The sequence below is a fragment of the Lemur catta genome, chromosome 11 (genome assembly GCF_020740605.2).
Source record: "Lemur catta isolate mLemCat1 chromosome 11, mLemCat1.pri, whole genome shotgun sequence".
Classification (NCBI taxonomy): Eukaryota; Metazoa; Chordata; class Mammalia; order Primates; family Lemuridae; genus Lemur; species Lemur catta.
The window spans coordinates 92,086,142-92,158,230 of record NC_059138.1 but is presented as its reverse complement, the minus strand read 5'-3'; positions in this window follow the sequence as shown (position 1 = coordinate 92,158,230).

The window sequence follows — 72,089 nt, the reverse complement described above, 5'->3', positions numbered from 1 at the left end:
TAGTTAATCCCTCTTTCCTTTGATTAATTTTTCCATGATCTATTTTTTCCAATCCTTTTATTTTAAACTTGCCTATGTCATTGTATCTGAAGTAGTTTTTGAGGACAACATGTAGTTCAACATTTTTTTTATTCAATCTGTCTTTTAATTAGTGTATTTAGACCATTCATATTTAATGCAATTATTTTTGTGTATCTGTCAAGTCCCTGATGCGCTGTTTATTGTTTTTAGTCTGTTTTCTCTCTTATTAATGTTTGGCAATTTATAGTTTTCTAGTTTTCAGTTCAGTGATTCTTTTCTCTCTATCCTGTATTAAGCTCTTGAGCAAACTGACTTAGCTTTTTGTGTCTGTTTTTCAATTTTTCACTTCTAAAATTTCCATTCAGTGCTTCTTTATATCTTTTGTTTCTTTTCTGAGATTTTCTATATTTTTAGTGAAAGAAACTTCCTCTTTTGTTACTGTTACAAGGATGTAACTGCTCATTGAAGTATTTTTATCATGGCTGACTTACAATCCTTGTCAGGTAGTTCTAACATCTCTGTCATCTCATAGTTGGCAACTATTGTTTTTTTAATTCAGTTTGAGATATTCCTGCTTCTTGGTTTCTGAATGATTTTCTATGGAAACCTAGAAAGATTAGCTTGCATTCTGAGCCTCTTGGTCTTACTTAATTCTTCCGTTCTAGCTTGCTTTTTATGACCCTTCTGGCAGAGGAAGAGGCATGCTATCTGGTTCCTGCCACATGATGGTAAAAGTCCAGATTATCCAGTCAGCCTCCCTTGACTTCCAAGGCAGGGGGCTCCTCACTGCTGGGCAGGGATGGGAGTCCCATTGCTGCACATTGTCTCCACAGACACTGCAGTGCAGGTGGCCTTGCTACTGCTGGATGGTGATGAATGGGTTGATTCTACTGGGCTTTCTCTTACTGCCACCCTAGCGGGGAGTGAGAGGGCCTCCTTGTTAATGGAAAGCTGAGGTAGAATTCTTGGCACCCCATTCAGTCTCCATTGATACTGTGGGGGGGCAAGAAGGACCTCCTTAGTGGGTGGCAGGAATAAAATTTCCACTTCCCTACTTGGCCTTCTCTGGCATCACTCCAGCAGCGATTTAGGGATGTTTCATTATAGCTTTGTGAACGTGTTTTAAGATGTCCCACTCTGTCTTTGTGCGATTGCAAATGGGATCCACAGTTGTGTCTGAAACATTAGAGGCTAGAGGACACTGGTTAGTTTCCAAAATATATATAAATATATTTTTTATTTAACTTTCCAGGTTCCCTTTATCCCGGTTCATTGGTTAGAATGAGCAAACTTTTGTCAAGGCTTGTTTTGTCTGCAGCCATTGACACTTCTGGGTGGCAGTGTCTTCAGTTGCAGGTTGAAACACGTGAGGCAAAATAGAAAACTGAGGGTCTTCACCACGGTGCTATTCCTCAGATCTCAAGGCCCCTCACAAGCCTGCCTTTTCCTTTTCAAATTACAAAGCCCTTTAATGTTTGTTTTATATATGATACTCAGGGAAAGGCTGCCCAGAAATAGTGCAGCATTATGTGTTAACAGGAAAAGGTTTGTGACTTAAAATTCTAATGACCAGGAAATTAGACTTCAGTTATGAGAAAAGCAGGGGGATATTCCTAAATATATTAGAATTTGTGTTAAATTCCCATAATTTACTGAAAATATTATTTGGTGGTCTAACACAAAACCACATTTTAAATGATGATGAAAAATGAAGACTCACGAATATGAAATGTATCCTACAAAAGATATTACTAGAATTCTTTGTTACCAATGTCACTGTAAAAGTGAAGATAAAATTCTTTAAATTGAACCTACACAATGTTAAAATTGCAATTTGTAGAAATTTGCAGACATAAAGGAAAATATTGTATATGAGATGAATTATTATCTAATATGTAGTGAACATGAAGGAGGATTTTTTATAGCAGCCATGACTTTTGGAGAAAACAGATTTCAAATTATTATTTTGGAGAAAAATCATATTTTCCAATGGAGTAATGATACTTAAAAAAATGAATCATGGCCTATTTGCTGATTTTTCTTATTGCTTCAGTGTGAAATATGTTGTTCTTATAAATGAATTACATTCAATATATGCCACGAGGGTTTTCACAAATTTCTGAAAATTAAAGTTCTTGGGTTCATTGAGACGAGACTTCTGTGAGGGGATATGCTGAGTGGGCATAGTGATGCTCTCATTGCAGCAGGCAGGCTTCATTCTCCATCAAATGAGAAAGCGTTTCTGTAACACCTCAGCCGATTACTTCCCATAGTTTTATTTTAGTCACACGTACTTCTTTGCTCAGTTTATGTTTTGCATGACAGTAACACATTCCACAAAAGCGTGGCGTGATTAGGGCTGCACACAACTGCGCTGAAGTAGTGATGGTCTCTGTTATCAACACTATAGAATGTTTCTTATAAATGTCAATTTAATTTAGTGTCATTATTTTTCAAGTTCTTTTTTTTTCATTTTGTAATGAATGCAGCAGTAGATAAGACTGATTGATGTGAATTTATGAAGGGCATTAGTTAAATCAGCATCAATTCTGTATGAGTTTTCATGGCTGTGGAACTTCTAGATATGTCATTTTACCCCCTCTTGAGGTGTTTTAGCTGTGTAAGTGACTCTATGAAAATCAGTGATTTAACGCACATTATCCTGACTGTGCAGTCAGGTGGCTTAACTTTAAAGGTCAACACTCTGCCAGGAAGTTTCAAGATCCTTCTTCTCCTACACCTACCTTTCTTTCTGGAGGCTGCCTTTGGTCATCCTTCGAAGTCCCAAAGTTAACACTTCAGCATTTTTTTCCTACCTTCCTATTGGATTCCCAAAGGAGTAGGTGCCCCTGTCATGGCAGTGATGGCACTTGAATAGCCATGTCTGGTGTTTCGTTTGTCTCACACACAAAAATGGGATTGGGCTTCCTGAAAGCCAGGACTGGGTCTTCTAAACCACGGTCTACACCTGCCACAATGCCTAATCCTCACTGGGTGCAAAATAGAGACTGGTTGTAAGTAATATCACTATCCAGTTATCCTGCTATTTGTAACACATCTTGGGAAATGGATTAAGAAAGGTGATATGAATTGAATGGGAATACTTATTTCTGGATATCCTATGTGCCTTAATAAAAAACAAAAATACCAGCTGGCTAAATGTCCATTAAGTTTTGCTAGTCACAATTATCATTTCTTTAAGCTATTATGGTTATTATTTTTATCTAATTTTATTTTAATCATAGTATAATAATTTTCAAAGCATATAACAAAATTTATAAAGTTTATTCATGTCACTAAAAGGTAGGTTTATTTTTTATTCATTTGTAAAACTTTATCTAATTTTAATATTAAATGAAAATTATAGCATAGTGTTTTACATTTTAATATAAAAGAAAAATGTATAGATTAGAAGTACATGGTATAGTCATAAACTCTAAATGGACTCTTATAGATGTATTACCTTTTATCACATGAATCAGTAAGATGCAATCTTTAATTTTCTCTGAAGTGTGAAAGATGTCCAGATATAGAATGAATGGGCAATTTAATTTAATATCACTGGGAATCTAAGTTTTCAAAACTCTACTTCAATGTTGCCTACACACTCAGTCTTAGGAAGTATGGAGAAGGTTAACAAATTGATTCATAAATCAGAGATGGGCTTTTACAATGAGATATCAAGAACAAAAAAAGTCAATGTGAACATTGCAATTTCCATAACAGTGAGACTTCTGCAAAGGTGCATGCTGCTATGCTAAAAAAAAAAAAAAGGTTTTGAAAGAAATCAGTTTTTGTGCTTATAATTTGCATTAATATAGTTAAAATTATCTCAATGCAGCTAGATCTGTACATAAGGAAAGCAGATAAGGCAATCTTCAGAAAATGTAAGGATTTAAAAATCCACTTAAGAGATTCAAGAACTTATTGGAATTGGTAGTGATATTGAATTCTCATAGAAAGGAAAGGTCCAAAGTCTTTGTGATGGAAATTATTAAATGCATATGGAGTAACTCTCATACTTTACTCCTATTTTTCTATCTTTCCTTGCTCTTTCACAAATTCATGCATATATTCCAATATTCCATCTTGTACATAGAAGCAATATCTGAAAATAGCATTTGGCACAAGTGAATCTTTTCAGAAACTGCAAAAAATAAAATTTTGTGCTTATAATTGTGAAACATCTGGAGCATGAATTAAAAGTTGCTTATATCAGGCCCTGCCTAACTTCTTTAGGGACGTTTGTCCTTCAGACCCGCAAGCTAAATTCTTTGATATTCTCTTTAGCGTCCCAGTAGATGCTAAGAGAGCGATGTAAGGCTTAGAAATGGAATATCTGGAGACAGGCTTACTGATTTTATATTCCAAGTTTGTCTTGAGAAAATTTACTAAAAACGTCCATGCTAATCACAATGTCTCTTTTTATTTACTGAAATTTTTATTGAGATAATTGCAGATCCACATGAAATTCTAAGAAATAATACAGAGAGACTCCATGTGTACATTGCCCAATTTCTTCCAACGGTGACATTATTCAAAACTGTAGTATAGTATCACAACCATGATATTGACATTGATATAATCCACCTACATTATTCAGATTTCCCCAATTTCACTTGTACTCACTTTTATGTATTTATGTGTATTTAATTCTCTCTATAGAATTATCACATGTATAGGTTTTTGGATCCACCATAAAGTGAAGATACATCACTACAAGAATTCCTTGTATTGTCCTTTTATAACCACACTGACCTCTCTTCTGCTCCTACTTCTGCACCTAACTCCTGGAAGACACTAATATGTTCTCCATTTTCAAAATATTATTAAAAAATGTGTTAATCATACAGTGCGTTACCTTTTGTGATTGGCTTTTTTCTTTCAGCATTAGTACCTGCAGGTGCATCCAAGTTGTTACATGCATCCAGTTTGTTCCTTTAAATTGCTGAGTAGATATACTTGTACCAAAATTTGATTAACCTTTCACTCATTGAAGGATATTTGGGCTATTTTCAACATTGAGTTATTACAAATAAAACTGCTATGAGCATGAACACATGTTTTTATGTGTACATAAATTTTCATTTTTCTTAGATAAACACCTAGGAGCACAGTTGCCAGGATGCACCATATGATAATGATATACATAGATTGATAAGAAAAAGCAAAATTTTTCCAGATTGGCTGCACCCCTTTACACTTCCACCAGTAGTGTATAGATAAACTGACTTCTCAGCAACCTCCCAGAATGTTGGCATTAGCATTATTATTTTTTAATTTTAGTAATTCTGATAGGTGTGTAAAACTGTGGTTTTAATTTGCATTTCCTTTACAGCTTATAATGTTGAACCTCTTTTAATACAGTTATTCACCATTGTATATCCTCTCATTTTCTAATTTGACTGTGTTCTTTCTTAATGTTTGGTTTTGAGTGTTCGTGTGTGTGTGTGTGTGTGTGTGTGTATGTAGGATATAAGTTTTTTAACAAAAATATAATTTGGAAAAAAATCTAATTCTATAATTTGACTTTTAAACCTCTTAACTGGGTCTTTTAGAGAGCAAAATCTTTAATTGTGATAAAGTCCAATGTATCCTTTTGTAGACAGTGCCCAAATTGTGAAGATTTTATCCTGTCCTTTTTTCCCAAAAGTTTTATAGTTTTAGATATTGCATTTAACTTCATGATCCATGTTAGACTGATTTTAGTATAAGTTGTGAGTTTCATGTCAAAGTTCATTTTAGCTGTGTATATGAATGTCTAGATGTTACATTACAGTTTATTGAAAGGCTGCCCTTTCTTCATTGCACTGTTTTGCTTCTCTATCAAAAATGAGCCCTATTTGTGTGGGTCTGTTCCCGTGCCATAGTCCCTCCTTATCTGTAGTTTAGCTTACCTCAGCCTCAGTTACGTGGAGTCAACCACTGTCTCAGTCTGTTATCTGTTTGTTATAACAGAATATACGAATATAATATACAATATTATAAAAAATAAAATGTATTTCTTACAGTTCTGGAGGCTGGGAAGTCCAGGATCAAGACAGGGCATCTGACCAGGGCCTGCTTGTGGCGGGAGCTATGCAGAGTCCCGAGGTGGTGCAGGAAACCACGTGGTGACGGGGCTGAGCTGCAGGCTCAGATCTTTCTTCCTTTTTTACAAAGATACCAGTCCCACTCCCATCATAATCCATTAATCCATTAACTATTAATCCATTAATAGATTAACATATTCACTAGGTCATAGCACTCATGACCCAAATCATCTCTTAAATGCCCCATCTTTCAGGACTGCCCTGTTGGGGATTAGGTCTCAACATGAGTTGCAAAGGGGACAAATATTCAAACCATAACAACCATGATCCAAAATATTAAGGTATTTTGAGAGAGAAAACGAGAGAGAGAGAGAGAGAGAATATTCACATTTTATTATAGTATATTGTTATAATTGTTCTATTATTAGTTATTATTAATCTCTTACTGTGCCTAATTTAGAAATTAAACTTTATCATAGATATGTATGTATAGGAAAAAACGTATAGATAGTGTTGAGTGCTCTCTGCAGTTTTAATCATCCCCTGGAGGTCTTAGAATGTATCCCTTGCAGATAAGGGAGACTACTGTATTTACATTCTTTTCCATGATCTACTCATCTTCCCTTCCATTAACAGTGTTGATTACTATAGCTATATTGCAACCTTGTTACCACTAGAGATACAGATCCCACTTTATGTTGCTTTATCTACTGTTTTATCTACTTTAGTTCCCTTTTCTTCCATACAAATTTTAGAATAACTTGATCTATAAAAACCCTTGTTAAATTGAAATATAAATTGCTTTAAACCTATAGATCACCTTGGAGAGAACTGACATCTTGGCTATGTTGAGGCGTCCAATACAAAAACCACAGCAGCAGCAGTATCGTCATGTGTGTCCATTTCTGCATGTCTTCATTTCTTTCATCAGCATTTTGTAATTTTTAATATATATATTTTTACACGTTTTGTTAATTTTATACCTAAGTATTTCATTAACTTTGGGGTGATTGTGTGTGGTATTGTGTTTTTAATTTTGATTTCTACACGTTTATCATTAATATAGAAACATGGCTAATTTTTGTGTGTTGATCTTGTATTATATGACCCTGAATTTATTTTTTAGTTAGAAAATTTTTTTTGTAGATTACCTGAAATTTTCTACGGAGACAATTGTGTCATCTTTAAATATAGGCAATTTTTTTTTCTTTCCAAACTGTGGATCTTTTTTTCCCTTTGTCTTATTGCAGTAACTTGAACTTCTTGTAGTATGTTGAATTAGAATGGTAAGAGTAGACATCTTTGCCTTATGCTTGATTTTATTAGGAAATCATTCTGTCTTTAACCATTAAGTATGACATTAGCTGCAGGTTTTCTATTAAATCTCCTTATCAAGCTGAGATAATTTCCTTATATTTCTGAGTAGCTGAGAACTTTTATTATAAATGGGTGTTGGATTTTGTCAAATGCTTTTCTATATCAATTGGTATGATTATATAATTTTCCTTTTTAGCATGTTGGCACAGATGATATTGCTTGGTTTTTAAATGTTAAACTGGCCATACATATTTTGAAGGAACCCATTTGGTTGTGATGTATATTTTTAATACATTGCTAGATTTCATTTGCTCCTATTTTGTTAAGGATTTTTGTACATAAGTTCATGCTAGATACAATGTTTCTCTGTGTGTGTGTGTATGTGTGTGTTTACTCTCTCTTTCTATTTTTTTGTACTATCTTTGCCTAGTTTTGATATCAGGGAAATATTGTTTCATGAAATTAATTGGAAAGTGTTTCCTCCTTTTCTGTTTGATGAAAAAGATTGTTTAACATTGGTGTTGTCATCAAATTTTTGGTATAACTTTCCAGTGAAAACATCTAGAACTGGAGATTTCTTTATCAGAACTTTTAATTATGGATTATGTCTCTGTAATGGCTACAGAGCTATTCAGATTATATATTTTCTCTGTTTGGGTTTTCTTGGTGTTTATCCAGGAATTTTGCTAATTCATCTAAGTTTATGAATGTATGAGCTTAATGGTATCAGGATATTTGTATTATCTTTTAATCTGCAGAATCTATAGTGATATTCTGTATTTAGTTTTTGATATTTGTGATTTCTATTTTCTTTCTTTTTATTTGGTCAGTGTTTCTAGAACCAGCAATAACTGGCTATAAATTCTTTCAAAGAAGCAGCTTTTTCTCTAGTGTTTTTATATTTTCTTTTTTTTTTTTTTATTTCAGCTCATCATGGGGGTACATAAGTTCAGGTCATATACATTGTCCATGTCCCGCCCATCCCCCCAAGTCAGAGTACCAAGTGCGTCCATTCTCATTCTCCAGACAGTGCGCCTGGCACTCACCATGTAGTCATACCTCCATTTCCTCCCCCCCCCACCTCCCCGGGTCTGCACCTTCAAGCATGACCATTCCCCAGAGGGTGTGCAACGCACTCATCATGTAGGCATACACACATCCCCTCCCCCCACCCCCCATCCCAGTCTGATATCCAATTGGTATCCTTCCCCGATGTACATTTAGGTGATGATCAGGGAAACCAGTTTTCTGGTGAGTACATGTGATGCTTGTTTTTCCATTCTTTGGATACTTCACTTAATATAATGGGTTCCAGCTCTCTCCAGGAGAACCAAAGAGATGTCGTATGATCGTTATTTCTTATAGCTGAGTAGTACTCCATGGTATACATATACCACAGTTTACTAATCCATTCGTGGATTGATGGGCACTTGGGTTGTTTCCACATCTTTGCGATTGTGAATTGTGCTGCTATAAACATTCAGGTACAGGTGTCTTTGTTAAAGAATGACTTTTGTTCTTCTGGGTATATGCCCAATAATGGGATTGCTGGATCAAATGGTAGGTCAACTTGGATCTGTTTAAGGTATCTCCATATTGCTTTCCATAGGGGTTGCACTAGTTTGCATTCCCACCAGCAGTGTATGAGTGTTCCTGTCTCTCCGCATCCACGCCAACATGTGTTGTTTTGGGATTTTTTGATAAAGGCCATTCTCACCGGAGTTAAGTGGTATCTCATTGTGGTTTTGATTTGCATTTCCCTGACGATTAGGGATATTGAGCATTTTTTTCATACGTTTTTTTAGCCATTCTTATGTCTTCTTTTGAAAAATTTCTATTCATGTCATTTGCCCATTTTTTGATAGGATTGTTTGATTTTTTCTTGCTGATTTTCCTGAGTTCTAAATAGATTCTTGTTATCAGTCTTTTATCTGATGTGTAGTATGCGAAAATTTTTTCCCATTCTGTAGGCTGTCTGTTTATTTTCGTGACTGTTTCTTTGGCTGTGCAGAAGCTTTTTAATTTAATCAGGTCCCATTCGTTTATTTTTGTTGTTGCTGCGATTGCCTTAGGGGTTTTCTTCATAAATTCTTTGCCTAGACCAATGTCTGTAAGAATCTTTCCTACATTTTCTTCTAGAATTCTAATCGTTTCCCATTTAAGGTTTAAATCTGTTATCCACCATGATTTGATTTTTGTGAGAGGTGAAATCTGTGGGTCCTGTTTCAGTCTTCTACGTGTGGCTATCCAGTTTTCCCAGCACCATTTATTGAATAGGGACTCTTGTCCCCAGAGTACGTTTTTGTCTATTTTGTCAAAGATTAGATGGTTATATGAGGATGGTTTTATATTTGGGTTTTCTGTTCTGTTTCACTGGTCTGTGTCCCTGCCCTTGTGCCAATACCAGGCAGTTTTAAGAACCACAGCTTTGTAGTATAGTTTGAAGTCTGGCAAATTAATACCTCCCATTTTGTTTTTATTGCTTAAGATTGCTTTTGCTATACGGGGTCTTCTCTGATTCCATAGAAAGTGTATAATTATTTTTTCTAAATCTGTGAAAAATGATGTTGGTAATTTATAGGGATTGCATTGAATCTATAGATTACTTTGGGTAATATAGACATTTTAACAATGTTAATTCTTCCAATCCATGAGCATGGTATGGATTTCCACTTATTTACGTGTTCTGCAATTTCCTTCCTTAGTGTTTCATAGTTCTCTCTACAGAGGTCCTTTACCTCTTTAGTGAAATATATTCCTAGATATTTTATTTTCTTTGTTGCTATCTTGAAAGGTATTGAGTCCTTAATTTGGTTCTCCGATTGAATGGTATTGGCATATATGAATGCCTCTGATTTGTGTGTATTGATTTTGTAACCTGAGACTTTACTGAATTCATTAATTAATTCCAGGAGTCTCTTGGTTGAGTCCTTGGGGTTTTCAATTTCATTTATTTCTACTCTTATCTTTATTACTTTCTTCCTTCTCTTGTTTTAGGTTCATTTTGCTTAGATCATTGATTTGAGTCTCTTCTTTTTCATGCAAGTAGCTATTTAGAGCTATTAATTTAAATTTCCGTCTCAGCATTGCCTTATCTTTGTCCCATAGATGTGACATATTGTATTATCTATTTTATTTTAGTTCAATGTACTTTTTTATTTACCTTGAGACTTAATCTTTCACACAAGAATTTTTAGAAATACATTTAATTTCCATCTGTTTAGATATTTTTCTGCTTTCTGTTATTAATTGCTAGTTTGACTCTATTATGATAAGATAATATAATCCATATGACTTCAATTCTTTCCTATCTCTTGAATTTTGTTCAGTGACCCATAATGTGGTTTATTTTGCTGAATGTTCCATGTATGCTTGAAAAAAATGTGTTTTCTGCTGTTATTTGGTGGAGTGTTTTATGTTTATGCAATAAATAATGTCAGTCGATTGTGTTTTTCAGATTTTCTGTATTCTTATTGCTCTTCCGTCAGTTACTGAGAGGGAGTTACTGCAGCATTCAACTACATTTATGTATTTGTTTATTTACTTTTTTGAGTCTATCAGTTTTAGCATAACAGTTCTTGCAGCTCTTTTGTTTGGTGCACACACATTTAGGATCAGTAGATTTTCCTGATTGATTTTTTTATTTTTGTGTAATGTATCTCATTTCTTCTAGACTTTTTTACACTGAATACTAACTTGTCAATATGAATATATTCTCTCCTGGTTTCCCTTTATTGATGCTGGCATGATACATCATTTTTTCATTTCTTTACTTTCAGTCTACCTATGCCATTGAATTTGACATTTGTTTTTTACAAAAAGCATCAATTTAGTGATCTTTATCTACTTCATCAATCTCTTTCTTTTGATTGGTATATTTAGATATTTTAAATTTATGATAATTATTGATGTGTTATTTTTTAAGTCTGCCATTTTGTTATTTTATTTTCTGTTTGTTTCCTCTGGTTCATGTTCCAGTTCTCTATTCTTGTGAGTTAACTAACAGGTAAGATCCCGTCTTGATGTTTTTCAGTGTATCTCTTTATATATGTTTTTGTAATGGTTCCTCTAAGTACTACATTATACATATGTAACATACCACAGTCAATTGGTGTCATAATAAAATCCTCTTTACCATGTAGTTTATTCTACTTTCCCCACTTTTAAATATCATTGTTTTGAGTGTCATGATGTGTTAATAGTTTTGTTTCAATCACTAATATGATTTATTTATATAATTTATGAGTTGAAACATAATCTAATGTATGCACTCATATTTATAATTGTTCTTTTTGTCCTTCCTGATGTTCTAAGACTCTTATCATTCTCTTTCTATTTGAAAAAACTTCTTAACTAGTCTTTAAGGTTAAGTCTGCTAGTAACAAATTATCTTAGATTTCCTTCACTTAAGAATATTTTATTTTTCCCTTCATTCTTGAAGAATAATTTTGCCAGATACAGGATTTTCAGTTGAGATTCCTATTTTTTTAACACCTAAAATGGGGATCACTTCTTTCTGGCCTCCATGGTTTCAAATGAGATATTTGCTGACATTTTATTTGCATCATTCTTTCACTGTAGGTTATCAACTTTTTTTTTGTCAACTGTCTTCAAGATTTTCACTTGTCTCTAGCTTTCATTAATTTAATTCTGAGTTTTTTGGGTGGAGATTTCTTTGATTTAATACTGTTTGGGACTTGCTCAGATTCTTGAATCTATAATTTTATACCTTTCTTCATATTGAAAAACTCAGACATTATTCTTAAAATTTTCTTTCAGCTCCATTCCTTATCTTCTCTCATTCTGGGACTAAGAATAATAATAGTGAATATTTTGGTGTTGGCCCACAGGTCCCTGAGCCTCTGTTATTCTGAATTTTTTAAAACTGTGTTCTCTTCATTATTCATATTAGGTAAATACTATTGCTCTATCTTTAAGTTCAGTGATTCTATCTTCTGTCGCCTTCACTCTAACTTTGAGTCCATTATCTCGTGAGATTTAAAAATTTTGTTATTGTAATTTTCAGTTTTATATTTTCTAGTTGTTTTATATAAAGTCTTTTTCTACTCATTCTAACATCTGTGTCATTTATGGGTTAGCTTGAATGTATTGTTTCTTTTATCCTCATCATAGTTTATATTTATAGTTTATATTTTCCTGCATTTTTGTAGGCCTGGTTATTGTTTCTTGGTTGGAAGATACTGTGAATATTAACTTCTTGATGGTAGATATTTTTAAAATTCTATAAATATTATTAAACTTTATTCTAGAACTCAGTTAACTTACTTAGATACAGTTTGATCCTTCTGATACTTGCTTTTAAGCTTTGTTAGGAAAGACTAGCACTGTGTTAGTTTACGGTTAATTGCAGCTCGCCATTGGAGTGATAACCTTCAAGTAGTGTGTCTGATGCAGCTGTTGGAAACGTGGACTATTTCGGGCACTGCGTTTTCTCACTGAGCATATTTCTTATTCTGGCCTTGGATCGTTTTTTACACATTGTAGCTAGTGAGAACACAAATTATTTCTAGGCCTAAGTGAACTTCAGATTTCTCCCTGTTTTTTTTTTTTTTTTTTTTTAACGTAGTTCGTTCCCAGACTTCAGGTAATTTCTTGATGAACCTGCACTAATCTGCAATCAGCTGAAAACTTGAAAGAAACTCTGCAGATCTCTGCAGTACTCTGTCTCTTCGGGTTCTTCTTTGGAATACTCTGTTTCGTGAACTCTACCAACCTTACCCTTACCAGACTCCCACCTATATTTCTCAGTTCAAATTAACTCCTGCACCTCTGCCTGGTTTTCCTCTCTCTGTGAGATGACCTAAATCTCTCTCCAGATACTAAGCGGGGACAATCACTGGGTTTTCTTCATTTGGTTCTTCAACTTGTACAGATCACTGTCCTGCCCTGCCTGATGTTAAATGCCTGAATACCAGTATTTCACATTGTATTTGCATGATTGCTGTTCCTGTTACCACTGTTATTATTATTTCAGATGAGAGAGTGAATCCAGTTCATCATTCCGTCTTGCTTGAAAGCAGAAGTCTCTATACTCGTAGTGTTTTTATAAATTACGTTCATTGTTCTTTTCACATTTATATTATCTCATATTTGCCCAGTGAAAACTTTGTTGCTATTAAGTTGATTTTGATTGATTTTGTTTGTTTATTTCATGGCACTATAGGACAGCCTAGATTATGTTATGCATTTTCTACCACAGGTTGATTATCAGTCATGTCTCAAGTGCCCTGAGTTTTGATTTAAGACATCACTAGTTATAAAGTAAACCTGTTATTTTAGTAACTATGTTACCATGAGCAATTCACTGACCTTATCAGATTCTATATTTTCTTTTGTAGTTATGCCAATATAATGCCTCTTATCTTCCTTTGTTGTGAGAATTAAATGAAATGCTAAATATAATAAGTTATGGTAGAAATCTCATTATTTAATACACACTTAATATCTGTTATATTTTTTACTTTTCTTCTGCCTCAGAGATAAGTATGTTTCATTAATCATAAGAATCAATGTGGGTTTTTTGCCACTGGAATTTTAATTGTCCTATTATATCAGTAATTATTTATAAAAATGATATCTTTAACTTATTGAAAAAAAATTTTGAGATACGTGTATTTCACTGTTTCTGAATTCAGATAAGTAGGTGCATATGATGAATGGTGTCTGCATTCACTAAACATAATGTGCCATTAATCTTGAAGTCTGCTGCCTTATTAGTGCTGTGTCAATATATCAAACTCTCACATCCATCTGCCCATCAGAAAGTATTACACACTTCACAGCTCTTGAGACAGAAAACCAATAACAAGTGACAGGGCATCAGGGCATCTTTAATGTCTGACATAATTCCTTCTCTGCCACATATTATGTTAGGATTCATTTTTATCCCTTTCCTGGGACTTAGTGAATGGAAAATCATTAATAGTTCATATATAGACCATCAATTGTTTATTTCTTTGATTTTCAAAATACTATTGAGAAAAATATATTTATTACAGTTTTCTTAGTAGAAAATTATTACTCATTATATCTGTACTTTGCTTTTTATAATTTTTGTTTTAAGCCCCAAGGAATGACTAAACCACAAAGAAAGAAAGAGAAAGGGAGAAAAAGAAAAAGAAAGAGAGGAAAGATAGAAACAAAGAAAGGGAGGGGGGAAGGAAAGGAGGAAGGAAAGAAGGGCAAAAAGGGAAAGAAAGATGAAAGAAAAGAAAAGAAAACTGATGGGGTTGGGGAAGATGTATTGGTTTTATTTGACCACAGCTTCTGGTGTAACTCTCAGTCTACTCAGTTATGTGAATGGCTCAGGGTAGCAGAAGTAAATGTGGTGAAGACAACAAAACAATAGGTGAGAGGTCACAGATGCTTCCTGACAAAGTGTGAGAATGTAGCAAAGGGTAAATTTGCTCTCTAGGTCTCCCTCTATCCTTATGTTTCTATCCCTAATCAAATGCTCTTGATATAGTTTCAAATCGGTTAACAGTGATAGCATAATGGCAACATGGTTCCAAAATAATACAGTATAGTGTATAGTAGTTTAGGTCAGGACTGTTAAGCACACAGAAATAAAGACTGGAGGGCACATGTAAACGAGGTGGGGGGATGACAAAACAGCAGCGAGTAATGATTCACTGCTGAAAAGGTAGGTAGCACAGAGCACTGTTTCTGTAACTCCATAAGATATATCCTATTATTTTGCCCATTTTACAAATGAAAGGACTTGTTCAGAGAACCTCAAATGCAGACAAGACGGTGTAGAGTTGTTTCTTTGTGCTCTTCTTTATGGCTAAAAGCCCTGGAAATAAAGCAAGAGGCAACCAAAAAACACTGACAGATGGTAAGAAGGTGGTGAACTGGTTTGGGGCCCCAGAATTAGAGAAGCAAAACAGCAGCAGAGATTATCATATCCTACAAATATGACCTAGACCTAGATCAAGGATTTTTTGACCTCTAGTATAGCAAAATAAAGTGGCCAGGGAGGTTCACTTCTCCCCTGGATCAAAGGAGAGTTCCACGGACAACATGGGGTGATCCTGCACCGCCCTGGCCAGAGAGTCCTGCAGGAGCCCTGGCAGGTAGGAGAGGCCGGTGGACACACCCTGATCCCTGCTGAACCTGAAGCTGCCGTGACCCATCAGCCCATCAGAAGCACTGGGCAGGAGAGCAGCACCAACCAAGGGGATCTTCCATGGCTTTGCAAAAGGACTTTAAAGCACAGCAATAGAAACTATCCAAAATAAATGAGAGAATGAAGAAATAATTGCATAAAATGAACAAGGCATCATTAAATTATAGGATAATTCAAGAGGACAACTGAATTTGTAATTGTAATCTCCAAAGGAGGGGGTGTAAATACTAGAAGAAATAATGGTTAAATATATTCTTTTAATTTATCAAAAACTTTAAATTTCAGAGGAAGAAAGTGTGTGTTGGGGAGGTGGTGACAGAAAACTACACTGAAGGACATCGTAATCCAATTCATTAAAACCCATGATACAGAGAAAGTCTAAAATGCAGTTAGATAAAAAAGACATATTATACTGAGCAATACAAAAATTAATATGAAAACAGACTTCTCATCACAAATAATTTGAGTCAGAAGACAGTGGAGCAACATCCTTAACGTACTGAAAGAAACATAAACTTTCATGCTAGCAGTCTGTATCTAATCACGTCTTTCAAAAAGAAATGTGAAAAAAAGACATTTTTAAAATTTTAACGTATAAAATGTTAAAGATTTTCACTACCAGCCATTTGTGCTAAAACAAATATTATAATAAGTACTTAAGAAAGAACAAAAGTGACACAACATAGAAAACGGGATTTAAACAACAGAATAAATAATACTGGAAATGGTAATTATATGCATGAATATAAAAATTACTTCTGATTTTAACATCCCTTTTAAATATAATTAATCATTTAAAGGAAATAAAATAGCAATGTGTTTTAAGATATATAATATATATGGAAATATAACATCATGAAAACAGGACAAAGTGTTGGAAGCAGAAACAAAAATATACTGTTATGCTATTTTTATATAATGTCTAGGAAGTATAATATTGCTTGAATGTAGACTATGGTAACTTATACATGTGTACAATAAACCAAAGCAATCACTAAAATAACAAAACAATGAGTAATAGCTACTAAGCCAAAAAAGGGAGATAAATGTAATCATAAAAAGTACTTTATTAATCTAAAGAAATAAAGGAAATAAAGAAAAACGGAAAAAAATAACAAATGGAGGAAATAAAAAATAGCAAAATAATAGATCTAGATCAAATAGCAATAAGCACATTGAATATAAATTATCTAAAGATCATATTAATAAGCAAAGACTTTCACATTATATGAAAAATAAGCTCCAACAACATGCTTCCTTTAGAAAACCAACATTAAATAAAAAGACATAAATAAGTTTAAAATAGACAGAAAAATGTAGATAATTCTAACACTAATAAAAAGAGGACTAGAGATGTTACATTAAGACGAGACAAAGTAGTTTTTGGAGAATAAAAATATTGCCAGGAATGAAATGGGTTATTTCTTAATAAAAAAGGGGTTGATTTTTCAGGGGGATTTAATTCTAAACATGTAGTAACCTAAAAACAGATTTCAAAATACATGAAACAAAATCTAATAAAAATAATAAAAATAGTTACGAGAAGTAGATACATTCACTGTTATAGTAGGGTATTTCTTTTCTTCTTTGTTTTGTTTTTTTTTTTTTAAACAGAGTCTCGCTCTGTTGCCCTGGCTAGATGCAGTGGTGTTATCATAGCTCACTGTTACTTCACACTCTTGGGCCCAAGAGATCCTTCTTCCTCAGGCTCCCAGGCCAAGTAGCTGGGACTACAGGTGTGCACCACCACACCTCCTAATTTTTCTATTCTTAGTAGAGATGGAGTCTCTTGCTCAGGCTGGTCTCAAACTTCAGACCTCAAGTGATCCTCCTGCCTTAGCCCACCAGAGTGCTAGTATTACAGGTGTGAGCCACCTTGCCCCGCCTATAGTTGGGTATTTTAACATCACTTTCTCAACAATTGATAGAAAAGAGAAAATAAATGAGAATATAGTAGACTTGAACAGCACTATCCACCAGCTTGACCTAATTGACAAGCATACAACGATCCTCTCAAAAACAAAATGATACATATTTTTCAAGCTCACATTAAATATTTTCTAAAATAACATTCTAGGCCATAAAACCAAAATCTGTATTGATGAGAAAAGCATAACCAGTAGAAATAGAAGAGGGGTAGGGTAGGGTGGGGTGGGGAGAGAGAGGATGTGGAATGAGAGGAAAAAAAAATTTGAGAAATTATCTTATAAGGTTGTTGTTGCTATAAATCCAAAATCTTCAGGCCTCAGGGGAAGTCAGTGGGCTGGAAACCCTGGAAAGAGCTGATGTGGCAGCTCAGGTCCAAAGGCAGTCTGGAGGCAGAATCAATAAATGTAATAAGATTCCAGTCATATAAATTATACTATCCGACCACAGACCACAATGAAGTTAAATTAGAATTCAACAAAAGAAAGCTATTTGAATAGTTCCCAATATTTGAAAACAAAATATTTCTAAATAAAACATAGATCTAAGAAGAAATCAAAAGAAAATAAGGAAATATTTTTAAATTAATTAAAGAGAAAATACAACATATCAAAATTTATGGGAAAAGCTATAGCAGTGCTAACAAATAAATTTATAGCATTGAATATCTAAACTAGTAAAGAAGAATAATCAATCATCACAGTATCAACTTAAGGCACTAGAAAAATTAGGACAAAAAAGACCCATGTGAACAGCTAATAGGAAATAATAAAGACCAAAAGAGAAATCAATGCATCCCAGTTAAAAAAGCTTTTATCAAAAACATGGAAATAAGAAAGGAGGATATGGAGAAAGAGGAATGCTAGTGCACTGTTGGTGGGAATTTAAATTAGTACGGCCACTATGGAAAGTAGTATGGATGTTTCTCAAAAAACTAAAAAATAAATGAATAAATAAAAAGGAAAAAAAAAATAGAACTACCATATGATTTAGCATCCCACTGCTGAGTATCTATCTATATGTTCAAAAGAAAGAAAAACAGTATATCAAAGAGATATATTCACCCACATGTTTATTGCCAACACTCTTCACAACAGCCAAGATGTGGAATCAACCTAAGTGTCCATTGCTGGAAGAATGGATAAAGAAAATGTGGAATACATACACAATAGAATACCGTTCAGTCATACAAAGGAATAAAATCTTGTCATTTGCAACATCGCTGAAACTAGAGGACATCATGTTAAGTGAAATAAGCCAGGCACAGAAAGAGAAATGTTGCGTGTTCTCACTCATGTGTGGTAGTTATAAAGACTGATCTCATGGAGGTAGTGAATAGAATGGTGGTTACCACAGGCTAGGGAGGGGAGCAGGAAGGGGGAGATAAAGATGGGTGGGTTAATGGGTACAAAAATACAGTTGGATAGAAAGAATAAGTTCTAGTGTCCAGTAGCACAATAGGATGACTATAGTTAACAATAATTTACTGTATATTTTAAATAAATAACTAGAAGAGTACAGTTGGAATGATTCCAACACAAAGGAATGACAAATGTTTGAAGTAGAGTATATCTCAATTACCCAGATTTGATCATTACCCATTTTATGCTTGTATCCAAGTATCACATGTATGCCATAAATATTTGTAACTATATATCCAAAAAAAACTAAAAATAAAAAATATATTTTAAAAGAAATCAATGGGTGAGGACCTGGGACTTCCAGGTGTGTCTTTATTCTCCACCTCTGGGGAGACAGGTGGAGGAGTGAGGACGGGTGGGGTTGGGTTGGGTGATCTTGCCCTCAAGCTCCACAAATGCTATTAGCAGGGGTCAAAGGTCTGTTCTCTGCTTCTGGGCAAAGCTGCCAGGGAGGGGCTAAAATGGCCCCACTCAGCTGAAGTGTCTGTGTGTGGGGTTGGGGCTGTCTGAGACCTGCAGTCTGGAGCAGGCCTCACTCCTTTCTACCCTCCCCTATTCTGTGGTTTCTCTGGGGTCTCTGCCAGCAGGCAGGACCTCAAGTGAATGGATCTTCCCTGTGACGCGGGACGGGAAGTTCCCTGTCCAGGATAGCAGCCTGAGCTGGGAGCACGGCCCTCTCATGGGAGGAAGGTTGCCCCTCAAGCATGCTGTAGCCAGACCCACTCCGATCTGCCCCTGAAGGCACATACACCTCAGTAGATTCTTTGACAAATATCCCTTCTGTGCCCCTGGGCAATGTGATTGAGACCCGGATGTATGGGATCTAGCCTGCAGGACTGTCCCTGGGGAACTGGAGATCAATTCCTGCCCCTGCCAGGGAGAAGTGCTGGTCTCAAGTATCCCATGGGGTCCCCAAGCTGGATCAATGCCTCTCCGCCTTGGAATTTGCCCCACTTTCATGGAGTCACCAGGCAAGCAGCACCTGGGAGTGGTGGCAGGTAGGGAGCTCACAGTTTGAGTACTCCTCAGTCCACTGTAGGGCCCCAAAAGGAAAAGTCCCATTCCCTGAGGATGCCTCCAGGTGGTGGCTAAATTGTCTCTCTTGGTAGCCCCGGGGTAGGGAAGGGGAAGGGGAGAATGAAGCAATATGGTGCCTGGCAAAGGGCTCAGGTCTACAGACAGGGAGGTGCCCAGAGGGAGCTGGGAGCCTGGTGCCCTGTCTGCAAGAGGCTCACCGCTCACTGGCGGCAGCCATCTCTGGATTGGTGTTAGCAGGTCTCTCCAGCAGCTCAGGAGCCCACCAGCCATCCGAGATGCAAGGGAGGGGAAATTTAATGGCTCCACTTACCCTTGTTGCTGGTCTCAAGCCTCTCAGGGTTTAGGCCCTGCCAATGCCTTTCTCCTTCTGGTTCTGCTCTACAACATCTTCCCGTGGAATCTCCTACAGTTTCAGGCACCCTTCCTTGCGACCCTCATCCAATCTATTTCTCTGACTGTTTATATTTTTTACTTTCATCTAAAATCTATCTTTCTTACAGAGACACTCTGACAGGTGGTTATTCTGGTCTGCCATCTTGGGAAAGGGAAAAATTACAGACCAATATCCCTTAAGAATATAGATGCAACAGTAACTTTTCGAAAGAAGATGGCCTACAGAACAACAAACATATGAAAAAATGCTCAACATCTCTAATCATCAGGGAAATGCAAATAAAAACCATGATGAGATATCACTTAATTCCAATGATAATGTTTTTTTTATCAAAAAGTCCCAAAACAATAAATGTTTGTGTGGCTGCAGAGAGATAGGAACACTCATACACTGGTGGTGGGACAGCAAACTAGTACAAGCTCTGTGGAAAGCAATGTGGAGATAACCTCAAAGAGATACAAGTAGAACTACCATTTGACCCAGCAATTCCATTACTGTGCATCTACCCAAAGGAAAAAAAGGCATTCTATAAAAAAGATATGTGCACTCAAGTGTTTATAGCAGCACAATTCAAAATTGCAAAGATGTGGAAACAACCCAAGTGCCCATCAATACATGAGTGGATTAATAAAATGTGGTATATGTATACCATGGAGTTCTACTCAGCCACATAAACAATGGTGATCTAGCTCTTCTTGTATTATCCTCAACAGAGCTGGAGCCCATTCTACTAAGTGCAGTGTTGCAAGAATGGAAAAACAAGCACCACATGCACTCACCATCAAATTGGTATTAAGTGACTTAACTGACTAACACCTAAGTGCACATATAGTAGTAACATCCATTGGGTGTCAGGCAGGTGGGGGTGGGGTGGGTATATAAACATCTAATGTGTGTAGTGTGCACCATCCGGGGAATGGACATGTTTGAAGCTCTGACTCGGGTGGGGCAAAGGCAATATATGGAACCTATACATTCGTACCCCCATAATATTCTGAAATAAAGAAAAAATAAAAAAAAATACAGATAAATTCCAGACTTAGGGGGAAAAATAAAAAATAAAATAAATAAATGAAATATAAAATATAAACATAAAGAAAATTAGTGACACAAAAAGAATAACCTTTGAGTAGACAAATAAAATTATTAAAAACCGTAGACATATAGATTAAGAAAAAAGAAAGGAGAAATTTCCAATATTATGAACAAGTTGGCTTTACTATAGATTTTATAAACATTAAAAGAAAAGTAAAGAAATAAGTAACATTTTACCAATAAATTCAACAAGTTAGGTAAAATGGAAAGCTCTCTTAACAATTCAAACCTCAAGACTCACTCAAGAAGTTAAAAACTTAAAACACATTTTATTTTACTAAAAAACTGTAATTGATATCCTTCCAATAAAGAAAACACCACACGAAAATGGTTTCACTAGTGAATTATATTTACAGAAGAAATTAAATCAATTCCTGAAACATAGGAAGAATGAATACTTCCACATTTATTCCATGAGGCTAGCATTGCCATAATAGAAAAATGAGTGGAAAAATTATCAGCAAAGAGAACTATAGATTATTATACTATCTCTCAGGCATAGAGATGCAAAAATTCTTAACTTAGGTTTTAACAAATCAAATCTACTTGAATGGGATTAATTTAATGAATGAAAGATAGATTTAATATTTAAAAGTTGTTCAATGCTAAGTTAAACAAGCCAGACACAGAGACAAATATAGCATGACCTCAGTATATGTGGAAGAGTCAAAGAAGCAGAGGGTGAAACGGTGGCTGTCAAGGATGGCAGGGAAGGAGAAATGGGGCGATGTTGGTCAGAAGGTACAGTTTCAGAAATGTAAGATGAATGAGCTCTGGAGGTTTAATGTACAGTGTGCTTACTACAGTTTACAATAATGTATTATATGCTTAAAGTTTGCTCAGAGAGTATATATTACATGCTCTTATCACAGTAAAAAAGAAAAAAGGAAAAGAAAAGAAGGTGGTAATGATGTGAGGTAATGCATATGTTAATTAGCTTGTTTCTGGTGATCATTTCATTGTGTATACATATACCAAAACAGCAAGTTGTACACCTAAAATATACACAATTCCTATTTCAATGAACTTAAAAATTGAAGAAAACATATTTTAAAAATAAGTCAATGCAATTCAAGTGAATTGTCTAAAAATATGAAGGAAAAAAAATCATCTCAAGATTTAGAGAAAGAATTTGGAAAATCCAACATTCATTCTTGATTAAAAACAAACAAACAAAAATAACCAAACCAATTAGCTGAGTTTGGTGGCACATACCTGTAGTCCCAGCTACTCAGGAGGCTCAAGTGGGAGGATTCTTGAGTCCAGGATTTTGAGGCTACAGTGGACTATGATTGGGCCACTGAACTCCAGCCTGGGCAACAGAATTAGACCCCATCTTAAACAAATGAAAAACAAAAACTTCAGAAATGTAAGATTATAATCTTGTCTCTTAAACTTGATTAGAGGCATCTATGGAACACCTATATCTAGCACTGTAATTCATAGAAAAAGATTTAGTGCTTTCCCACTGAGATCACAAACATGGAAGGGATGCTTTTGTGACTTCTATTCAACATTGTACTGTAGGCCGGGCGTGGTGACTCACGCCTGTAATCCTAGCACTCTGGGAGGCCGAGGCGGGTGGATCACTTGAGGTCAGAAGTTCGAGACCAGCCTGAGCAAGAGTGAGACCCCGTCTCTACTAAAAATAGAAAGAAATTATCTGGCCAACTAAAATATATATAGAAAAAATTAGCCAGGCATGGTGGCACATGCCTGTAGTCCCAGCTACTCGGGAGGCTGAGGCAGTAGGATAGCTTGAGCCCAGGAGTTTGAGGTTGCTGTGAGCTAGGCTGATGCCACGGCACTCACTCTAGCCTGGGCAACAAAGCAAGACTCTGTCTCAAAAAAAAAAAAAAAAAAGAAAAAAAAAAAAACCATTGTACTGTAGATTCTAGATAGTGCAATAAGAAAAATGAATAAAATAAAACCAGATTGGAAAGGAGACAAAAATTTAAATTGTATTTACAGATGACATGATAATCTATGGAGAAAATCCTACTTGATATACAAACATGCTACTAGAACAAATAAATCAGTTTAGCAAATTTTCTGTCATTCTGAGTATTACAAGCTGAATACTACAAAATATTACTAAGGTAAATTAAAGAATCTCTAAATAAAGAAAGAGATACATTGTGGTCTTAGATCAGAAAGTCCCATATTGTTATGATGTAAGTTCTCTTAGAATTGACCAATAAATTCAATGTAAACCAAATAAAATTGCCAGCAGGCTTTCTTTCAGAAACTGATATGCATATCTTCAAATTCATATTAAATCACAAAACTAACTTGATAAAGAAGAATAAAGTTGAAGAAGTTGCCTTTTGTGGTTTCAATATTTGTTACAATGCTAAGGTAATCAAGAGAGTGTGGCATTAGCATAAAGAGGGACAATAACTGCTCAGTGGAACAGAGAAGAGAATCCAAAACATACCCATACACATATGCAGTCAATGGATTTTTAAGAAAGCTGCCAAGTCAAATGAATGGGCATAAAGGGTAATATTTTCAACAAATAGTGCTGAAACAATTGGATAGATACGGATCAAAAAGCAAACTTCAATTCTTCATTCACAACATGTGCAAAAATTAACTTGAAATGGACTGTAGCTTTAAGTACAAGAGTTAAAACTACAAAACTTCTGTAAGAAAATTTTGGAGAAAATTTTAATGACTTTGGATTTGGCACATTTTTTATAACACCCAAAGCATAATCTATAAAAGAAAAAAGTAATAAAAATACTTAAGATACTAATGTATAGTGTAAAGCTGTCCCTCTACATTTGTCTACCTACAGAATTGAAGACAGTATTCATGGTCACAGAGTGCAACTATCACTTTGCATATCATAGCTGGCAGTGCAGAGATTGTTTGTTTCACCAGCTAAGACCTAACAGTTGTCTGCCTGGAAGCCTTGGAAGGAAGCAGGAGTCAGGGAGGAGCCATCACTCTCGGGGCAGCCACTTCTCTGCAGGACCTCACGCCTCTATCAACAGCAGTCAAGTGGGGCTCTTACTTCTCACAGTCCCCATACAATTGTCTTCTTGGGATAACTCAGGACTGAATTCATCACAGTTCATGTCAGTTACCAAAGATTCCCAGGACTCCTTTATTCATTGAGCTCTATTCTCCATTGCACCCTGTATATCAGTTTTGTTGATGCCTCCTCAGACCCTATCCATCTCCTGAAATATTTTCAAAGGGCATCCTGGAACTCAAGGTGAATAATCAAGAGAATTTCGTGTATCTTCAAACTCTGCTTTAAACATTGTTTTCACATCCTAGTTTTAGGTGAATCCAATTTTTCCATTATGATATTATTTTTCTTGTCTTAAAAAAATAGTGAAACTCTTTCTTTATCCCATTTTCACCTTTTGCTATCACTCCTTTTTCTTATTTGCTTTATGGAAAAACTCATTGGCAAAGTTGTCTTTACATATGTTCCAAATTTATGTCCTCAAATTTTCACTTGAATCAACTTCAACAGATTTTTGCCTGAGTCACTGCACAAATCATGCTTTTATCACATCATTAAATGATATCCATGTTCTTATATACAGTGTCAATTCTTGGTCATTAGCACAGCACAGAGGTGATCACTCATTTCTTCTGGAACACTTTATTCATTTGAACTCGTGTAGCCTGCTTTCCTTTTTCCCATATTGGGAGTCCCATTCTAACCTCTCTACTCTTTGCTATTTCTTCATTTCTCTACATTAAAAACATAAATGCCACTTGGCTTAGTCCTTGAATTCTCCTTTGATTCTATCTACATTCATTCCTTTGAAGGTCATATCCATTTATATGCTGATTCTTCTAAAATTTACATTTTTAGCTCTGACCTCTACCCTGAACTTCAGATTCCCAAATCCTACTGTCCAATTTATGGCTCCAGTGCGAACCTGGTGACTCAAATCCAACATGTCAAAAAAAGAACTCCTGTTGTCACCCTCAAACCTCTTCCCACCAGTATTCTCTATTGATGGCAAGTCCATCTTTACAATTACTCAGTGCAAACCTTGACTCTGCTCATTCTTAACATCACATCTGGACCATCAGGAAATCCAGTTGTTTCTGCTTTCAAAGATACAGAATACCTAACAGTTAAGATCACCCCTACACTTCCCTGATCCAAACCACATTAAAATATTTCAGTGGCTTTCCTCCCTCCTTGTTGACACTAGCCACACCAGCTTGCTTGGTCTGGACCACTTTAGACATACTCTCACAGATCATATAATCATCTAGAGGCAATGTTTTGGGTGAAACTATATTTCTATTCTCCTTAAGGATTGGCAAACGTGAACTTTATCTATAAACACTACATATTTGAGATATGGATAATTAAATCTAAACCACAAACAAGGAAACTGTAAAAATCCTGAGAGGAAAAGAAATGCAACCTTCTTTGAATCCACTTGCCCTGGGTTGATTGTGAATTGTGTTCATTCTCTAAGCACTCGTAGCAGCTAGCATGCTATTGCACTGAATTATTTAAAAAAAAAAAACACCTGGTATTGGAAAGCAAATTCCTTTGAACAAAAGAATATATATATATATATATATATATATATATATATATATATATTCTTTTTTGTTATTTCCACAGTTCCCAGCAGATTAACTGATACATAGAAAGCACATAACAAATATATGTTGAACTGAATTGATATTCTTCTGTGTGTAACAAATATTGCCAATCATGCAGAGAAAAATTTTCTGCCAAATAATTGCTTTGGCTACTTGAACTAGTTCTAATGTGCAAGTTTCTGAAAACTTTGCAGGTTAACTTTGCCAACCCAATTATTTTGGAGAAGATTTTTCAATATTTTTAATTTGTTTTTATAGAATATAAATTACCCCCATAACATACAACAAGTAAGTAAGAATTTCTCTTTAAAAAAGAATCAGTTCAATTATGTAAAGTCCAATTCAAAGTATAACCTTCAGCCTTTGCAAAAATGTGTCAGCTCTAATCCCTCAAAGAAAAAGGTAAGGCAATTGAGCAGCTTTTGAAGGGAAAAAGGGATTTTTCAGTGAGAAATATGTTAATTGACAGGCATATTTAAAAGTCTAAAATAAACTTCAAAGATCTAAGTACATAAATCTTATGAAATACAATACAAATGTATTTTTTGTCTGAAACACTTTTCTTTTCCTATGCGTTTTAAAAGAAACTGCATAAAGAAGAAATTATAAAACTGTGTTGATGGCCTTGTAATATATAAATATGTAATTTTTATGACAATAATAGTACAAAAAAGGCATGGGAATGGAGATATATTGAACAAAAGTTTTTGCATAGAAATCAAATTAAGTTTGTACTAATCTGTTTTTTTCCTCTATGTGCATTCTGGTTACCCTCTAATATCCTTTTTCTTCAGCTGAAGAACTCCCTTTAGTATTTCTTATAAAACATTTCTGCTAGTTGTGAATTTTCTCAAGTTTTATTCACCTGAAAATGTCTTAATTTCTCCCTTAATTTTGAAGTAATTTTACCTGGGTATGGATTGCTTAGTTGACAATGATTCTATGATAATTTGACTGTGTCATCCCACTGTCTTCTTGCTTTCATGCTTTCTGATGAGAGGTCAACCTTGTGGAAGATTGCTTGTGCCTCATACATCATTTTTCTCTTGCTTCTTTCAATATTTATTCTTTTTTTACTTCAGCATATTACAGGGGTACAAATGTTTAGGTTACATATATTGCCTTTACCCTGCCTAGGTCAGATCTTCAAGCGTGTCCATCACCCTCACAAGTGCACACCGCACTCATTAGGTGTGAATATATCCATCCTCTCCTCTCCCCCACCTGCCCGACACCCAATGAATGTTACTACTATATGTGCACATAAGTGTTGATCAGTTAATACCAATTTGATGGTGAGTTCATGCAGTGCATGTTTTAACACTCTTGTAACACTTCACTTAGTAGAATGGGCTCCAGCTGTATACAGGATAATACAAGAAGAGCTAGATCACCATTGTTTATGTGACTGAGTAGAACTCCATGGTATACATATACCACATTTTATTAATCCACTCATGTATTGATGGGCACTTGGGTTGTTTCCACATCTTTGCAATTTTGAATTGTGCTGCTATAAACACTTGAGTGCACATATCTTTTTTATAGAATGTCTTTTTTTCCTTTGGGTAGATGCTCAGTAATGGGACCGCTGAATCAAATGGCAGTTACAGTTTCAGCTTGTTGAGGTATCCCCATATTATTTTCCATATAGGTTGTACTAGTTTGCAGCTCCACCACCAGTGTGTGAGTGTTCTTATCTCTCTGAATCCATGCCAACATTTATTGTTTTGGGACTTTCTGATAAGGGTCACTCTCACTGGAGTTAAGTGATATCTCACTGTGGTTTTGATTTGCATATCCCTGATAATTAGAGATGTTGAGCATTTTTTCATATGTTTGTTAGCAGTTAGTCTGTCTTCTTTTGAAAAGTTTCTGTTCTTGTTCTTGCCCACTTTTTAATGGGTTTGTTTGGTCTTTTTCTTGCTGATTTTCCTAACTAGATTGTAGCTATAAGCTCTTTATCAGAGGTGCAGCATGCGAATATATTCTCCCATTCTGAAGGTTGTCTTTTACTCTCATGATAGTTTTCTTCACTATGCAGAAGCTTTTTAATTTGATCAGGTCCTATTTATTTATTTTTGTTTTTACTATGATTGACTTTAGGGTCTTCTTCATAAATTCTTTCCCTAGACCACTGTCTGTAAGAGTTTTTCCAACATTTTCTTCTAGAATTCTTATAGTTTCATGCCTTGTGTTTAAGTCTGATATCCACCATGAGTTGATTTTTGTGAGAGATGAGAGGTGTGGATCCTGTTTCAGTCTTCTCCATGTGGCTAACCAATTTTCCCAGAACCATTTATTGAATAAGGATTTTTTCCCCAGTGTATGTTTTTGTCTGCTTTGTCAAAGACTACATGGCTATATGAGGATGGTTTTATATCTGTGTTCTCAGTTCTGTTCCATTATTCTATGTCTCTGTTCTTGTGCCAGTACCATGCTGTTTTAGTTACTATAGCCTTGTAGTATAGCCTTAAGTCTGATAAATTGTTGCCTCCCAATTTATTCTTTTTGCTTAAGATTGCTTTTGCTATACAGGATCTTCTCTGGTTCCATAGGAAGCATACATTATTTTTTCTAGAACTGCAAAAAATGATGTTGGCATTTTTGTAGGGATTGCACTGAATCTGTAGATTACTTTGGGTAGTATAGACATTTTAACAATATTGGTTATAGTGATACATGAGCATAGTCTGGTTTTCCACCTGTTTACATTCTCTGCTATTTTCTTTTTTCTTTTCGTTTCTTTTCTTTTCTTTTTTTTTTTTTTTTTTTGAGACAGTGTCTTGCTTTGTTGCCCAGGCTAGAGTGAGTGCCGTGGCAACAGCCTAGCTCACAGCAACCTCAAACTCCTGGGCTTAAGTGATCCTACTGCCTCAGCCTCCCAAGTAGCTGACACTACAGGCATGTGCCACCATGCCTGGCTAATTTTTTTTTTGTATATATATTTTTAGTTGGCCAGATAATTTCTTTTCTATTTTTTTAGTAGAGATGGGGTCTTGCTCTTGCTCAGGCTGGTCTCGAACTCCTGAGCTCAAGCAATCCACCTGCCTCGGCCTCCCAGAGTGCTAGGATTACAAGCATAAGTCACCGCGCCTGGCCCATTCTCTGCTATTTTCTTCCTCAGTGTTTTATAGCTCTCCCTGTAGAGGTCTTTTACCTCCTTAGTTAAATATATTCCTATGTATCTTATTTTCTTTGTTGCTACTGTGAAGGTTATTGAGTCTTTGATTTGGTCCTCAGTTTGACTCTTATTGGTATATAGGAATGCTACTGATTTCTGTACATTGATTTTGTAACCTGAGACTTTGCTGAATTATCAATTCCAGTAGTCTCATGGCAGAATCTTTGGGGTTTTCTAGATATATGACCATATCATCAGCAAAGAGTTATAGTTTGACCTCTTCTGCCCCCATTTGGATGCTCTTGATTTCCTTCTCTCGTCTGATTGCTCTGGCTAGGACCTCCAGCACTATGTTGAATAGAAGTGGTGATAGATGGCAACCTTATCTGGTTCCAGTTCTAAGCATGAATGCTTTCAATTTTTGCCCATTCAGTATAATGTTGGGTGTGGATTTGTCATATATGGCTATTACCATTTTTAGGTAAGTCCCACCTAGGCCTATTTTATTAAGCATTCTTATCATAAACAGGTGCTGAATTTTGTCAAATGTTTTCTCTGCATCTGTTGAGAGGATCATATGGTATTTTCTTTTACTTCTATTTATGGAGAGAAAACAAAGTAGCAATGTTCAACTCAGGAGGATGAACAGAAATCTACCCCACTTTAAATTCTTTCAATAAATGTGAATGGCCTAAACTGCCATCTAAGGAGACATAGGATGGCTGAATGGGCAAATGTACACAAGGTACATATCTGCTGTCTTCAGAAAACACATCTGGCCCACAAGTATGCATTCACACTCAAGGCGAAGTGGTGGAAAACAGTATTCCATGCAAACGGAAACCAAAAGAAATCCGGCATAGCAGTCCTGATTTTAGATAACTTACTCTTCAAATCAACAAAAGTAATGGAAGACAAAGATGGTCACTATATAATGGTGAAGGATACAATTCAACAGGAAGATATAGCAATTCTAAATATTTATGCACCTAACTCAGGTGTACCCAGATTCATAAGGCAAATTCTGCTTGATTTACATAAAATGATAAACAGCAGCACCTTAATAGCTGGGGACTTCCCCACCCCTCTGACAGAACAGGACAGATCCTCCACACAGAAAATAAACAAAGAAACAATGTACTTTAACAGAACTCTGTAAAAAATGGGCCTGACTGACATTTACAGTACATTTTACCCCAAAACCACTGAATATACATTTTTCTCATGAGCTCATGGGATATTCTTTAAGATTGACCATATCTTAGGCCACAAAACATGTCTCAAAAATTTTTTAAAAAACTATAAATTATACCATGCATCTTCTCAGACCACAGTGGAATAAAATTAGAAATCAACTCCAACAGAAACTCTCATCTCTACACAAAGGCATGGAAACTAAACAACCTTCTGGTGAATGATTATTGGGTTAAGGAGTAAATTAAGATGAAAATCAAAAGATTCTTTGAACTAAATGATAAAGGAGACACAAGTTATCAAAATCTGTGGGACACAGCTAAAGCAGTCCTGAGAGGAAAATTTATATCCATAAAAAATGCCTACATCCAAAAGGCAGAAAGATCACAAATAAACAATCTAATGAATCATCTCAAAGAACTGGAAAAGGATGAGCAAACCAACTCCAAACCCAGCAGAAAAAGAAAAGAAATAACAAAAATCAGAGCAGAACTAAATGAAATCTATAATAAAAAATCCTAAGGAAGATTAATAAAATAAAAAGTTGGTTCTTTGAAAAAGTAAACAAAATTGACAAACCTATGGCTAGATTAATGAGAAAGAGAAATAAAGGACTCCAATAAGCTCAATCACGAATGAAAAAGGAGAAATTACAACTGATACCATGGAAATACAAAATATCATTTATGCATACTATAAAAACCCTTATGCACATAAACTTGAAATCATGGAGGAAATGGACAAATTCTTAAAAACACACAGCCTCCCTAGGCTCAATAAGGAAGAATTTGAATTCCTGAATAGACCAATAACCAAGTACCATAATTGAAGCAGCAATAAAAAAACCTTCCTAAAAAAAAGAGTCCCTGACCAGATGGTTTCACACCTGAATTCTACCAGACCTACAAAGACGAACTGGTGCCTTTCCTGCAGAAATTATTTCACAACATCAAAAATGAATGAATCTTCTGCAACACATTTTATGAAGCCAACATCAGCCTGATATGAAAACCAGGAAAGGACTCAACAAGAAAAGAAAACTACATACCAATATCCCTTATGAATATAGATTCAAAAATTCTCAACAAAATCCTAGCAAGCTGAATTCAGGTGCTTATCGAAAAAATAATTCATCACGACCAAGTGGGCTTCATCCCAGAGATGCAGGGATGGTTCAACATACTCAAACCTATAAATGTAATTCACCACATAAATAGAGGTTGAGATTTTATCTTTGTCTTTTACTGTTTCAAATTCAATTATGATATGTCTATCTGAAAATCTCAGAGTTTATTAGAGTTTCTTGGGCTTCTTGGGTGTGTAGATTGATATTTTTCATTAAATTTCTGAAAAGTTCAGCCCTTACTCAAATAGCTAAATACATTTTCTTCCTCTTTTTTTTCCCCTTCTCTTACTGGTACTTCCATTATGTTCGTATCAACATTCCATCTACTGTTATGCTGAGAGGTGTACTATGGGTCTTTGAGGCCCTACATTCTTTTTCTTCTACTTCTCAGACTAAAGAATCTCTATTAACCTCCCTTCAAGTTTATTAACTGAATTGTATCGATACATCTTTATCGATATTCTCTATTTGGTGAGACATTATTATTATCCTTTTTTAAATTGCTTAGCCATAGTTTAGTTTAATTCTTTCAACATATTTACAATAGCTTATTTAAAGTCTTTGTTTATTAAATTCAATATACAGGTTATTTGTTGTTTTTCTTTCCTTTGTGTATAGGTATATTTTTCTGTTTATTTATATGTCTTATAATTTTTATTGAAAAGTGGACATTTTGGTTGATATTTCATAACAATTCTACTTTCAATTTCTCCACCCTCCAAAGTTTGTTGTCACCAGTTTGTTAGTGGCTTGGGTTGTGGTAATGGTTGTTTAACTTGTTGCCTTTGACTTGTTTAGCACTTTCCTGGACCACTTCTCTACATTATATATCCATGAAGTGTAGAGCCACTGAATTCTCTGCTGGTTTTTGTCTGTTTGTTTTTTAATTCATGTTTTTATTGTTAAGTCTAGCTTCCTTGGAGTCACGTCTATACTCTTTTAATTCAGTGGTCAGCAATGACTGGTTAGGACATTGCCTTCAGTGCCTTTCCTGTGTGCCTTCCATTGCCAAGTGGATCTGTGTGAGAAAACAAACCTCCAATTTTCAAGCAGTGTACAAGACCACCTTCACTCTTATTTCCTGCTTGTGCAGACCAGCCAAAGCTGAATGACTGGCGCCTCTCCTTTCCCAGATATTTCTTGGGCATACACATAACCCATTAGCTCCCCAGGAAAATAGCTGAGCTTTTCAGAATTCCCTATGATTGTCTATCCCCCCAGGACTTTTTTTTAAATTTCCAGCTAGGCTCTTCTTTGCTTCATCTTAAAATTCAAACATAGGCACCTGAGATGCTGCCAGCAGTTTGCTGTTAATCATGTTCTAGGGGTAGGCTACAGCTTTCTTCCCCCATTAAGCCCACTTCTGATTCAAATCAGAGAGCTACTACTCTCTGAGGATTGATATTTCCCAGGGAGCTGCAAAGAAATTCTTTGTTTAGAAAGAATATTGAGTGTGGCCCTGGAATAGGCTTTTAATGGAGCTCTAAAAGCAGTCATATCCTTCCACTGTCTACAATGCTGCCAGCTTTTGGCTATATCACCACTGAGCCTTACCAAGGTTCAGTAGTTTCTTTTTGATAAATGATTTTCAGTTTGTTCTTTGGCTTTAAATAAACGCCAGAGTTTGAAATGGTTGATTTTGTTTATGTTGCCCTTATTTCCTTTTGTTTAGAACAAGAGTAAGTTAACTGAGATTCCCATTCTGCCATTCTGGTAGCTGATCAAGAACGTTTCTTTAAACTTCAGGGAATGAGAAAGAATTAGAATAAAATTTCCACAGAGAGCCCATACGGATCTGAGTATTTCTGATAAATAGATAAAACTCATTGCTATTTCTATCTTATCATTTGCAATAAGTGTGTGTGTGTGTGTGTGTGCATGTTTTGTTTCTTAGATACATTTTACACATTATTGTAAATTTCAGAAGTATTGGCCTTAGTTATGACTGCTTTTGTTTTTTTCTCACAAATGGAAAAGCAAAGTCAAAAAACTTTTTTTAGATATTTTCTTCTTTGTCTGATTCCCTCTTTTATTTAATTATTTCTAATTTGTCTCTTCCCATAGACTCAGATCATCTTTTGATAATTCCTATAATTTTCCTGGAAGATCAGTTCTTCTATCCATATATTAATATCTCCAAATTCCAGTCAAAAAATTCAGTCCAATCTCTATTTACAACATGGAATTAGTGGAATTTAGCCAATCACTAGCCAAGCTATCTCCGAATCAGTTTTAATGAAGTGATAAGCAAATGGGCACACTGACCTAACAACAGTTTTCTTATTCAGGGAAACAACTTAGGGACTTACAATGTGAAAACAACCTAGCTCTTCAGAGAGACAGAAATGTGGAGTTTTGGATGAAAAATAACTTAAAAACTTATTTTTAAAATAAAAATATTTGAGCTACTGAAAAGTTGAAAGTATTTTATATCCAATACCATATATCTATCACCTAGACTCTAGTATTAATGTTTAACTGTGCTTATTTTATCACCTGTAGCCATTTCTCAATACCTCTATTTTATCAAACTATGTTATTTTTGATGCATTTCAAAATAATTTGCATGTGCGATAAACAATGCCAAAAATACTTCAGCATGCATATTATTAATAAGAATTTAATATTTTATCAGTTTTTAAATTTTTGATGTCAGAATTTACTGCACTTAAAATAGTTTGAGAATATTGGTTTGTAATAATTTTTGATAGCTTTTAATAGACTTTTTGAGTTATTGCCATGGCTTGTGTTCCTATAACTCTGGAGTCTTTCTTTACCCTCATAAAACTTTTATTTCTCTTTCCATATCCAGTCACAATAGTTGATGTTCAGACTTATCTTTATTCTGCATTCCTGCTTGCTAGGTCATTTGCCTATTGTCACCTCATAGACTGAGTTGTGTGCACATGTAAATTCTTAAATAATCGCTTTTAAGTACCCACAAGCATAATATAACCTACTGGTCTTTAAATGTGTCAGTTTCTGTGTTATTCTTGTTTCTCCAAGGAACACTGGGTTTTTCAATAGGAATAGCTAGAAGTAAAGGAACAATTATGATGAAGGATGATGCTGGATCCTATGACATTCTAGTGACAACAAAATAGGGAAGGAAGAGCAGTTTTCTAATGCAAGAAACGACTTAAAGACTTAGGATGTGCCAACACCTAGCTATTGAGAAAGACTGAAATATGGAGTCCTGGATGAAAAAGAACCTAAAAGCTAGATAGAGAACAATCCTGTAGGCAAAGTTGTTAAGCTTTAACATGATAGAACTGAGTCAATATGTGTAGCTTAAGTGAATTCAGTTTTACATTTGGAAAATGTGGAGGAGGGAGCCTTATAAATCACTGACATAGAGTTTATTACAACTTGCACCTACTTCACTGAGAACAGATTGCATAGCACAGATAGCTGCTATAGATTCTGTCACCAGTAACTATATTTTATTCTTAAAAGACATGAATATACTATAGGAATTAAATTAATTATTATTTTTTCATGATAATCATACCAGATTTTGATCCTGGAAAGTGGGTGCAGCTGTGAAAAATACCTAAAAATGTGGAAGTGTCTTTGGAATTGAGTGACAGATAGAGGCTGGAAGAATTTTGAATAGCTTGATAGAAAAAGCCTAGATTTCCTTGAGAAGATTCCTAGTGAATTTTAAAAGTATGTATAATGAGAACCCAGACAAAAATGATGTACATGTTATTGGAAAATAGAGGAAAGGCATTTTTTGTTATAAAGTGGTAGAGAATATAGCTATATTGTATTCTCATGTTTTATAGAGAGTGGAATGTGTAAGTAATAAACTTGAATACTTAGGTATTGCAGGTGTGGTCTTGTTTTTCCTTGTTGCTTCTAGTAAAATGCAAGAGAAGACAAATAAATTGAAGAAGGAGCTGCTAAGCAAAAAGAAACTAGCACTTAATGATTTACAACATTTTCAAACTATCCAGACAACATACTTTGACAAAAGGGGCCAAGAGTGTGGCTGGAAAACCGTTTGATAAAGATGTTAGCTGCATGATTCACGCAGCCAATAAACCATCTCAGCAGGAGCCAGAAATAGAGATGTGGTTATCCAGGAAGTATCCACTTTTGCCTAATGGTTTGGACCATCATCACTTGCGCAGGCGGCCAACAAGATTTTTGAGAATTTTATGCCAGCTGTAACACTGCCAGCCTGCTTAGACTGAAAGGGACAGAGGTGGGACAAAATAAAGTAAGAATGACTTTTAGGGCTGTGAGGACTGTTCCTGTCACCAGAGGCTGAAATGGAAGCACAAACCAGGGGCACATGGCCACTGTGCAGGGCCGAGGAGGCGTGGCCGTCATCCTAACAGACAGGAAGCACGGAGCAGGGACAACCTCACACACTGATGGAATTTACCCCACTGTATTTTGGAACTGCATGGAACCCATGACTCTTTTCTTCCTTCAGATTTCTCCCTTTTGCAGTGGGAATGCCTGTGCTATGTCTGATCTACCATTGTATTTTGCAAGCAGATTATTTATCTGGTTTCACAGGTTTACAGGGGACAGGAATTTTGTCTCAGGATGGTCATACCTCAAGCCTCACCCATACTTAATTTGGATGATATTTAAATAAGATTTTGTATTTAGAGTTGATGCCAGAATAGGGTAAAACTTTTGGAAATGTTGGGATGGAATGAATGTATTTTGCATGTGAGAAGGACATGAATTTTGTAGGGCCAGAAGACAGAGTGTTAAGAGTAGAATTGTGTACCCCCAGACCCAAATTTATATGTTAAAGTCTTAACCCCCAGCACTTCAGAATGTGACCTTATTTGGTTCTTTGCAGATATAATTAGTTAAGACACGATAAGGTCATTCTGCACTGGAGTGGGGGGCACCTACTCCAATATGACCAGTATCTTTATAAAAACAGGAAATCTGGGCACAGACATGCACACAGGGCAAATGGTTTGTGAAGATAAACCTCAAAGACTTCCAGCCAATCTCTTGAAGCTGGGGTAGAGGCATGGGACAGAGTCTTTCCCACATCCCTCGGGAGAAATCATTCTCGCTGACATCTTGATCTTGGATTTCTGGTATCCAGAATTTTGAGACAATAAATTTCTGTTTTTTAAACTAACCAGTTTGTGTTATTTTGTTATGGTAGCCCTATAAAATTAAAAGAATTGACAATAAGAAAAGAGAAATTCTTAATTTTTGCTGTTAAACCCAGCATTCACATAAACAATGTACAAACTGGATATTTGTTTCTTTAGATTGCCTGTCTATGACCACAGGTTGCTTTAAAAGCTGTTTTAGCACAAGTTTTATTTCCTTGGGCTCCAATTTGTTTCTTATCTTTATATAACGTGAATTAATACTTAGATTTTTATCAGAAATTTACATTTTAATTAAGGGAATATCACTTTATAGTGCCATAAAGTAATTCATATTAACAAATATGCATGTTTTAATTTGCACCAACAGTTCTGTAGTTGTCTCAACAGCAGAATATTTATCTCCATACAGCTTGCTCACATTTCAAGATGCAGAGTAAGTGTGGGACATTGAACAAATGATGTACAATTCCTAATCCTCATCTCTGATTGAAAAGATGTCTGATGTGAGCAGAATATAAGAAAATATTTTATTTAGCCACAAGAAAATAAGTGGTCCAGAATTATAGCATGGTCCAGAATTTTGGTCTCAGGAACCATAAAGACTTTCAAGATTTTGGTCCCAACTCTGTAGCCCTTGTGATTTTATTCCAATGACCTTTGGATGTAAACATTTGATCATGTGCCTCTACTTCAAAATTTTCCATATTTTAGTTCCAGACTCTGCTTGACTACCGTCTCATTAGAAAGTTTAATAAAATTGTTTGAGAGCCATGGTGCTCAATATTTTCCAGGAGCCTGTTCCCTGATCATCCCCCTCACATTCATTGCTTTCCTTGGTAAGCATTTGCTCTTACTTCACAATACATGCCACAGTTTCCATGTTATAATTATTTTCATTCATGTGCTGAGAGTTCTTGCCCTCAACTTACCTTAGGAATGTTGAGAGCATAGAATAAATACTCCTGCCTTTCATTACACCCGCTAAGCTTATTATAACACCTGACATATATTGGACATTCCTAAGAAGGAATTCAGGAAAAGATTAATAGAAAGGAAAGAAAATCTATGCTTTACTCACTTGAAAATTTGACATAAAACCAGACTTGATAAATACTTTAAATGAGATAACTTACATTAACAATAATTACTTAACATTCAATTTTTTTTCTGTTTTATATGCTATATTAGCCTAAGCTAAATTCATATTTGCAATGCATAATTTTGGTGAAGATGAAGTAATATTTCTTCTATTGTGATTAATATATTGCAAATGATCTTTGCCACCCTTTCTTATCTTCTCCCTTTCTCATATTAATAATTGAGTTAATTGCTGCAAAATAAATTAATTCCTGAAGGAACTCCCATTACCTTGAATAGATATACCAGTATTTCACTTAAGAAGTATTACATTTATGTTTTCATATGTTATTGCCTAAAAATAGGTAATAACTTGAAATTACTTGCAAGGTGATTGTAAGGACAAATGGATAGATTGGTTGTAGGAAGTTGTATGATTTCTCAGTAAAAGATTGGGCTCAGGCCGTTAGCACCTCCTCCGTCTTTAAATATGTGAGTGATTTATGTCGGGTTGCTCCTTCTGTCAGTGTCATTCCTTCTAAATGTAAAAAGGTTTAGATTAGGTGGTATTCATTTTCTATTACATTGTCATAACACTACAATGAATAATTTGTCTCCATAAGTTTTTGAACACTGGATTTATGAGAAAAATTTAAAATGATAATGGTGTGCTAAGGAGGTAGTAATTGATGACTTATTTAATAATAGGAAAGTCTTCCCTGTGCTGTGAGGAGGGATTTAGTTCACAGAAAAACTCTCATGACATAGAGCATGTGAGAGGCACTTATTTCTATTAATAAGACCTCATCATAAATGAGAAATATTTATATAAGAGCATTTACTTTATTATAAAATCACAATATATAACATTTGGATTTTTATGAACTAGTATAATTTTCAAGCTATTCCATGAAAATGAATCAGAGTAACATTAGCTGGCTGCTTGGTGTTTGCTGTGCAGTGTCTTTGCTCATCGTGTATATTACTGAGTTTAACCTTTGCTCTCTATGTGGGAGTTATGCATAATCCTCATTTTACAGTTTGGAGAACTAATGCTTATAGAGCTTAAAGAACTAAAGTTTAAAAGGTAACAAGACTCTCTAACATTCTGAACTCAGGTCATCTGATTCCATAATTCATCTAGGGTGTGTTGTAGGTAAGAGGGTGAGAGGAACAGGGGAAAGAACATCTGTAGTGTCACTCACACACGCTCCTTTTACTTGAGAATCTGCAAACTCGCACAAATCACAGCTTTGAAAGCAGTGGCGGAGAGGAAAGCCTGCAGTCAGGTGTGTGATCTTGGGCAGCCATTTACCATCTCTGGACTTCAATAGCTTCATTTGCAAACTAAGGAGTTTGGCCCCTGTGAGCGCTAAGGCTTGGTATAGCTCTATAATACAATGCACGTATTCACATAAAACTGGAAGTCTAAGTACAAGGAGTATGATGAATAGGGAGAGGCTTCATGAAGAATATATAATAATTTATTGAAACCAAATGTTATATCTTTGTGGTTTCTTCTAGGAAGACATAAACATGATAAATTTTTAGAAACTAAATTAGTTTTTTATACTTATTATCCACAGAAAAATATGGCTTGTTTAAATCGCTAGTATGTTTATCAATAAATAACTTTTATCAAAAATTCTATTCCTTTGTAAAAGCAGGGAAAACACAATATGCAACAGCAGTTTGAAGAATGTTTCAAGAAAAGCAGCTAATATTTGACACAAATTGTTTGCCATTTCTCGGGCTGGGGCTGCACTTTCCATAGCTTAGAGTGGATCCTATAATTTCTATTTAGAAGAAAGCACTTAAAACCAAAGCTTAGATAAGAGTTAAAAGTATCCACGAACCCTTTTAAATGTGCTAATTTGAGACCATTCATTGGGAATCTCACAGACCGTGATAAAGGCTGTGCCTTAAGCAGGGTCCCTCCTGCCACAGCTCTGACTTCCAGCGTGCGGAGTTACGTGGCCAAGACGCTCAGCAGAACCAAGGATAGATGCGGATCAGAAGCAAGCTAGGGAAATCTGAGCAGAAGAGGAGTTTGTAACCAAGGATTTATTCTCAATATAAATCTCAAACCATCCCAAGCCACGGGCCGTGGCCATGGAGTCCAGGATGTGCGGGCCTTCCCCAGTCAGGGCAGCACCACGGGGGCTTGTGCACGGGATCTCAGTGCAGGGAGTCTTTAGGGAGAACCTCAGCCGCAGAGAAGGAGGGTGAAACCGCTCTGCCTCACTCCCTTGCTGACCGCCCCAGCGGGACAGGCCTGGAGATTTGCACAGCACTGTGGAGGGACCAAGAAAATAAGGACGGATAAACGCCGCTGGCACATGGCAGGGAGTTTGGTTTTCCAGAGGTCTGGCCACGAAGCAGGCATGTCCAGCTGTGTAGTCACAGAAGCTGGCCTTTCAGAAGATGAAGATGGCACGGCTTGCACTCTCAGAGAACACCAGACAGGGCATGAACATCGTCTGTTGTTTCCTAGGCCTCATCACACAAGAAAATGAACCATCGTGTGTGCAAACATCTTTCAGTATCTTCCACCCACACAAACCTACACTCGATTTATTATCATGAGGACAGAGATTTTGTCCTGTTTCTTACTGTAATCTGCTGTGCTTGCTGAATAGTGAATCTATGAATAAATACCTGTTGAATGAATTCATGAATGCCTGGGTGAATGAATTGACGAACCAGGGCTAGACATTCAAAGAGAGACCTGGAACTTCAGACTGCACTCAAAGTGAGAAACAGTCCATTGGTTTTTTACTTCAAAGGTTACCACACAGCAAGCTTAAGCAGTGAGCTGAAGACATTGATACACTTGAATAGTAAATAAAAATTGCTCACGTTTCAAAGGACTTTGGAATTTAAAATAAGCTTTCATGTCTTCTTTCACTTCATTAGCATTGCTGTCTTATGTGGTAGGTACCATTATTCCCATATTAAAGATGCACATCCAAGTCTCCTGACTTCAGAATTCATGATTCCATTCCCTGCACTTGATATTTACTATGAACGTGTACATAGGCTTGAGGGTGGCTGGGTCAGCACTCGACACGGGGTATAGTCCTCGCTTCTTTCCTGGGCACTAAACCACGGCACAGGTGCTTATCTACCTGTTGCTTCAAGGTTCCTCCTCCTCCAAACCACCGCTCATCCCAGCCCTTCTCTTGCAGAAATAACAGTTCTATATATGCTAGAATTGCTTAAATTAAAAGTAAGCTGTTCCCAGGTATGATCATTTTTTATACATAAATATATGATTCACCCAAAATTGTTTTCCCATCTTCTACATCAATTTTACATTCCATATGTCAGGCAGTAAAGAATAGAAGGAAATATTTAGACCACCTGATGTGTGACAGCATATAACCACACACCCCAAATCCCAACCATGTCACTGTTTAACGGCTGGTGACTTAAATCATCTCCAACATGAAGCCCAAACTCCTGGGCAAGACATGTTAGACTTTCTGAGTTAAAACCTTGCTTATCTTTCTATCTCATGTCTTCTACTTCCTTGTGTCTCAAACAAGAATTCTTTTACCTTTTGTATGTTTTTGTTTTGACTTACAGAGGCCTGCTCCATCTATATTTTTAAAGTTCTTCTTGAAAAAAGGTACAAAAGGTACAATATTTTGTTCATTTTAATAACTTAAGATTTTTTTTAGGCCAAACTTAACTTATCCTTAGTGCAATCCTCACATATAAGAGCAACTCAGAAAATATTTGCTGCATTATTCATTCATTTTTGGATAAGAATGTTGAATGACTTCTCTGTACCATGCACTTGGCTTAATATTAACTATGCAAAAAATGAATATGGCATGGTCCTTGATTCAAAGAATATGGATCAAATACTTTTTATTTGTTCATTTTAATGATTAAAACAAGCAATACAGCCCATATGTGATGCATTTAACAAGAATACACACAGAGTATTAAGAGGGTGGCGAAGTGGGGTGTGTGGCAAAGGTTTCCCGAAGGAGGTGCTGTCCAACCTAATCACATCAGTAGTTTTCCCTGTTCTGGGGCGTTATGTTTGGACAGGAGCGCATCGGAAATACAGATATTGAAGCAGGCCAGTGTTCCACCAAGAAGGCACTAATGGTCTATGCTAAGCAGTTTGCTTTTCTATTTTTAGGCTGTAGGGAGACATTTTTAACAGGGAATGATGTGACTAGGTATTTCAGATCTGTCAGCCTTGTTGCAGGTGGCAGAAGGAATACAGAGGGGACAGGAAGCAGGGAGAAAGGGTAGAGTTGAAAATATGTATGGGGTAAAAGATTCGAATAACCTGAATAACCTGACTTAGTTGAAGAAAAGGACAAATGTACTGATCAGGTCTCCAATTTGGATAAACAGCCTGTCAGAGAACACAAGGAGCACCTCAGCTTTATCGGAAACTGTGAGGACTCAGTTTTCCACGTGGTGAGTTGGAGAAATGCGCCATACGAATGCCTGGCAGGGACATGTGGCCTTTGGTGTGTCAGAAGCTCAGGATAACTTTTTGCGTTATAGATGCACATTTAGTAGTTATTTCTCAATGAGTCAAAGATAATATTTTTACTGTGTGTCACCTCCTACTGAGTGTGTTTACATATGAAACATTACTGAGTTTCTTTACCATATGTTTAGAAATATAGATGGTAAACTTTCAGATCAGGAGTGTGAAAGCAGAGAACCATCTAGGCGTGCAAAGCAAAGCGCGGTGGACTGGGCCTTGGGAGGAGAGCCAGAGCCCCCCATTGGTCACACTGCAGGCTCACCAGGTGGCACATCACCTCAGAAACTGGCTGGGAGATGCCCTAGAGTCTACTGTATAGGATCAACAAGTAGATAATAGAGTTGTTATTGGTTTAAATCATACTATCCATATATATTTATTCATCAATATATCAAGTTATTGAAAAGTGAACTGTCACGAAAAAAGTGTTGCCATTTGAAAGCACAAAACTAAATGGCATCCTGTATGTTTACTATAAAATGGAAGAAACATATGGTACTTTTTGTAAGTGTTATAGTGGACTAAAAATGATGAAGGCAAAGAGAAGTCAATGATATGGGGACAGGGAAGGGGACGCAAGGAAAGCTACGAAGAGGAGGGTCCTTTCCACCGGCTCGTGAACCAGGGGCTCACTAAGCAGCAGTGTGTAAAAAGTTCTCTTACCTTAAACAAGTGAATTATCTCTCTAAACCTCTGTCTCCGACTATGACAGAGCATGCCATAGTCAGAACTGCGAATGATCTGACTTGCTACTCTACTTCAAAGTTAAGGAGTTAGAACAGTTTCACAGATGCTGGGAAGAGATACCAGATTCCTGAGTTAGAGATGAAGGACTTTCCATAGCACAGCAGGCAGCCTGGGCTTCCTGTCCCTGTCGGTGCACTTCCCCCAAATCAGACATGGGCAGTGTGGCCTGGGAGACATTGCACGTGTACTAGGTTTGCTCCTCTCACAGATGAGGAACCCCGGGTTTAGGGAACCCAAATTTTTTACTAAGTGCAATTGCCTGAACTTTGCCCCAGGGAGTTTAGCAATTCAGGAGAAGCAGCAAGGGCATTTTCTTCTGTCAGTAAGTCTCCAGGGGGCGATTCTAAAGATGCCCACCCCCAACATCCCTCCTTCCTTATAGATCCTGGGGTCTCAGGCATTTCTTCCCTGAGCACTGGGTTGTTTGTTGCTTTCTACAAAATTGGGATGTCACCATTTTTTTCCAATCATCCCCTAATTCCACCTAGGCTGTTCATCTGGAAGGATCAGGTGCAAGAGGAACAAGGGTATTTTTATAAAACTTAACCAGACATTAAGAATAAATTATTAAGCCCCTAATTTAGGCCCAGTTCCTGTCTACAGATTGTGCTAGCCAGACTGGAGGGGGTTTCTATTAGAAGAAAGATGTATCACAGCTGGGAATAGTCAGGGTTGAATCATAAATTTTCAAAATAGATCTATATAAATCCCCCACTCCTTCTATTCTAGTAATTACTCAGGAAGTAGCCAAAGATTGTCATCTTTAGTCAGTCAGTCTGTGCTTTTCCAAGTGTCAAAAAAACAGCTAGGCCAAGAGTGTCCATAGCTCAAGAGTTAGTGGAAACATACAAGGTTCATCAGAGGAAATATTGGCCGGAACTACAAGAATGGCCAGGAGTTTTGCCCACAGGATGGGGCGACAATGTCCATTTCTGGTCCTGCAAAGCTGGCACTATGGGATAACAACCACAACAGCCTAGTACTGGAAGGAAAAGTAAACAACAAAAAACCTAAATAAAATAAAATTATAAATATAAAAACTAATAAAGAACTGTAAAGAAGAAGAATGGGGTATGGCATTGTGGATAATACTGCAGTTTTCAAAAGAAAAGTCAGAGAAATCTTCACTGAAAAAGTGATATTTGAGTGTTTCTATCAACACACATTAAACAAAATACTCAATGGAGAGTCTTCAGAAGCACTCAATTTATGTCAGAATAAAAAGATGACCTGTGTTCACTTTCCTTCTGCATGGCCACAAGATTAAGGGGAGAGAGAGAGCGAACGAGCACATGACGTGTGACTATGGTTGTGCATAGGGAAGACCTAAGAGAACACATACACAAATGATTAGACCTAATGAAAGAGTTGAACAAGGCTGCCGGATTCAAAGTTATATGAAATTTGATTGGGATACTACACGTAGACCACAATAAGCCATTAGAAAAATTTACTGTTGCAATCTGTGAAAAAACAAAAATGCTTCTATACTAATAATGTGTAAATAAACTGACACAAACATTTAAAAAATATTTATTTTTAACACCTTTATTGAGATATAATTCACATAATATATAATTCACCCAGTTACAGTGTACAATTCAATGGTTTCTACTATATACACAAATAAGTACAGCCATCACCAGAGTTAATTTTAGAACATTTTCATCAACACAAAAATAAACCACATACATTTTAACTACCATTCCCCTATAGCTTAATCTCCCTTCTGCTCTGGCAATCAAAATCTACTTTCTGCCTCTGGATTTCCCTGTTCCGGATATTTCATGAGAATAGAATCACAAAATGTGTTGTTTTGTAACTGGCTTCTTTCACTTAATATAATGTCCTCAAGGTTCATCTATCCATGTTGGAGCATTTGTATCAGTGTTTCATTCCTTTTAATGGCTGAGTAATATTCCATTGTATGTATATACCACATTTTGTTTATCCATTTATCAAGTAATGGACACTTGAGTTATAAATATTTCTACTTTTTGGCTATTATGAATAATGGTACCATAAACATTCATGTACAAATTTTGTGTAGACGTATGATGTCACGTCTCTTGTGAATATACCTAGGAGTAGAATTGCTAGTAACTCTATGTTTAATCATTTGAGGAGCTTCCAGAGTGCTTCAACTGCAGCTTCACCATTGTGCATTCTCAACAGCATGTATGAGACTGTTGTTTCTCCACGGTTTGACTGTGTTTAGTATTTGCTCTAGCTGTATGTATCATAGGCTTCAAAGTCCTCTAATGTCTTTGCTTTTTTTCCTTCCTAGTTTTGCATTTCCCTAAGAACTTCTCAGGTTGAATCTTTATCTTGTATTTTGAAGAGCAAATTTGGTTTATCTAGGCAAACTAAAATAGGCATACTATACCCTTTTACCTTTTTATTTCATTTTAAATGGTTTGTATAGAAATTCCCATGTATTCTCAAAATGCATGTGTAATGATGTTCATTGTAATACTATATATAGATACAAAAATATAAAAATATAGAAAAACTATTGTCTGTTGGTATAGGTATAAATAGTTAATTTTATTATTGATAGCAATGGGGAACCACAATCAAAATAAAATAAAAAACTTGCTTTACATGTATCAACCTGGATAAATCTCAAAACATAATATCTAGAGAAGCAAGTTGCAAAGTGCTACATGCAATGTTATTTCATTATATACAATGCTACTTAAGTAAAATTAAAATGCAATAAAACAGTGGTATATAGTTTATGGTACAAGATACCAAGGCATGCATGGGAAATGTAGAATGCAATTTCCAGACAAGGCTATCTCTGGGGTGCAGCAAGGGGAAGGGTCAGTGTTGAGGCTTTGGCTTTATCTGTAAAGATTATAAAAGTTGGAAATCAGAAGCAAAAATGTCAAAATGTTAAAATTAACCAAGTTAACCAAGTGTTATTTAAAAAGTGTCTGAAATATAATATTCTCTTCTATATGCTGAAGCTGCTTCAAAATTTTCGAAAATGCAAATCTAGGTGGGAATATTTTATTTTTTACAAGGTCAGAAGAGAAACAGAAGAGATGGAGGGAAAGAGGACAAAGGCACAGGGGATCAACAAAAGGATAGAGCGAACATTCCTTGGTTGACTGCCATGCTCTATGGCACAGGCTCACGGGCATTTTCATTCCACATTCACAAGAAAATAGTCCACAGAAACTTCTATTCCATATTTACAAATAATAAAACAGTGACTCAGAGAAGGAAAGTAACATTATTTTCAGATCGCACAGCTAGAATAGTATGCTGCACTTGAAAACCAGAACAATCTATCTCCAAATCCCATATTCACTATTTACACTTTTTAAAATTAAAATCTTTTCAAGCATGGATTTTAGCCATTTTTGCATAACTCAGATTTCGCTGGCTGGAGGGCTAACACCACTCAGTTCTTTATTTTGGAACCTGCATGTGGATGGCTGTCCTTGAAGTACAAAACACGTGGCTCCTGGCCTCTGTATCTCAGATTCCTGCAAAGCCTCCTGGTGCTCCCAGGACACCTGAATGTTTTGATCCTTGTCCCCTAATGGAGCCTCCCCACTCTGCGCAACTCGTAGCACTCTGTGCCCACAGATGTGTCCATTGTCTCTGAAGATGTTGGGTCCACACCTTCACTCCACCTCTGTGGAACCACACATCGATCTTCCATCCGTGGTTTGGTTCAACAGCCTGCATGGTCTATCCCCACTCCCAGCAAGGGGAAGCCCTCCCAGGGACATCGCCTGCTTACTTGGTGCAAGCCAAATTGTATTCCACCTCATGTCCCCTAACTTGTTGCCGTTGCTCGTTTGCTCTCCCACTGCATGTGGAAGAGAAAGGAGCTGGAGCCACCTCCTGTCTTCCCGCTGTGCCTGCTCCTGTCAGAAGCCGGTCTTCCCTCTTCGGGCTCCTCGCACGTCCTTCCATCTGCTTTTCCCATAATCCCATCAGCAGCTTCGCCTCAAAGGCTTGAGATTCCCTTTGAAGCTTTTGTTATAAAGATATAAACAAAGAACTATAAAAACACAGAGGGATCAATTAATTCTGCTGTAGGGGATCAAGGAGGACATCAAAAAGACAGAGACTTCTGAGTTTGGCCTTGAAGCACCGTTAGTACTTTTAAAAAATCACGAAGAATTCAAGCAGAAAGAAAATCCAATCTTTGGCTGTCTCAATTGACTGTCCTGGATGAAAACAGGGATATGATACACTGGAGTTTTGAACTTGCTGGGATTTTCTAAACCATTAAGTCCTGGCTACGGCGGAGAGTCAGTGGTGCTTGGGATGATTCAGGTGAAATGACAGCAGCATCTCTACTGACTGCTTTTTATAGTTGCTCCAGGTAAACTGCTGGTATCTTAAAAGCAGCTGAGTTAAGTTGGACTATGGCTATGTTCCAGCCGACTACCTCACTGGGTCAGCTGTCAGCTCAGCTAGACCTGCAGGGGAAAAGGCACAGCACACGCTTGTAAACAAAGGGATGTCTGCCTTGATTCTTAACTTTTATTTCTTTTTCTTCCACCTCCACCTTGAAGTCCTCCAAACTATCAGTCAAAATAAAGATTTATTAAATGGTAAAATATTCCAAACAGTGCATTCAAAGCTACACATGGCTGTTAATGTCAGCCTGATTTGAAAATGAAAAACAGAGCTGTGTATTGGAAAGAAAATTGGCTTAACATTAAAATAAACTGGAGTTTGAATCCTAATTCTCTTTCGTGACAGGGTTACCTAGCGAAATTGCTTTAACTGTCCGAACTTCCATTTTCTCATGTTTCAAATGGGGTGTCTATTTCAATGTGTTGTTTCAGATTTAGAAAGTAGGGTTTGTTGTATAATGGCAGTAATAGAATTAAGGCATAGGAATGTGAATCTGATAGTTTAAATTGGCTTGCATCCCCAACTTAATGGTTATTTAACTTTAAATTTATTCAAATATTTCCCTGCTTTATTTTTCTAATATAGGAAATGTAAAATAGAGATTTCCAGGCATTAAAGTTTGATGTGAATTTTAAATTGAAATCAGGTAAGGAAAAACATTTCATAGATTCAAAGAAGCTGTACAAATGTAGAGAAATAAAATTTATTCTATAAACATTATTATGTTAAGCAGCTTTTTGACCCTCTAGCCATTTGGTTGCCTGAGATAACCATTCATCAATATGAAAATCTCCTGAAGTTAATATGAACAGGTCACAAGAACTGAGTATTACCCTAGATCACAGATATACTGTGCATGCTTTATTTGTTCTAAAATTGGAAAGACAAGCAGAAATTAAATAGTGTATTTAAAAGAGAAATATATTTTAAATTTTCCACTCAAAAAGGTTAAAATCAAAAGACTTTAGTTGGTTTGTTATTTCTTCTGAGTTGCCTTCATTCAGAGGGTGAAAATAGTGAGGTTACATTGACTTAGATGACATAACCTCCTTTGTCACTTTCATCAGAACATGATTGGGGGGCTCAAAATTATTTTGAAGATAAATTTAAATCTACTTTTCAAAGTGAATTTTATAAGAACCCCCCTTATATGAACCAGGCATGGAGAAGAATGTTCTAGTTGAAGTACTTACCCATCCCCAACCCCACCCACACATGCTTACCCTTGGCATCCTCCTCTTTCAGAGCTGCCCCTATAGACACTTTATGGAATCCCTGGGGTTTTACAAAACACTAATCATAGACGATTGAGCAAGGTGATTCATTTAGCTTGATAATTAAACTTGCTATTAAAAACATACTTATGCTACTTTCTGTCTGAAACTGTCTCACCTCCTTTGGCAAAATAAAGTCATTTTATTTCTTCTCCTGTAGTCCCAGAGTGACTTAAAAAATTATTTTCCTTATATAGCAATTTTTAAGAGCAAAGGTTCTATAAACAGACTGCCTGAGTTCAATCCTGCCTACAACATAAGCCTGATACATGCCTGTGGGCAAATGTCTCAGTCTTTCTTTGCTTCAGTTTCTTCTACAAAATGAGGAAAATAATAGTTCTTACAGTACTATACATAATACTGCCTGGACTATATAAAATATATATGGAGAGAAAATAGAATTACATTTAATAATGTGTTTCTATGGAACTATCACATCATTATGAAGTTGTTGTGATGACTAAACGAGTTAATATAAGAAAATTGCTTAAATGGTGTCTGGCATTTAGAGACCATTGGCTACTATGGTCAGCTTTCCTGTGTTTGAGATTCTGTGCCATATGCTTTATATACATCACTTTTAGTTCTCAGATTAATCCTAAATATGTATATGTGTGTGTATATACACATATATAATCAATTTTTAAATAAAAATTAAGATTTGAAAATTAATTATTAGAATAGGCACATATTGCAATATACCCAGCTGAAAATTGACCCAGCTAAGAATCTAATGTGTGAGCCTTTCAGGGCTGTGGACTTTCTGTTCCTCCTTCTCAGGCTCTATCCTGGTCCTCCTGGTTGCTATGCGCTCACGCACAAGTCTGTGGGCCACTCCCAGGCACCCAGAACTACACGTTGGTACCGCCCCAGCATTGGGGCCTTCACCTACCTAGGGACTTCGTGCATTTTCCTAGTAGATCATTCTGCACTTGCATATGACATGAAAACATGATCCGCCTTCTTTAGCCTAGATAAGTCTTTTGTGTCCCTTTCCGTTCAACCTCCACCCCAGTCTTACCAGAGGCATTCATAGTTACATTTGTATCACCATAAATTCATTTGCTCTTCCATTCCGTAGAAGTGGAACCGTACAGCCCCTGACTCCTTTCCCTCGGCACGATGCTGTTGACGTGCTTCCATATGGCTGTGTGTGTCAGCAGCTTGTTCTTTCTTTTTGTCCTTTGTTTAGGACACCACAACTGTTTATTCCTTCTGTTGGACATTTGGTCATTCTCAATTTGGGCTTTGACAAAGAAAGCTGCTATGATATTCCTGTAAAAATATTTTTGCAGACAGATGATTTTGTTTGTCTTGAATAAATACCTAGGAGTAGAATTAGTCAAGCACTGGGTAAGTTTATATCTAACTTTAAAGAAACTTGTAATATAAATAATCTTTATTGGCATTCTTCCCTCCCGGTCTCATTTCCCTACCTTCTGGCATCCCTCCTATATATACTACTTGCACTGAGATACTGGTCTCCATGTCTATTCTAAGCTTTTAGTAATTCTTAAAACAATTTTTTTGATGTCCTCTTTCTCTGAAATTTTAAATTTTTGAATTTAATTATATATAGTTTTATTTCTCTGTCTTTTATATGTGAACTTTCCATGTCCTTTCTATTTGATTTGTATATTTTGTACATTCCATAATTGCCTTATAATACATAAGATGCATCTGTTTTCACCTCCCTCAGCTCTTAGCTTTTCTCTCTTTGTCCTTTATCCATTCCTAGTGATATCTGGTACAGTTTTTGACCTTGTCTATTAGCTCACTAAATTTATTTCAGGTAAAATGTTTTACTATTCAACCTACACTTTGAGCACTTTATTTCAATGTTTATTTATTTATTTTTTATTTCAGCATACCCTGGAGGTACAAAAGTTTGGTTACGTATATTGCCCTTGCCCTCCCTGCCCCCCCCAAATCAGAGCTTCAAGCGTGTCCATCCCCTAGACAGTGCGCATCACATTCATTATGTATGTATACACCCATCCCCTAATCTGCCCGACAACCGATTAATGTTACTCCTAAATGTGCTCCTAGGTGATGATCAGTGGAACCAATTTGATGGTGAGTACATGTGGTGCTTAGTTTTCCATTCTTGGGATACTTCACTTAGTAGAATGGGTTCCATCTCTATCCAGGAAAATACAAGAAGTGATAGATCACCATTATTTCTTATAGTTGAGTAATACTCCATGGTATACATATATCACATTTTATTAAACCACTCATATATTGATGGGCATTTGGGTTGTTTCCACATCTTTGCAATTGTGAATTGTGCTGCTATAAACATTCGAGTGCAGATGTCTTTTTTATAGAATGTCTTTTGTTCTTTTGGGTAGATGCCCAATAATGGGATTGCTGGATCAAATGGTAGGTCTACTTGCATCTGTTTAAGGTATCTCCATATTGCTTTCCACAGAGGTTGCACTAGTTTGCAGTTCCACCAGGAGTGTATGAGTGTTCCCTCTCCGCATCCAATGTTTATATTTACCTAACTCTGTATCTCTAATTGGTTCTTCTACGTAACTGTTTGTATCTGCTTCTATCTTTCTCTGAGAATATTATTTATAGTCAGTGCAAGGCTTTGTTTTTTCTGTTCCATTAGTTCATTTTCTTCCAATTGTTGCCTTTTTCAAACTCTCTTTTCATTCCTGAGATACCAACATTTTCACTTGACTGTTTTATATTTTATTTCTTTTAAATTTCCCTATGTCCCCCTGATTGTACAGATCCATCCCTATCCCACAGTAGTGTTGTGGTAGGCAATCATTCGCTTTACTTAAATTCCCACTATGACACTTATTAGCTGTGTTGTCAAGACAATTTCTTCAATATCAATAAACTTTGATTAATGACTCTAAAATAGAGGCAAATCTAGAACCTACTCCATAAGGTTGTTTTGGATATTAATTGAGATAATCCATGTATAAAGGCATAAATGTACCTGACCAAAGTAAGATTTTTAAAAATGTAGCTATTGTTGTGATACTGTTTACAACTCTGATTGTTGACTCTCTATATTATTAGAAAAGACTCTGAGGGAGATGATCTTCCTAGATGTCTTCCTAGATAATGTTGGGTTAGATACAGACATTATTTTAAGATTATTGTATTCCTCCTATTTTATTAGTTATCTGGATGGCCAAGAAATGCTAAGTTAACAATTGAAGCAAAGAGGTAAGATTGGCTGAACATAGCTGAGTAATCCAAACATGTATTAAAATTGATAAAGATTATGTTGAATATAAATATAAGAAGTTGAAAATGCAAGAATTAAGAATTAATCTGCATATGCTACAAAATGAAACACGGTATTCCAACAAGGATGACGTAGGGTAAGAAGAATATAGGATACACAGAAGAAGTTAAGCAGATACTGGAAAAAGAAAAATTTACTTTTATAAAACCAGAAAATATTCTCTTAGGTAAAGTTACTGATAGACCCACCAGCTGCTTAATGAGAAGCAGCTACAACAGTATTTCCATAAATGACTTCCCAGGAAAGAATTTGGGTCACATCAGCTGTTTCATGAAAAAAAATGTGTTTCCAAAGGGAAAATTCTGCAGACAACCTTTTAATCTTGGAGACTGACCTTTGCACATTAGCGCATTACATTTCTCATATGTCTATGATTAAAATATTAGAAACACTTCAAGCTTCTTTGGCTCAGCATTTCTCAAATGTGTTTGGTCACCAACATATTTATTAAGGAGTTATATTAATGTACCAGAACACATTTGAAAAGCAGAGACTGTCTAGATGCTCGCCAGCCAGTCGCCCTTCCTAGAAGCACAGAGGGATTACAGCGGGAGCCTCTGTGCTAGGTGGGGCCGTCTGAATGCATTCCGGACAGCGGCAGGTGAGTTAAAGTAAGTAGGCCACTGTATCCAACAGGGCATTGAGAGCATCTCAAACCTTCAACGGACAAGAATTTAATGATGGGCCACTTGCAGAGATGTGAGCAAGGCTATGAAATGAACAGGTGTTGAGGATATACCCTAGGGCTAAAATGAGCAGGGAACCATTATCACCTGAAGCCTGAGGAGAGAAAGGAATGGTGATACTGGAACCTGATGTGAACCATAGCCATGGGACCAGAGCTGGCACTGACAGATCACACCCTGCATGGAGGTGTTTGGTGGGAATAAATGAGCATGTAATCCAATCTCTCTTTCCTGTCCTCTAACAGGTGGTTGGTGCCTCCCATTACCTTAACACAGCTGGAAGCCAGAGGTGAATGAAGCTTTAGGTAGAATGCAGCTTCCACCGTCTCCAGCTGTGGTCTCCCACACCTTCCCCTCCACACTAGTGCAGACTAACTTCCAAGATGGCGGCAGCACAGAGTACTAGGAGTTGGATGCCACGGTCAGCCCCTGGGGCTCCCAATCCACATCAGATATGAGGAATAAACTTTGCTGTATTAAGCTACTGAGATTTTTAATTTTTATATCAGCTAATGTTAATTGCCTTGATTAATATACTAATCAATAAGTCTATCATAGATTTCTGACAGTTTTTGTAATTACTGTATATATGTATTTCTTAATCAGATATATAATAATTTGTGTATTAATTTTATTCAGTAGTGCAAAATTTCTTCTTCCATCTTCTTAACACCTCCAGGAGTTGGGATAAATACCTTTCTAAATATGGGCCCAGCATAGTGGTGGTGCCCAAAGTGAGAACACCAACTAAGCCATGTGTCCTTAATGAAAGCTACCTCAGCCAGGTGTATGTTTGCCTAACAGTGTTACGTGTTACAAGTGAATGTAAACATTATGGTATACTATGTAGTATATGTCATGAAAGTTTGTATTTAACAGAAAAATGAAAGTAGTCAATTAGCTATTGCCTACTATCATTTCAGATTGTTCAAATATAACAATATCCTTATGCCATTTAATAAATGGAATAGTGTGGATGGGACTATATGAAGAAAATTACCAAAAACAAAAACAGGAAGCATTCTAGCATTTTTTAACCACCTGCTATTGTCCACGTCTTGTGCTCACATAAAATTTACAAGTGCACTAAATGCAAGCCCTAAGGGTTAAAACAGTAAAAGGACTTACCTGTGAGCAAACTGATGGATATAGGTGCACATTTATCTAACCTAAGAGCACATACTCTTTCCTCTGCAACATACTGCCCAATGCCATAGCTACCCTTGATATATTGCTTCTATAGGGCAGAGATTGGCTTGCCTAGTGCAGTGTTTTCCTGCATAGTATTTCTTGTTTGATTTTTATTGTGCATTTAGAATGATTCCTCTCTGAGTGTTATTCAATGAAATATTTATAACATTGCAGACCATTAAATAAACAAGCAATGTCATTCTGGGTTTATTTGTCTGCCCTTAGCAAACCTTTTAGTTTTGCAAAGTTCATTCCTTGGAAGACCTCATAGGACCCAGGGGGTAGGGTACCTGTGAAAATGTGCTTTCTTTCTTTCTCTCCTTATTCTTTATTGGGGGGCTGTGCTTCATCCATGTTGAGAACTTTACTCCTTATTCTTTATTTACATCATGCAGTATATTTCTTAAAGCTAAGTGAGAGAACAGAAAGCAACATTACACCCCTGTGAACTGCATACATAGTAACATTTTGCTACATTTGATTTAGATGCTTCCTAAGAAGCAAAAGCAGAAATATATATGAAATTTCATTAAGACCCAGCCTCAATTTGCTGTCTCCACAGAGGAAATCACAAAGTCAAATTGTTGCTTTTAACTACATATTTATAGCCTTATAAATACCACATCTTATTAAAAGTGTGTTTTAAAAATTATATCCATGGTAGCATATTATATTTCTGTGTTTTTAAAAGCCCAGTTGTTTGTTCACTTAAGCTCTTTACATGATCTAGCACATTCAGTGTAGCTACTGCTTATAACTCCAGGATACAAAAAGTAAGGACAAACTTCCAGAGGTTTTGGCCTGTGTATATGGACAAATAAATTCATTGTGGAGGATAAATATGGAGTGAGAAAGGAGTGTGTAGGTGGAGGTCAGGAGTTTATTTGGGTATCTTTCATATCCTTATTAGCTATCCAAGTGGAGACTAGAGCAGGCAGCTGGCTGTGGAAGTCTGCAGCTGAGGGGGAAACGTAGGATTGAGTTATTAATATAAGGGAGAAAGGCATTAGCTTCGGAATGAAATTTGAAGTAAGGGAACTCTAAGGTCCAGAACATAATTATAGATAAAGAACAAAAGCTTTCCAGGCGTTGGAGCCCTGGAGAATCTAACATTTAGAGGTCAAGAAGAGAAAAACTCAGCAATTGAGACGGTGAAGGAGTGGGCAGCGAGCTGGGTGCCGCTCTTGCACGTGCGCACGTGTCTGTGTATGTTTCAGGGGCAGCGACGACTTGTGTTCCATTGTCTATTGGAGCATCCCTGTGCCTGTTTCACGTGGTCTAAATTATTGCAGTTTCACCTGACATCCGGAAACCTTTCCTTTTGGGGGGGCCAAGTCCCTCCTCCTTACTGTGCTTTAGAATTGCTTTGACTGTGTTTTGTACCTTCTATGAAATCGTATTGGCCCTTTTGATTCAATTTTCTCATCTTTCCTTATATTTTTCGCGGGTCTATTTCACTGTCCTGCGTTGTGACGATCGGTTTGCCATTCGCAAATGGCTATACAGCTCCTCACAGTGCTAGATCATCTTTTGGCTCCCTGCGGGCAAATTATGATAATGTTCTTGTGCTTTGGGCACCACTATATTCTGAATCATGGTGTATAAATGGTAATAAGAGGTCTAAATGCAATGTTCATGTTACTGTGTAGCCATTAAAAAGATGATGTAATCTCTTCATAATAACTCATCATTTGGATAACAAAAAAGTATTTCACTGTTTTCCTGTTGGTTATAAGATAATATTCTTCCAATGTTTCATTCCCATGAAATATTTTTTTAAAAACAAAATACTTTTGATTATTTTAAACTAGAATTATATGTCTTCTCTGAATGTATAGCCTATTTTTGCTCCTTTTCCTTCTGGAACTATTTTCAATTTATATATTTATTAGTTAAAATACCAGCAGGTTTCATTTAGTGAGGCATTGATGGTTTGATGGCAAAAATTATTAATAAGTACAATGACTAGGCCATAATTTTATTAAACTTTACTTTCTATTTTTTATATTTCTAATTTGAAAAACAATAATACTAGATCATAAACACAAAATGATATCTCAAAACATAGTTGCCGGAGAAATATAAAGCAAGAACATGATATTATGAAGAAAAGATTTTTAAATCAACTGATTAAAAATTTCTTAAAAGGTTCAAAAGTGAATAAAACTTTAAAAGCACATCCACAAATTATAACACAATCATCTTTCACAAAGGGTGTCCAAATGTTTTGAAGTGTTAGATTTTAGGGAGACTAGTTGGTTATCAGGGAAGTGAATCTTTAGACCTAGTCAATTTTGGGTGAATTGACTCTAGGTAAATTACTTTACATGAACATATGTTAAACTACAACAGGAATTTAAAAGAGAAAACATTTGGCACGAGATTTGGTTCTGCCAACTCCCCCTCATGACTACTCCCTTCTGGGACTCTAGTGGTGAGGAACACCATAGTCAATTGCAACATTGATCTTCTGCCTTCAAAAGTAGCCAAAATATTTGAATTGAAAACCACATAATCTCTAATGAACATTATCTCAACTATGATATTGGCCAAAAATAAAAGCACTTCATTAAGGATGAAAAATTGAAGACTAGCCAGATGCACAAATGTAAAAGTTTAAAGGCAGGAGATTGCTGGGGGGTGGGTAGGGATCAGTTTCATAACCAATTATGTCAGGCGTATGAAGAATGAAATGTCATATTTTTACCAACAAAAGCTTTAATGAGGGTTTGGCCAAGACGTGGCCCAAAGGCCCATTTGCAGGCCTTCTTGCCGGGAGCGTGGTAACCGTACCACAGTCTGTCTGAGAAAGACTGTTTCTGCCTTTAGAGATTCCTCAAAATGCAGATGTTGCAACCTTGAATCCAAGTTATTTTTTGATATGCAGCAAAAATTTCTTCATAAGGACGTGGTTAAAAAATGGGGAGAGTCATTCTAGAACACAGGTTTTCAACTGGGGTGATTTTGTACACTCTGCCGCCCCCCCCCCAGACATGTGGCAACATCTGGAAACATATTTGGTTACACTAGGAAACCGCTAGGAAACTACTGGCATCTAGTGATTGGAGGCCAAGGATGCTGCTAAACATTCTACAATGCACAGGACAGCCACCACAGCAAACAATTACCCACCCAAATATCAATAGTGTAAAGGCGGAGAGGCTCCAGAGAAGCCCCTCCACAAGGGCAGGTGGAATCACACCGTTCGCCTGCAACATATACCAAATGCAAAGATCAGTACTAATGTTCACTTTAGAAATGGCTACAGAACATAACGACTTAAAGGATTAAAATTCACTACGTACTTTTATCATCAGCAAGATTAAAGAGGATTCTGTACTTGTTCAAAAAAAAGCAAAGATGTGGAAACAACCCAAGTGCCCATCAATCCACAAACGGATTAGTAAACTGTGGTATATGTATACCATGGAGTATTACTCAGCTATAAGAAATAACGATGATACGACATCTCTTTGGTTCTCCTGGAGAGAGTTGGAACCCATTATATTAAGTGAAGTATCCAAAGAATGGAAAAACAAGCATCACATGTACTCACCAGAAAATTGGTTTCCCTGATCATCACCTAAATGCACATTGGGGAAGGAAACCAACTGGATATCAGACTGAGACGGGGGGTGCGGGGAGGGGATGGGTGTATGCCTGCATGATGAGTGTGTTGCGCACAGTCTGGGGAATGGTCATGCTTGAAGGTGCTGACTCGGGGAGGTGGGGCGGGGAGGGGATGGAGGTATGACTGCATGGTGAATGCCAGGCGCACTGTCTCGAGAGTGGACGCGCCTGGGGCTCTGACTCAGGGGGATGGGCGGGACACGGACAATGTATGTAACCTGAGGTTTTGTACCCCCATGAAGAGCTGAAATAAATAAAAAAAAAAAGAGTATCTAATGACAAAAAAAAAAAAAAGCAAAGAGTTCTGAAAGGAATGTTAAAAGGTAATATACAGGTCAAAAAAGTTTTAGGAAAACAACAACAACCACCATGCAAAGTTAACAATGAAACTACATAATGGCAGCAGTGGTGGCTAGACTGGATGCTGAAAAAATTCTAACCAGTGTATGAAAATAGGCACTCCAGAAAGTGCTAGAGAACATTAAACAAAGTTTTAAAAATATAAAATATGAGACAGAATAGACATCGTAGAGATGTGTGTGTGTGTGTGTGTGTGTGTCTGTGTGTGTGTCTGTGTATGGAAAGTGGAGCAGAAAGAAGAAATACAATGCTTACTTATGTCATAAAAGAACATAATGAAGAGAAAGTCTTGAATCTTTAGATCAAAGGAGTTGACATATTACTAGGTGAAATTAATTATTTTGGAAAAAAGTGTTTTCAATTTCTATAACCATCTATGAAATGAATCAAAAGAGTTATTTTATAAAGAGGATGCTGTACTTGTTTGCAAAAACCAAAGAGCTCTGGAAGGAATGTTCAAAGGTAATATACAGGTCAAAAAAGTTTTCTTAGGAAAACAACAGCAACCACCATGCAAAGTTACCAATGAAACTATATAATGGTAGCAGTGGTGGACTTCGTCAAGGAAACATTTAAGGCAGAGAGACAATTCCAGGATAACAATTACATCCACCTTTTATGGTAGTTGTGGTAACTAGTGAGAAAATACATGCAAAATGCCTTGCCCAGTGCTTCCTAGTGACCAGGGTTTTGGAATATGGAAAAGAATTGTTCATGTTTTAGTTAGGTAGTTATTGAGGTCCGAAGGACTCTGGACTTTACCCCGAAGTCAGTGAGGCTCCAGTGAAGCACTTTGATTCTGGGGGTGATAGAACTACTTCATTACTTTGAGAATAAAACCATTTACACAGCAGAATTGAAAAGCAGAAAATTTCAGCTTGAAAAAGACTAATTGGGAGGATTTTTAGGAAAATAAGAAAACTGGCTATAAGCTCTTTGACCAAGTCTGTGCAGTGAGGATGGAGGGGAGGGTATAAATGGGAGGTGCTTCAGCAGTATGATCATTAGGACATGGCAAGTAATTCAAGGTGCAAGGATGATATTCGGGCACAGGATCGGCTGTGTAGTCTTAAGCTTTTCAAGTATTGTTCAGGTGAAAAAAGAAATATAAGTGTGTTGTCTGAGGAAATAAAATTATGTCTTTACCTAAACTTAGTAGAATGATCTTCACTTTGTGTTAATAGCTAAGCACTTAATAAAGTAGCCACAATGAACATTTAGTATGCTTATTTTTTAATTATGTGCTGGGCACAGAGAGGCAAAACGACACCCCCTGCCTCTTTTTAAAGTATGTGTAAGGATAGTGGGGCAAAGAAATACATGGACACATTTTAAACGTGCAATATTAGATATTGGATTAGAGGGAAGTATGGTCATTTGCAGGTACATGCAGGGGACCAACCCTTACAAAGTGGGAGAGGGATACCTAGCGATTGCATGTATCCCGCATCCTGAGAATGAATAGAAATTCAGGAAGCCAAACTGAGTGGGGAAGCGAGCCCAGGTGGATGGAACACCAAGGATAAGGCAGAGTGGCTTGGAACCATAGGAGTTTCCAACATAAATGATCTTCAAACAAAATTCTAAAAAGTTTCCACTGATCACCAGCTTATTATTATTTTTTGTATTATTGGTAGACATGATGATTTACAGCAACGTACTCAGCACCAGTTCCAAATGGGAAGTAAGATACTGGCAAGGTTTTATTTTTTATTTTCCCAGAACTGTTTTACTGACATAATGAGATGATGGTGGTGATGACGATGATGATAATGATGAAGGCGACAAGAGTACTGATGATGATGATGATTGAAATTAATCATTATTGAGTAAGTCTACAAAAAAGTTACTGTTCTTAACCTCTCATTTAACCCTAAAATAAAAGCACATATTAATCACTTCTTATTACAAAGATGGTACAGCTGATTCTACCCTGATAAATAAAATGAGGGTTATTTTTTAACTCAAATTTCCTTGGTGCATTTTCCCCACTACCTTTCCAAACAGTAGAATGTGACATCATATCCAAAAAAGTTCTTTCTAATTGATAGTATTGATTACTTTTTAAAATCTCATTTTATGAAGTAGTAATATCAGTAAATTAGTGACCATTTCATAGCACAAATGTAAAATTCCTTTAGCTACTTGTATGGCTTCTAGAAATACTACAAATAAAATTGCTTTTCCTCAGAATTACTATCATTTTATTTTTTTTATTTCAAATGTGGCAATAATCATGTCATTATTTCTAGAAGTTTTCGGATGAGGTTTCACTTTTTTTTTTTTTTTAAAATGTGAGCATTTTAAATTCCTATTCTATGGCTGTATTTTAGTCTACTTGAGCCACAGTCCCTTTTTAAAACTTTTTATTAACAGTGTCCATCTACAGTTTGTTCCCTGTTCAATTTCCTGTTTCTTATGAGCACTGAAGGTGGATCATTCACAAGATTGACTTTAGGTATTTGCCTGAGGCTATATTTTATTTCCTACCTTAAATCAACGTAATGTGGTAAGAAAAGAATATCATTAAATTAATTCCTATGCTACCTGGAGGTATGGCTACATTTTTATTTTGAAGATTTGCCTTAAGGTCAGCAATAATTAACTCAGAGATTTTAATAGACATATTCCGGCACAGGCTCAATACAATGCTGTCTTGTGGGCATATTACATAAATCACAACTATGAGCCTATTCTCTCAGAGTATATGTAAGAAAACCCTTGTGATTTAAAAAGAAATCATTATCTATAATTTCTTTACAGTGGCTATGTTTCACTTTTACTTTTTTAACTTAAATTCAAAATTTGAGCAAAAGTACGGCTTATGCTTATGATGAATAGTCTGTATGTGTGTGCAAAGCTGCGTGTGTTTGCATAAATGGTGTGCACCTCTGTGTTGTGAGAACCTTTGTTTCAAAGCTATTTTGATGTCCTTTTTGTGATCAAGTCCCTGAGATTTGGAACTTACTTTTTTATCGCAGCATGCCCTAGCTTATCCTAATATAATACCACGTAGGGTTAATAATATGATTCATTAGATTATATATCATAATACGCTTAGAGAAGCATCTGGCACATGGAATATGCTCAATAAATATTAGATATTGTTATTTTACTCTTATTCATTTTTTAGTAAGTACTCTCAAATATAGTCATTGGCTGATAAACTTGTATTACATCAATTAATAAACTAATAAAGGAATGGCAATTCAACTCATTACTAAAGGTCTCAGAGTCCAGCACACTCATTAGACATAACTGGCAGGGCTTCAATGAAGGGAATATTAACCAAAGTAAGGACAGGGTCCCGGAAAATCAACAAAAGATGCTGAAGTACCCTGAGGCAAGCTGTAGAAGAAAGCTTTCTGTCCCCCAGGGCCTAAGGGGCAATGGGAAGAAGTAGTTACCAGAACAAGGCAAGAGCTGTAGCTGTAAATAAGAGCTACCTTTCAAAAGCTGTGGCTTTTGGGAGAAGAGAGAACACATTGTTAAGTTTCCTCCTGGCAGGGAAGTTGCCAGCAGAATAAATACCCCAAACTCCATCTCCTCCTCCCCCAGTCTCCTGTTGCTGCTCAGCTGGAGCCCAGGGATGCTTCTTTGATGCAGCTCCTGAATGTCAGCCTCTAATTCACAAGAGCAGAGTGTGACTCTGAAGGGGAAAACTGAGAAGATGCAACATAATGAAGGACGTTGGCCCAAGCCTGACTGGGAAACCCTTAAACATTATGTTCTGGCTGACCCATGTGGAAGTCACAAAACAGCTTTTATTCTCAGCTCTGTGGCCTTGTGGAATTTTAATTCCATTACCCTAAGCTCGGAGAATACTATCTCTTACATGTAGAAATGAGGCAAGCAAAGATGCAATCAAAGTCCTTCAAAGGGAAGGGAATGACTTTCCTTAAGATTTGACACAATTATCTAAGTTCCCAACACCCCAAGTGCCCCGCCGTGCCCTAGACCATGTTAGAAAAAGGATATTTCTCTTGTAGAAAACATCCTTTAAGTTTTTTTCTGTGCTATTTCATTATGTTAGGAAGAAGCAGCAATCTGAAAAGGGGTGGGGGCTGGGTGCTGTGGCTCACTTCTGTAGTCCCAGCACTTTGGGAGGCTGAGGCAGGAGGATCACTTGAGCCCAGGAGTTCAAGCCTGCAGTGAGCTGTGATCAATCAATCATGCCACTGCACTCTAACCAGGCTGGGTGACAGACAAGAGACTGTCTCTTAAAACAAAATTTACAAAAGGGATAGGGGGCGCATCAGACAGAGTTAACAGCTCTCATTTCCTTTCATGAGCACAACTAAAATTCCATCACCTAGTAACTCTCATAAGTAGCATCCTTGCACTCAACCAATTGCTTTTTAGCGTGGAATAAAGTTTGGCCTTCAAGTCCCCATTAATATTCTGTGAGTATGAAGTGTTTGTTGGTGTTCAGTTGGTTTTTGGTTTTATTTTTTTGTTTTCTTTGCAGCCCTGTGAAAAAAAGCCCCTATATTTTAGTTATACTTTAACTCATTCACTTTTTTTATTATAACTTAAAGCCTTGACTATTTCTAATTATTTGTATTTTCATGCATGCTATTTCTTTTCTTGCATTGCTGTGTGTCCTCTTTATTTTTTTCATTTTGCTTGGTTTTTAGTGATTGTAAATTTCTACACCAGAAACAATTACTCCAAAACTTTACCATTATTTACTTTGCCAAACCCACTTTTATTTGCCTTTTCCATAATCTGAAAGTATTGTGCCTCCTTTCTGAAAATATCAAAGCTCTGTGTCAGGAATTCCTACTGATATATTATTATTGAATAAATAAATATAATGTTACCATTTCTATTCTAAAGCCAGCCCTCAATCCTCTACAGCTCTTCAGCATCTCTCTTCTCTCTCAGTACATTACTCAACAAATCGTTTGCTGTCCCTTCTAAGTAAAGAGTTGTAGGAGGGGTTACAAGCTCTCACATTAGACAATATAAAGTCTTTATCTAAATTACACAAATCGTTAAGTAACTTCTGCTAAAGATAACTTATCTCTTTGAGCCTTATTTTGCTCATCAATTAAAATGGAGAAAACTACCTGATTGGGTTGTCATGGGAATTACACTTAATGAATGTTAGAATTATTGCCAGTTGGATTTTTTTTGTTCTTCAATTTCCTACTGAGAGTTGTTCCAGAGGAATTACTGAGGAGGTGAGATATAAAATTTTTAGTGGAGAACTACGAAATAACAGTACTTCTTTCTAGTAGGCCTGCTCTGGTCAGAGACATGTCACTGAAATGGTCTTATTTTTATCCAAATACTAGGTGGAACTTGCTGTTGGGGGAGTCATATATCCAACAATGGAAGTCTATGAATTCAGCTCTTGTTTTGCAAATCCAGAGAAGAAGCATAGAAGTTTCTTTACTGGTCAAGGAATCTCCATGGAAGGCTGGGTCAGTGGCCTAACGGTAGTAGCCTTGCCAATATTGCCAGCTCTCTTTCATGAGTGAGGTGCCATCAATTGTGGTCCATCGTCCACCAGCAGAAAAGGACTCCAGCGGAGGTCTGTAGTGTAATGCTCAGGGCCACGGCGGGCTGACTCCAGGAGGGGTCAAAGCTGTGCACGATGCTCCCACTCTGGCCTAGGAGCAAGATCAGCACGCCAGTGTGCAGAGATACAGTTCACATTGCCTAGAACGGATTACATGCTTTGAGTTTGTTTTTAAAAGGAAAGTTATTTGGGGGGAAATTCAGAATAATTATGCTGATTCAACCTCACATGCCAACATTCAAGAAAAATAGTTTACTCTTGCAATAGAAGTTTGTTAGTGGAAAGCACGGGCACAGGAAACAGGCAGAGATATTCTGAGTTTTCTATTTCTGGGAGGTTTGGCAGGAGCAAGAAGAGGATATATTACTTGAAATGTGCTTACTGGATTTTTTTCTGTAACAACTCTCTGGAAGTAGGAAGTATTTATGAAGATTTTCAAAACCACATGTCACCATAAGAAGTATTTTGTAATGAGCAGTATGAAACCATATTTCAAAATTATTTTTAACCTTAAATGTACCTTCATTTCAAAACAGCCTGATGAGAACTTGATAAGAATTAGAGGGGAAAAAAACTTCATTGGATATGATTATAGTTTTTCCACAATTAGGAATATTCATTTTCAAATTTAATTAGAGTTAGTTTCCAGGAATAGAAGGATATTTCCCCATCAATAAATCCTTAAGCATATTTTACTGAACATGTACTGTATACTCAATATTGTGCTAAGTGAAATAGAAGAGAAATATAAGGCAGGACTCACATCTTGTGCAGCCTTCCATCCCTTTGGGAAGAGGATAGGTATTCAACAGTCACTTATGCAAAACTTGACACAGTAAAGAACCACCTACATGGATTACCACCTACGTGGATTTATCTATAGTGGCCCCATAACAAACACTCAAGGTCTTAAAGATGAGACAGAGAGAGAGAGAGAGAGGGAGAGAGAGAAGCAGTTCATACTACACTGGAGTAGGCAGGGGACACTGTGGAAAGAACTTGATGTGCCACTGAATGATGAACAGATACAGGGAAGTGAAAGAAAGAGAGGATATTTCAAAAGAGAGAAATGACCTTAGGAAGTATGATTTCCTAGTTCAAAGAAAGAATGAAATGAGGACTAGATAATTTTATGACATGCTATTATAGGCAAACTGAACATTTTGAGGGGTCTTGAGAAAGATAGACTTTGTGGTCCCATCCAGTTCAGTGGATCAGAATTCAGAGATGTCTGAAGGTAGCGAAGACTGAATGGACTGGGAGGATCTGTTACAGCTGGTGTAGAACTTGCCACTGTGGGTTTTATTTTTTGAAGTCCTGGAGCAGTTTGGCTTCTGCCTCTTTGCACCACGGCTGTGTTGGAGACCAAGTGCAATTGCTACAGCTCCCCAGACCGACCTCCGCCAAGTGAAAACCTCCATACAAGATTTATGTGTATTTTTAACCTTTTATTTTTTAAAGAATAGTACTCATATATAATTGTTTACAAAACATAAATGTTTAAGTCAATGATTAAGGGGAAACAAATATCTGTATAGCCACCACTTAGGTCAAGAAATGCACTATTTGTGCCCATTCCAAAGGTAACCACTACCTCATGTCTATCACCTTGGCCTGTTTTTAAGTTTGTATAATTAGAACAGCTCATTATGTATTGATTTTGTACAGCTTCTTTAACTCAAAATTCTTTGTGAGATTCCTCTGTGTTGTGAAGGTCAGTAGTTCCTTGGTTTCCATGACTATGGAATTCTATTAACGAATGCATCACAGTCTGCATGTTCCGCTGTTGATGCACAGTTGGGTCATTCAAAGAGATTTTTTTTTCTGCCATGAATAATGCTTTTCTGTACATTCTTATATATTTCTCTTGGCACACAAATGGAAACATTTCTGTTCTGAAAATGTGTAGAGTTGAAATCACTGGGTCAAAGTTAGTAGAAAATGACCAACTGTTACCCCAAATTGTGTGAGTTACAGTCCTATCAATAGTATTCTGGGATCGCATTATTCCAACTACTTACATAACACTTAGTGCTAACAGGTTTGTTTTTTTTTCCCTAGCCATCTTGGAGAGTGTCATACTGCGATTTTGATTTTAATGTTTTTATTAGTAAAGAGGTGAAGCAAAAGTTTTAAGATTCATTTTTACATGGTTATCCTTCTTTATGAAATGCCACTTTTCTTGCCTCTTTTTTCATTGCAATGTCTGATTTCTGTTGTAACAATTGATTATTTATGTTTTCTGGATCCCAGCCCTCTGGTCTATATGTTGCAAATATCTTTTACCATATTGAGGCTTGATTTTTCTGCCTTATTTGTGTACATTATTAATAAAAAAATCATGATTTTAACGTAGTCCTATTCATCAATCTCTTTCTTTATGGGCTATGTATTTTACATCCTGCTTAAGAAATCTTTGTCTTCCCAAAGTTCATAAAGATTTTTAAAATTTTATCTTCCAATTTTTTTCTTTTTCACTGTTAACTCTACAATCCACCTAAAATTTTCTGTCTTTGTGTAAGAAAATAGTAACATTTCATATGAATTTCATATACCCATCCAGGAGAGAGAAGAAGGGAGAAATGACCAGAATCCACAGCCAACCTACAGGGAGGGAGGTCAGCGAATAATCACCTGGATTTGCTCTTTCCTTTCCTGCTGATTCCATGTGAGGACTCCCACTGGCCAAGACAACAATGATATACTTCATATAGGTCAGCTTCTCTGGGCAGAAAGCAAGGTGGGGAAGACTGGAAAGTAGATCTGAAGGGACAAACCAAAGGGATTTGGCATACCAGAAATAGCACATTCCATTAAAGTCAATCATCAAACACAGCTCTAAACAGACCAGCTTGGCATAATAGAGCAGAGCTGTGGGAAACTAGTCAACAAAACATCTGGCAAAAGATGGACCATCAAATTATTAGTCTTAAAGACTGCAATGAAGAATGAAATGCGTAATTATGTATTACATAATGATGTCATGCAATATCTCTACTGGAATCAGGATATTGCCCATCTGAGTGGGATTTTTGCTTCAGGATCAAGCTTCTGGGAAAAAAGCTTAAAATATTCCCCATTTTATCCCTATCAACTAGCATAATGACAAGGCCAAAAATAGTGCCACTGGTTGTTTATTGGCTAAAGGAATATATATATGATAATTGCCTTAGCCAATGAGCTAGAACTCAGATTCAATCACTAATATTAGAGAAGGATGTGAATCATGTTTATGTATTCAAATCCATTGGACTTGGGTACCATGGAAAAAGCATAACTTTCCATCCACTGGACCCCTAGGTATGGTTTGTAGGACAGGTGGCCTTGGGTAATGAAGCAGGGACACCGTAGTTGTACTTGATTCCCCGAGGTTGATGTTTAGGAGTACAAGTGGGATAAAGCTGTTCATACAGTTCTGTATCTAGTTACAAACTAGAGTAGAACTAAAATTCCACTGAGCCCCCTGCTCATCCTTCCATGAGAGCTGAAGGGGAGAGACATGGGAATGACAGGTCAAGAGCTTATATTTCACTCTGATTGATCTCCAAACGATGAACATCTTCATGGGGCAAGGTGAATGTAAGCATCCCCCACACTTCCTCAGTCATGTGAATGATCCTGCTCGCTGCAATAACCCTGCCCCTCATGCCAAGCCTTAACCTTTCCCTGACCCATCATGTCAACTAAGTACCTTATATGTCCCCGGAGTCCAAACGGAAAAGTCTATGTTGAGAAGTCAATGAATAGATGCTGCCTGGAGAAGCAATGGAATAGGACAGAGACGCTGAATCTGTACTAGATTTTCCGAGGGAAACAGAGATCAGGAATACCAGGATAGGTGCAGTCTGCTCAAATCAACTTTCTACTGCTTCACAAATTTCCCCTTTTCACAACTTCATGATTATGATGAAGTTAATTACCTTTTTACTTAATTCTATCTGCCCCAGTAGAAATTGCAATTGGATCTATAACACATTCAGATAATGGTTCAGTGTTTGTTTTTTTCCTCAGAGTTCATTTTAAGACAATTCTTCAGTAGAATTCAGAAAAAGGAAATAAAATAAAATAAAATGAAATAGAATAAATAAAATAAAATAAAATAATAAAATAAAAACAGGCCAGGGAAAATAGAAATCTAAAAAGAACTGTGTTGTAGTTTTTGCCATAAGATTTACTAACCAGAGTGGATAAACATAGAAGTCTATGAGTTACAATTAAGGCAGGTGAAAATGTAATTGCATTTTTAGCATTGTTGAAATTTTCTGTTTGATATTGTAATACATTCTTAAATAAATGTGGTTATGTTATACATCATTTTAATGCACATTTCTCACTGGATGATTTTTGCTAAGGACTTATTACTTGCTGTTTATTTTATATTTATTTTAGACTATGTAAATTATGTTAGACAAAAAGCAAATTTGAGCGATTTTCTTATTCAAGTTCAAAATGGATCGTAAAGCAGCAGAGACAACTGGAAACATCAACAACGCATTTGCCCTAGGAACTGCTAAGGAACATGCAGAGCAGTGGTGGTCCAAGAAGTTTTGCAAAGGAGACGAGAGCCTTGAAGATGAGGAGCCCAGTGGCTGGACATCAGAAGTTGACAATGACCAATTGAGAGCTATCATTGAAGCTGATCCTCTTACAACTGCATGAGAAGTTGCCGAAGAACTCAACATTGACTATTCCGCAGTTGTTCGGCATTTGAAGCAAATTCAAAAGGTAAAAAAGCTCGATAAGTGGGTGCCTCATGAGCTGACCGAAAATCAAAACAATCGTCGTTTTGAAGTGTCATCTTCTCTTCTTGTACGCAACAATGAACCATTTCTTCATCGGATTGTTACGTGTGACGAAAGTTGAGTTTTATACAACGGTCCAACCACTGAGAAAAAGCTCCAAAGCACTTCCCAAAGCCAAACTTGCACCAAAAAAGGTCATGGTCACTGTTGGGTGGTCTGCTGCTGGTCTGATCTATTACAGGTTTCTGAATCCCGGCGAAACAGTTACATCTGAGAAGTTATGCTCAGCAAATTGATGAGATGCACCGAAAACTGCATTGGCCACATGCTGGCATTGGTCAACAGAAAGGGCCCAATTCTTCTCCATGAAAACATCCGACTACACGTCACACAACCAACGCTTCAAAAGTTGAACAAATTGGGCTACGAAGTTTTGCCTCATCCGCCACATGCACCTGACCTCTCGCCAACCGACTACCACTTCTTCAAGCATCTCACAACTTTGGCAGGGAAAACGCTTCCACAACCAGCAGGATGCAGTAAATGCTTCCCAAGAGTTTGTGGAATACTGAAGTACTGACTTTTATGCCACAGGAATGAACAAACTTATTTCTCATTGGTAAAAATGTGTTGATTGTAATGATTCCTATTTTGAAAATTAAAGATGTGTTTGAGCCTAGTTATAATGATTTAAAATTCAGGTCTGAAACCACAATTACTTTTGCACCAATCTAATAATACAACAGACATGATAGGGAAAAATCCCATCTGCTCTCCCCAGTGTGGCATCTGGGTTCCTAGCCCCCCAAAGTCCCCTCCAGGTTATGGGGAAGGCCTGGTGTCTCCAAGTTTGTTTTTGTTAAAGCCTTGATTGATGCTGCTAACCTCGTGTCCACAGTCTGATTCAGCAGTCCTGACCTTTCCCCCTTAAGGTGAAGTTCCCTAGGGTTGCCAAGGTCAGTGATTCCTTAGCTCAAGGGCATTGCTCCTCCAAGACCCCCACCTCCCACCCTCGGAGTTCTCATGGCCCACTGCTGTGAGGACCTGGAACATTTTTTTTTTTTTTTTTTTTTAGAGAAGAGGCCTTGCTCTGTCACCCAGGACCCAGGCTGGAGTGCAGTGGCATGACCATAGCACACTGCAGCCTCAGATTCCTGGGCTCAAGTGATCCTCCAGCCTCAGCCTCCCAAGTGGCTGGGACTATAAGCCAAAGTCTCTGTGCCCAGTTCTAGGACCTGGCACTTTGAGGGTCTAGCATTGGAGGAGGGGAAGGCATGGCTGGGTGTTCCTCTACTTCACCCCACCGGGACCCCTCATCCCCCTGCACCCTGGAGTCAGCTCCCCTGGAGAATCCTTTGCAGGGGCTGTGGCTGCGGCTGCACATCCTTTGCCCAGAGACGCCATCCTTAGTCCCCTATGTTCTCTGTGATGAATTTTCTCCTTTCTATTTCCTTTCTGCTTGTTCTTGTATTCTAGATATTCTTATTTCCCTAAACTGGGCATAATACAAGGCAGACGAAACACTCTAAAGGCTTGTTATGTTGCTGTTATTACATTATTTCTGCATTTTATTCTAGAGCATGGCTGACAGCTGACCTGAGAGGAGGACGGTTGCCATGGTGCCCAGGACATGTGCTGGTGCCACCTGTGTCACTGCCGGGTGCTCTTGACCCCCAGCTGGCCTAGACCTGCCTGCTCCACTTAGGAGCTCTGGTGCCAACAGCTCTCAAGATTTTCCTCTCACCTTGTCTATCACCTGCAGAGAGCTGACTTTGACTTTCTGGGTTTCTAGTTATAAGAAAACAAAGCACTAAAACACACACATAAAAATAAAAGGAAGGAAAGGTCTCTGGTCCCTCTGATGTCGGCTACACACACTGATCCGACTGGCCACCTGGGACAGGAGGTGCTGGAGAGGGGCCACCACACGGCTGGCCACCCTGGTGACAGTGATGCTGCCGAGCAGCTAGGATGCTGTCCCCGTTCAGGCAGAGCCAGGCAGAAAAGCTTACTAGTAGGGAAAAGTCTTCACTCTGGTTTTGCTAGCCAGGATTTCTAATGTAGCTACGTTATTGCCTTCACGTACGGAACAGTCCCCTGCCGAAAGAGAAGAAAATATTGTAACTTCTGTCTCTAGGTCCTTCTAATATAGCTGGAATTTAAATCAATCTTTGAACACAATTAAGAAAATCTGAGGAATCTACTTTCGTCTCAGAAGACTCAATTGCAGAGGGGAAAACAGATGGCCTTTTTCTTATTAGTTGCATATCAAAGTAAACTGTGTATCAAAGTAAGCTCCCAGCAGCTAAGTAGCCAGTAGGTCTGGTGGTAAACAAGGCTCCCTTCTAGGCACCAGGGGAAACTACAGCTGTTATTGTCTGGTCCTCACTACCCACTGCAAAGTGATACTTCTAATTACTCTGCTAGAACAGTAGAGAGCACTCGGTCTCACAATATAGGCTAAGGCATTAGAAAATGAAGCACGAAATAAAATTATCTGCCCATAACTAGCTCTCTTAAGAAATTTATAAATTATTCAAACATGCAAGTGCCCAATCTAACTAGAACGTTTAATGATGTACTTTTATTTGGCTCATGACCACATGCTGTGCACTCCGCTGTAACTGTCCTTAGTGTGAAAACGTGATAAAATCCGAACTCCCTCCTGCTATAGGCACGTTTTGTTTTACTGCCTGGGAGGGTTTGCATGAGGACACAACATCTTTTTTGTGTTTGTATCAGAACACTTGCTTCTCACAATCAAGAATTCTCTGCAACCCATAGTCTTTCCCAAGCCTGGTGTGATTTGGTGCCATTGCTCTTTCCTTATTAAAAATAAACCTGGGTCTGCTGGTATATGAATAGGAGCACATAGTGTTAGCTCCAAACTTAAGAAATATAGTTCTGCTCAATTTTGTAAGGAGAACAAAGGAATAAATTTATATATATATATGTATATATATATACCACACACACAAGATTTTTGCCACTGGATAAGCCCTAAGATGGCACTGCCGTGGGGCAGAGCCAGGCCAGCAAAGAGCCAGATGGCTGGGATGTTCTCAGATCATATCTGGGCAAGATCCTTCTGCTGCCACCTCAGCAGTGTCCTGGCCAGGGGATGCCGGTAGAGCTCTTCAGATGCCTTAGGCCAGCATCTCTGTAGACCCTTCCCTCTGCTGTATGTTGAAGAATAACATGGTCAGTGCTGGGAGTAGTCAAAATGGTCAGAAATAAGAGACAATTGAGATACAAGAAACACTAAGATTCAAATAACAAAAGCAGATCCTAAAAGAGAAGAAACTTTTCAGCAACAGGACAGTGCAGATGAAAGCAAAAGCAGTGCTTGTTAAGAAACAAAAAAGAAAAGGACATTTCAGAATTCAGGGTGCTACTGCTGTAATCCAGCCTTCTCTTGCAGAAAATATAAACACCAAGAACAGCATTGATATGGAAGTGTCACTTTTGGATCAACCAGTAATAGACTGCGACCAAATCTGAGAAGAGATTATGAAATTGGAAACAAAAGTGAGCAGATTTACTTCTACAAAAACTCAGTAGGAACAAGCCCCATGTCACAAGTGCAAGAAGATAATCAGAGGTAGGAAGATTACCGCGTGTGATGATTTAGAAGATGGTGAAAATGTCCTGCCCCCAATCTCATTTGTAAATTTTAAAGTGCCATTTAATCTTGCCCTGAGCATAGCATAAGGAAGGCTGGCTTTCAAAACCAATACCAATTCAGTGAATGCATGTCCAAGAATTCTTCAAAGCCTAGATATTGAAGCATCCCCAAACTCGCAGAGAGAAGACAATATCTTACCCAATGTCTTCATTCATTCCCATGTATCTCAATTAGTAGCGATGAAGGGAAAAGAGGGATAGATTTTGCATGCTGATCCTTATAGCTACTGGCTAATTGGATCATCAAATAGAAGCTGACTGCTATAAGCATTTATATAAAGGTCTTAAATATATCTGTGTATATAGTGGAGGATAAAGATAAGACAGACAACTTGTTAGTAGGATTCTGTTATTGCAAAACTTAATAGAAAGAATGATTTGCAAAAAGCTATGTTAACATTAAAAGGTTAACCCACGTGGTTTTCAATGAAGCAGGTAAAATACCAGATATGGGACTTAAGCC